The 72,089-nt window shown below is 37.4% G+C and overlaps 1 protein-coding gene, 2 long non-coding RNA genes and 2 pseudogenes across 3 annotated transcripts; 2 read left to right on the forward strand and 3 right to left on the reverse strand.

The window, feature by feature from the left end:
- The first annotated feature begins 7,360 nt into the window (after positions 1 to 7,360).
- LOC149188902 (phospho-2-dehydro-3-deoxyheptonate aldolase 1, chloroplastic pseudogene) lies at positions 7,361 to 8,044 on the forward strand (annotated as a pseudogene).
- Positions 8,045 to 15,631: 7,587 nt separating this feature from the next.
- LOC149188903 (uncharacterized) lies at positions 15,632 to 17,804 on the reverse strand. Its single transcript, XR_016255850.1, has 2 exons — positions 17,125 to 17,804; positions 15,632 to 16,767 (listed from the first exon to the last, which is right to left on the reverse strand). It is a non-coding gene; the product is annotated as an uncharacterized LOC149188903 (long non-coding RNA).
- Positions 17,805 to 23,414: 5,610 nt separating this feature from the next.
- On the reverse strand, positions 23,415 to 26,551 carry LOC149188904 (uncharacterized). The gene is made up of 2 exons (XR_016255851.1): positions 24,399 to 26,551; positions 23,415 to 24,048 (listed from the first exon to the last, which is right to left on the reverse strand). It is a non-coding gene; the product is annotated as an uncharacterized LOC149188904 (long non-coding RNA).
- Positions 26,552 to 33,005: 6,454 nt separating this feature from the next.
- LOC149188905 (mannan endo-1,4-beta-mannosidase 3-like) lies at positions 33,006 to 36,321 on the forward strand. The gene is made up of 4 exons (XM_089410078.1): positions 33,006 to 33,127; positions 35,553 to 35,788; positions 35,973 to 36,082; positions 36,199 to 36,321. Exons 1-4 carry the CDS (start codon positions 33,006 to 33,008, stop codon positions 36,319 to 36,321), a joined length of 591 nt encoding a protein of 196 aa, XP_089266204.1.
- A 13,330-nt stretch (positions 36,322 to 49,651) lies between these two features.
- Positions 49,652 to 50,487, reverse strand: LOC149188906 (uncharacterized; annotated as a pseudogene).
- Between the last annotated feature and the right edge of the window lie 21,602 nt (positions 50,488 to 72,089).

The following is a 72,089-nucleotide window of genomic DNA, read 5'->3' on the forward strand; positions in this document are numbered from 1 at the left end:
AAAAATAGTCTTAATCCGATGAGCAGAACTTATATTTTGAATTTATTATTCTTAATAAATTATATGTGCAAAGGTCAGCCAGTTTTGTAATGTAGGCTCACATGCCCAACAGATGTGTCACACACCCTCATTGATGGATATATATATACAGGAAAAGTTGTAGAGAATTTGATCATAACACAACTCACATCTTCCTCTCTCATCCTAAAAAGTACGAGCTACCTGGAGGACGAATTTCAGCCACACGTGGGAAGGACAAAGAGGATTTTTCTGCTACTAGGGTTTCTGCTGCTAGGGTTTCGCAGAAATTTGACCAGCGTTGACTTTGGTCAACGCTTGGTCCAAACAAGCTGAAAACTTGTGGGAGGTTCGATTTTTGAAGGCCATACTACCTGGCACAAAAATCGAGGTCAAAGGGTTGACCGTTTTGCTGTTGCGTTGACTTTTAGCTTGCTGCCCCTGCGCTGACTTTTCAGGACAGCGTTGACTTTTGTAGAACTGACTTGGGTTGACTCATCTACTGGTTGGAGGGTTGTTGTGACACATGCTGGGCTGGCTGACCAAAGGAGACTTTGCTGGTTGAAGCATCCTATTGACCGCCGAAACAAACACATACATTTTTCTTGTTTCTGATTTGTCTTCTGTAAGATCTGCTTATATGTTCTATCTGCATTTTGCTTATCTACTTGTATGATTGTTGTGAGAAAAGTGAAATTGCTCTTAGCATAGAACATCTACAAAACTTTACATGGTATCAGAGCTGAGGTGAAGACAAACTCTATCTATAGCAATCATCATCGAAGGAAATGGATTCCTCTAAGCTTGAATTCAGGGAGAATGACAAGCTGATTGGAAGTGATGACTTCCATGCCTGGAAGATGTTATTAGATCTCAAATTAGAAGATCATGATCTCCTAGATCATGTGACAGGGAAGATTCAAGAACCTCCATCAAATGCCTCTGCTGCTGTTAAACACAAGTATAAGAAGGGAGAAATCAGAGCAAAACTGCTGATCAGGGAATCCATAAATAAGAGTCTGGTTGCCTACATATCTGAACTAGGCACATCCAAGGAGATGTATGACAAACTGATACTTATGTTCCGAGTAAACAATGTGAACCAAGTGTTATTCCTCAAGAACAAGTTGAAGAATATGAAGAAGGGCCGAGACGAGTCTATTCAAACTTTCTTTATGAAGTTGACCGAAACCAGGAACAATCTGCTAGCTATTGGGGAGACAATAGCTGATCGTGAGATGGTTCTCACCGCACTTGGAGGACTTCCATATGAATGGCAAGTATTCACAACTACCATTCTCAACAATAATACCATCCCTAACTTTGATGAGCTTCTGTCTAGATGTATCCAAGAAGAAACAAGGATGAAGGAATTTGATAATGAAAGAAATGCTGCCTATGTTGCTCATTCCCAAAAGAAGAACTCTGGTGGTTCCAAGGACAAAGGAAGGACTAAGACTCAAAAGAAGAAGGGTAAATGTTTCACCTGCCATAGGACTGGACACTATGCTAGAGAATGCCCCTTCCAGAAGAATTCTCCCGATAGTGACGACAACAACAACAACCGAAGGAATGGGAATCAAAGAAATGAAAAATCCAAAGGAAAGAGGAAGGCTCACTTTGAAGGAAACCATCCACCTTCTAAAAGGACCAGAAATACCAGGTATGAGGAGTCTAATGTTGTTGATAAAAGAAATGAGTATATTCTAATATTTGCTCTCTCAGCTGCATCTCCGCCCGACACTATGGATGTCTGGCTAATCGATAGTGGTGCCTCAAGACACATCACCGGATTCAAGGAAGCACTTTCTGACATGGTTGAAAGGGATACTAATCTAGAAATTATCCTTGGGGATAATGCCACTTATCCTGTGAAAGGGACCGGGACTGTGACCCTCCACTTGTCTCAAGGACAAGTCCTCCATCTACAAGATGTACTCTATGTACCCAAATTGAAGAAGAACCTTGTGTCTGTATCTGCCATGGAAGACAAAGGATTCAATGTAACTTTCTCTGATGGAAAGGTACTCATGTGGAAGAAGAGCTTCAAGGAAGCTATCTCAATTGGTTTTAGAGTTGGTACACTCTACCAGGTTGGAGGGAGTCCGTTGGGAGCTATGACTTGTGATACTATCCGTCAAACCGAACTATGGCACCGAAGATTTGGACACCTTCATTACAAGGCTCTTCCCGAAGCAAGGAAGGTGGTGACAGGGATGCCTGATTTTGGAAATAATCATAAAGGTGTATGTAAGGGCTGTGCTGAAGGAAAACATACAAGGGGACCTTTCCCCTCAAGTGTCACAAGGACATCTGAGATATTGCAACTGGTCCATTCTGATCTTTCCGGTATGTTTCCTGTAACATCCCTGGGGGGATGTTCTTACTATATGACATTTACTGATGACTTCTCTCGCAAAACCTGGATATACTTCTTGAAGAAGAAGGATGAGGCTTTCATGTGGTTCCGTACCTTCAAAGCCTTGGTGGAAAATATGATCGGAAAGAAGATCAAGATTTTGAGGACTGACAATGGCACTGAATATGAGTCAAATGAGTTCAAAGACTTTTGCAGAGAAGCTGGCATTAAGAGGGAGACTACCACTGCATATACTCCTGAGCAGAATGGTGTTGCTAAACGCAAGAATAGGACTATTGTGGAAGCTGCCCGTGCCATGCTATGTGACCAGGGTCTTCCAAAGTTTCTGTGGGGAGAAGCTGCAAATACTGCTGTGTACATTCAAAACCGATGCCCTCATTCCGCTTTGGACTCCAAAACTCCCGAAGAGGTTTTCTCTGGTAAGAAACCTGATGTCTCACATTTTAGAATTTTTGGATGTCCTGTCTATTTTCATGTGCCGAAAGAAAAGAGAAGTAAGCTGGATGCTACTGGGAAGAAAGGAATGTTTGTGGGCTACAGTGAGACTTCTAAGGCATATAGAGTCTATGTACCTGGTCAAAGGGAAGTAGAGATAAGCCATGATGTCACTTTTGACGAAGATGCTTCCCTGAAGAAAGTAGTAGATCTTCCTAGATCTGAAGAAAACCATGAAGAAAGACCTGGAAATCTGGAAGAACCCTAGGATGAGACTATGCCTGATGTTGAAGGGCCAATGGACCCTATTGATCCTTCCCCTTCTCTAGGAAAGAGGCCATCATGGCTCAGGGACACCCTCGAAGATGCTGAGGGTCATGCTGCCCCAAGGGGAACATTCCGAGAAAGCAAGAAGCCGTGTAGATACCAAGGGTATCTCGCTGCCATGAGTACTATTATACAATCTGAACCTGGATCTTTTGAAGAAGCCATCAAGCATCAAGTCTGGAAGGATGCTATGCATGAAGAATATGAGGCTATTATGAAGCATGATGTCTGGGATGTGGTCCCGAGACCGAAGGACAAATCTGTTGTCACCGCTAAATGGCTCTACAAGATTAAACATGGATCTGATGGGAGTGCTGAAAAGTTTAAGGCAAGATTTGTTGCCCGTGGCTTCTCTCAAAAGGAAGGAATTGACTATGACGATATATTTGCACCTGTGGCTCGATATACCACCATCCGATCCATCATAGCCCTTGCTGCTACGCAAGGATGGAGTCTTCATCAGATGGATGTCAAGACCGCTTTTCTGCATGGTGCAATAAAGGAAGAGGTGTATGTAGAACAACCTCTGGGATTTGAAGTTCAAGATCAAGACACTTATGTCTGCAGGTTGAAGAAAGCCCTCTATGGGTTAAAGCAAGCACCCAGAGCTTGGTATGAGAGGATGGATAGTTACTTGATGAAGCTGGGCTTCACTCGAAGCAATGCTGATCCAAACCTTTACTTTAAGGTTGAGGAAGGAAAGCCTCTCATTCTAGTGCTGTATGTGGACGACCTCTTCCTGACAGGTGATGACCCTCTCATTCATCAATGTAAGAGGGAGCTTGCTGCTGAGTTCGAGATGAAAGACCTAGGACTGATGCACTATTTCCTAGGCCTGGAGGTCTGGCAGAGACCTGGAGAGATTTTCCTTTCTCAAGGAAAGTATATTGTGAAGCTTCTGGAAAGATTTGGGATGGTGGACTGTAAGTCCGTGTCGACACCAATGGAACTCAACTTTAAGAAGTTGAGTGGCAGCGCTGGAGGGCCTATCTTGGCCAATCCTACTGAGTATCGTCAACTCATAGGAGCTTTGATGTTCTTAGTGAACACCCGTCCGGACATATGTTTTGCAGTGAATACTTTGAGTCAACAGATGGTTGAGCCTCATCATTTTCACTGGGTTGGTGCCAATAATCTTTTGAGATATCTTCGGGGCACGATAAACCATGGGTTGAGATACACTGCCGGGAGTGTGATACTCCGGGGATATACTGATGCCGATTGGGCTGGCAGTGTGGTGGATCGTAAGAGCACATCTGGATGCTGTTTCAATCTTGGTTTTGCTTCGATCTCATGGATGAGCAGGAAGCAGAAGTCGGTGGCTTTGAGCACCGCGGAGGCCGAATACATTGCTGCTAGTATGGCCTGTTGTGAAGCAGTTTGGTTGAGGAAGCTCTTTAGTGAGCTGTTCCAACATGTGCTAGATACCACTGTAATACTCTGTGATAATCAGAGTGGGATTCGTATGACTGAGAATCCTGTGTTCCACGACCGATCCAAGCATATTGATATCAGGTACCACTTTATCCGGGATATGGTACAGCGAGGCGCCGTAAGGCTCGATCATATAGGAACTGATGAGCAGGTCGCGGATATTCTCACTAAGCCCCTGGGGAAGGTCAAGTTCCTAACCTTCCGTGAGAGTCTTGGTGTCGTGGAAAGACCCTATGATATGGGTCCTGTTGGACGATGAGCTCTGGGAGCTCTGGGGAGCTTTGGCGATAGCTTCTCGGAGCTATAAGCACTCATAATGCTTCTGCCCCACCCTTGTGATTATTGAGCTGGTTCGCCACTCATTTAATCTGTGCCCCGTATGCATCCTACCCATTGAGTTCAGGGCTCATGGGAAGTACCTCTCATTTGGCCAATGAGGTGTGGAAAAGCTAGAGACTATTAGCAAAGACTGATGGACGCATCCGAGATTGCCGTACTCTCTATCTAGGATGGCATGGTCCAACCACTTGATCTGGGATCAAGATTTGTGAGGTCTGGGACCTCTGGACTGATTATGTCAGTCGGGGAATGATGTCTTTGTGACTGACCCACTTCTGTTCTGAAATAAAGAAGCCAGCAAAGCAAGTTTCGGCGGGATGACTCGCGATGTTAATTGCACTAATAGATGGAGTTCTCCCTAGTTGAGAGGGAGTGTTAAATTTGGACAACTAGGTCCAAACTCCATGTTCTGATGCTCAGATTAAGAGGCTAATATTTTTGTTGGATTCCTCTTTCTGAGAGGTGTAAAATCCATATAAAAATAGTCTTAATCCGATGAGCAGAACTTATATTTTGAATTTATTATTCTTAATAAATTATATGTGCAAAGGTCAGCCAGTTTTGTAATGTAGGCTCACATGCCCAACAGATGTGTCACACACCCTCATTGATGGATATATATATACAGGAAAAGTTGTATAGAATTTGATCATAACACAACTCACATCTTCCTCTCTCATCCTAAAAAGTACGAGCTACCTGGAGGACGAATTTCAGCCACACGTGGGAAGGACGAAGAGGATTTTTCTGCTGCTAGGGTTTCGCAGAAATTTGACCAGCGTTGACTTTGGTCAACGCTTGGTCCAAACAAGCTGAAAACTTGTGGGAGGTTCGATTTTTGAAGGCCATACTACCTGGCACAAAAATCGAGGTCAAAGGGTTGACCGTTTTGCTGCTGCGTTGACTTTTAGCTTGCTGCCCCTGCGTTGACTTTTCAGGACAATGTTGACTTTTGTAGAACTGACTTGGGTTGACTCATCTACTGGTTGGAGGGTTGTTGTGACACATGCTGGGCTCGCTGACCAAAGGAGACTTTGCTGGTTGAAGCATCCTGTTGACCGCCGAAACAAACACATACATTTTTCTTGTTTCTGATTTGTCTTCTGTAAGATCTGCGTATATGTTCTATCTGCATTTTGCTTATCTACTTGTATGATTGCTGTGAGAAAAGTGAAATTGCTCTTAGCATAGAACATCTACAAAACTTTACAGTTCTTGAAAAGGGAGAATGTTGGGAAGTGCGAGAAGTGGGCCATGAGAATAGCCGATTGGGCATAACTGCACATCCACAAAGAGTCAGACTCGTCGAGGCAATGGTGAATACAGTGTGTGAAATTTGACCTGCCAAATCTTTTTAGATTCGTCGAATAGTGCATATGGTGGAGATACATTGTGAGGAAGGGTCACATGGAGCTGTGGAGACATGCCAAAATATTTATAAACGCTTTGTGTCTTAAGACAACACTAAATGCCTTCTGCATTGTGGACAAAATTTTGGCTTTGGCCTCAACCTTCCTAATGTGACTACCGACCATTCTACTATGCTCTCGACATCCAAGACAGAGATGGCTGGAAGAAAATTTGTGGATGCTTTTATGAAGATAAATCCTTTAAATTTAACCTAATCCCAACTTGCAAGGTATAAATGCACATGAGGTAAATCGGTTTAAGTGAGTTAAACTTCAGGCACGATCACCAACAACACAAAACAGAGTTACTTTTAACTTTGTCGGACGCTTGAGTTGGGCACCATCTCGAAAGAAAATCCCGAGAGAGCGAGATCACTTTATTTCACTGATTGAATGATGTGGATAAAGAAAAACAAGTCACTCACGATTAACCAACAACTATTTTGTGTGGGGAAATGTGAAGGAACAGTTGAATTCCCTTAACTCTCGTTTTGGAACAAAAGATTGTACTCTCTGGTAGATCGCTGCATTCCGCGTCGTCGCAGCTTCACTATCTATGCAATTGCACCACTTGTGGCTCCTATCAATAAATTTGGTCATGTTAATACAAAGCAACATTTACTTCCTCTCCAAAGAGACTCTAAACTTTTGACCACCGAACGACTTGAGCAAGTGGATTAAGTTTAGCATGATTTAGGGAAACTGTCGAAATCATCGAAGTTATATTGTTCGAGATTGAAACTGGAACTATATTTATTTGAGTCACAGAGGACCCACAATGTAGAAGCGGAAGTTGGCTCAGGATGGCTGGTTGCGCAGTCCACAGAAATAAGTTTATCAAGTGTGGAGCTTACCACAACTCATCCTCCTTCACAACCTACAAAACCATGGATGGAGGGAGTTGTACCCGGCACTGTCCTGGGAACCCTCTTGAAAAGCAAACTAATAGGGGACCCTTTCTTTAGAGGAGACTAATCACACCCAAGCGTCAGAAACATACCCTAAATTCTTCATCTACATGGAGATTATCAACTGGGAATCCCTCCTTACAACTAGGAATTATGTAAAACCACCGTCACCAGGAGTATTGACAGAATGGAATCCGGACAGTTGGAGATCGAAGAAAACTTTGCAGCTGCTTCGTTATTCAACCCTCAAGAGCTCGATTTTGTCATCAAGTTGTTAGATAGCTACCCTGCTCTAGTATTTGCAGGGGAGTCCAGAAGACTCGGAGAAGCCACTATGGGGAATGCCTTTCTCTTACAGGGAGGTGATTGCGCTGAAAGTTTTAAAGAATTCAATGCAAACAACATTTTGGATACCTTTAGAGTTCTCCTCCAAATGGCATTTGTGCTCATGTTTGGAGGTCAAGTGCCTGTTTTCAAGGTGGGACGTATGGCCAGGCAGTTTGCTAAGCCAAGATCCAGTGACTTTGAAGAAGTGGACGGAGTAAAACTCCCTAGCTACCGTGGAGGAGACAATATTAATGGAGATACCTTCAACGATAAGGATTGGCAGCCTGATCCCCAAAGAATAGTTCGTGCATATTACCAGGTTGCTACCACCCTCAATCTTCTCCGAGCATTTGCAACTGGAGGTTATGCAACGTGTGTCTAAGTGGAATCTAGATTTTACATCGCATAAGGAGCAAGGGGATATTTTCTTGTATTATTTTTATTATTTTTTAATGTATCACAGTTAACATGTATTATAGTGATAATGATGCCTATAAAACACAACTCTAACATGTCTTTACTCAAATTTTATGGCTTTCCAAGGCAATAAAGAGACGTATCATTTTCAATCTAAAAACAAATTGTTATATATATAGGGTCATATATATATATATATATATATATATATATATATATTAGGATTACAAGTAATTATGAGGGTTACAAGCTCTTTTAACGGAAATTTAGGTTTAGTGGGTTTTGAGTCCAAATTTTGAACTTGGCTCTGATACCATGTGTGAGAATCCAACTATAGGTCCTCTAACTACTACTACACTCATTCAAATAAATTTCACTAATTTTCATAACAAGGAAAATTTCAGTTTTATAAAACATCATAAGCATGAACATAAACTAATTTAATCTACAACATGTATAACTTGTAATAATTTACATAACTAAAATAAATGATTAATAATACATGTTCCAATAGCTTAGTTGAGATTCTCCCGAGCTCTTGACTCTGTTGGGATGCTCCTCTTGACTACCCGACTGGATTTGCCTCCCATCCAATTAAGAAGTAATTCATAGCCCAGGGAACCTCCACAGGTTCCCTAGCCCTCCGAGCCCAAGTCCAACCAAACGTAGTGTGTTCAAGTTTAACATACACTCTCTAAATCCAAGTTTGATCTCCCTTCTTTAGCTCTCCATTCTCTTCCTTCTCTTTCTCCACATTCCTCCTTCAAAACAAAATCCCCCAAAACAAAGCTAAGACCAAGGATCCCTCCCCCCCCTCTCCTCTCATAATCCTTCCCCTTTTATGTCTCTTCCTCCCATCCACCTCAACCACCTATCATTAATGTCATGACTACCCCATCATCCTTTCATTTAGTATCCTTAAATTTTCTTACCATATCTTGTTCAAGTAGATTTGAGAAGACATTTTGGGGATAAGATATGAATATTTAATTTGGAAATTAATTGAAGAAGACCATATCTTCTCCCAAATAGATTTTGAGAAAACACCTTGGGATATGGATATTTAATTTGGAATAAATGGAAGGAGACCATATCCTATCCAAAATTAAATTTGAGAAGACAAGTTGGGAATTGAATAATAACAATAATAAAACTTATATCAATAAATAAAATTACAGTTTCACAAATGTAGGTATATATCAATATTTCTTGATAATTATAAATCAATATTTTCAGGTAATTTAAACACTAATAAAATTTGCATGATAAGATTAAGTAGGGCATTACAGCAAGTCTTTTGCCTTGAACTTTTGAGCTACTCAAATTGTCTGCTGAAAACCTGCACTTTGATTTCAGTTTGTTGATCTTCTGATACTAGGTGTCCTCTGAACATTGATATCTCTACCTCTAAATCTGAATAAGAATGATTGTTGATCTTCCTCCTTTAAATGCTAAAATCATGTTTGTAATCTGGTTCGCTAATATTTTTGCTGGGCGTCCTTTGAATCTCCAAAGCTCGAATTGACCAATGATTTTATGTCACTTTTTAAAGTGTTTTACCATTGTCGTAAGATATTTAGAGGAAAATATTTTAATGGATGTTTTCAAAATATTTTTTTAACCTGTAAATGAAATATCAAAATATTTCCTCAAATAATTTCATCCCGTAAATCCATGTCTTGTTTTCCCTTCATTTATACATTTATGAATAAATAAAATTCATAAACATATTTCATAAAACCATTGATTGATTTCATTTACCCAAATATGTAAATCCATGTCTTGTTTTGAAATCCATGTCTTGTTTTCCCTTCATTTATACATTTATGAATAAATAAAATTCATAAACATATTTCATAAAACCGATTTCATTTACCCAAATATTATGTTCATGTTCATAATTTATTTTCCTCCTCATCTTTGTAAAATTGTTGTTGGTTTTTATGGATTGTTTTGATTTTAAAAATAATTGAAGTTACTTTCAATCTCATAGCTATGTGCACAATTTATATAAAACTTTTTTAAATATTCATTTGTTTTTACTCGGCCTGTTTTTACTTTCCTCTATAACCTCATTTCACACATGTAAGTCTCCTCTTTACTTAGCCTCTCATCCATAAAATCATTTCATAAATGTATTACATTTCCTTTATCTTTTTTCATATATATTTTAAAGTATATAAGCTCGCTTCATTTCATAAATGTATTACATTTCCTTTATCTCTTTTCATATATATTTTATAGTATATAAGCTCGCTTACATACTATTAATTCATAAAATTTGAATCAATACAATTAATGGTTTTCGGAAGGGGGAGGGAAGAAAATGATTTAGGAAGGGGGGGGCGAAATGAACAAGAAAATTGACAATTGTAAAATACTGCCTCCCCCACTCGCCCCCCACGATTAAATGTTAGATAGGTGGGGGGATCAAAAATATGTCAGTAACCATTGATTTATTTTTTCACATATCTTGTGGCATGAAGATTAGGTTGGTTTAATGATTAAGTGTTGGGTGGAGACACATTATTTAATTAGACATTTGATTTGTCTAACATATATAATATGATGAATAAATGAAGTTCCTATAGTTTAGAGATTGGGTTTGTTATTTTTAATCTAAGTTTTAATATTTTATATATATATATATATATATATATATATATATATATATATATAATTGAATTTTATTTAAAATAAAAACTATTAAAAATAACTTGAAGATATTTACAAAAACTTCATATATTTCATGGTTCAAAAATGGAAAGGGTTAGATGGAATGAGGTTTAGAGGAAAATAAGTAGCAAATAAATTTTTTAAAAATTTATAACTTTGAGGCTGTCAAAATAAGTTACAACTCATATGCCATTTAATTTCCTTCAACTCATGAAAACCTTTCAATAATATAATTATAGTATGTACATGGTCATACATCAGTGTAAACCCATATTAAATTTGGATATATCAAGTTTCAAGAGATGCCCAAATTTGCCAAGGTGTACACATTCTTTAAGCTTTTCCCTCTCAAGCCTCACTCTCTTCTCACATGAGACACTTCACTAATATGCTATTTAATTTCATACACCTAATGAAAATATTTAATCCTAAAAGTGAGCAATTTTGAATTTATTATATTTTCACATTCAAACAAATTATTTAAAATATACATTCATGCAATTATCATGAAATTATTCAAAGCATATATTAAAAATGGTTCGTAGAAGTACAAGTAGCCTTCAAGTTTTGCTCCCTTCACCCACTAATGATTCAAATATATGCTATTTAATTTCCTTCAAGTCATGAAAACCTTGGGTAATAGAGTTATAGTGTGCAAAACCATGCATTAGTGTAAATCCATCTTAAATTTGGAGTTATCAAGTGTCGAGAGGCCTAAATTTATTGAGGTACAAACATTTAAGTTTTTCCCCTCAAACTTCACTCTATTTTCATTTGAGACACTTCACAAATACATTATTTAATTTGCTTTGACCAGTGAAAATATTTGATAACAAAAGAGCTCTGGAATTTACTAAATTTTCACTTTCAAACAATTATTGTAAAACTAGTTTAAAAAATGCATTCAAACAATTATAACAAAATTATTCAAAACATATATTCAATTAGAGGTGTAAACATTCTTCAAACTTCTAATCCCTTCTCACTAGAGATGTTTCAACTCATGAAAATATTTGGTAATACAATTATAGAATGCACATAATCATACATTAGTGTAAATCTTTCTTAGATTTGGATTTATCCATTCTCAAAAGAGACCCAAACTTGTAAAGGCGTACACAATCTTTCACTGAACTTTTTCGCCCTCAAGCTGGTTGAAAATCATTGTTATTAATGTGGAAGTTTGTCCAAATTAAATAGGAATTTACATAATCAAATAATTTCAAGACCTTTCCAACAATATGTGGCACAGCTTCTAACTCCTCAGGGTTGCGGAGAAATAATATTTTGAATAGATTACTATATATACCCTACAAGAAGACAAGTCTGCCCTACCCCTTAACCCCCACTTGTTTAGTATAAAGAAGGCCATTTGCGTGACTCATTGTGACATCAACTCAATGGTGTGAGGAATAAGACAAACCGCAAAAGCTCCGAATCAAGGAAGGATTACAAAGAAGGCCAAGTTTAGGGAGCAGCAAGAAGACTAACCTAGAGGAAGGAAGTCGAGTTAGAGAGGGGTTTTGGCATAATTCTTGGGAAGGGTCTCTCTCTGTTTCAAAGCTAAGTTTTAGTTCAGGTTAGGTGGTCGAGTTTCAGTCCTATTTGAAGCCAAGTTCTCTTTAGGCCGAGTGTTGTTGAGGAAGCCACATGCTAATAGAGACTAAGTTCTATTTTGTTAGAGGTCAAATTCTGGTCTCGTTTTGGAGGTGGTCAAGGTATGTTGGAGGCTATTTTCAACTCTGATTTTTTTTTTTTAGGAAAAGCCCTAGGCCAAAGGCCAAATTTATGTTACTCTTGCTAGATTTGAAGGAGACTAAGCTAATGAACAGCAAGAAGACTATCAAGGTCATATCATAGGTGAATATCTTTGTTATGAACCAGCATCAGAAAGAGTGTGAAAGGGTAACCAAACCTAAGCTCTATCAAAGGACAAAGCATAGTAGGGAAGGAGTTGTATTGAAGGAATGATATACCCAAGAGTCATCATATACTCTTATCAAGTTGGTTTATAAGTTTTTAGAAGTGACGATTAGCGAAAACTAATCACAAATACCACAGGGTGAGCAGAACTCATTTCTATACATGAACAAAGGAGAAGTGGAATGTGACCTCACAACAGAGAAATTATGTAAATGTTGTTTGACCAATATGCAACTAAGTAGGTTAAGATTGTGGATATTGGAATGAGTAACCAGTTAAACAAAGATCAATGTTGCAATGCATCTTGATTGTGGCAAGCCATCAAAAGAACAAGTGGTTGTGATCAAGCTTAAAAGAGTGAATCTAAAAGTAGCGTGGTTGAGTGACAACCCCACTGAAGAAACGTTGTTTGTGTGAACCATGGGAAGTTGTGAAGTACCTTAAAAAAATAGCTTGCTACCTGCTGAAAGGATTAGAGTGAGCTAGGAGACTGAAATCTCCTATAAATTGGTGCTTACAAATGTGTTTACTTTTTGAAAAAAAATTACAAAAATAAATTGTACAAATTTTTTTCGTATATAAATTTGTAACCTAAAATTATTGATAGCAATGAAACACTAATTTACCTCACCCAGTGTTTCCAACAAAACTTTGCCCTCTTCTCACTTAAAACATTTCACTGAATTGTTATTTATTTTCCTCCCATTTTACTTTATAATAATTCAGAATTTATTAGTTTTCCATATTCAAACAATTATTAAGAAACTATTTAAATATAAAATTCAAACAAATCTCATGAAATTATTGGGAACATATATTCAAATTGGGCTGTAACAAGCCCTCGTCGTCCAAATGGATTTTCACATTCAAACAATTATTAAGAAACTATTTAAATATAAAATTCAAACAAATATCATGAAATTATTCAAACAAATATCATGAAATTGTTCAAACATACATTCAAATTAGTCTGTAACGAGCTCTTGTCGTCCAAATGAAAACTCCACTGCCAAATACATTATCTTATTTAGCGAGTACAGGGCTCCTTGTTTCAGATTGATAATGGGTACTCTCTCCCGAACAGGATTTAGAGAAAGCAGTGAAACTTCAATTATAAATGTAACAAATATATTTATGAAACATAGAATAAGCATTGAAAACTATTATATTAGAAATTTTTATAATCAGGCACTACGATTCCTTATATTGCAAATCCCAATGTATTTATCTCAATATACTTTAAATTCTATCGATGAGAGAACTATAGCCAGTTTATGATTTTTTATATATGAACAGGTTTTGCGCTTGTTTGTGCTTACTGCCAAAAGTAATAAGAGTTTGAAATCACATGACAAATAGTCGTACGTATATCAGCTGGATGTCTAAATCACATCTGGAAATTTTATTATTTCGCATTACTTCATCTGAACCAGAAATAAATTGAATGCATAAAATATAATAGCAATTTTTATGCAGTGTGGACAGAACACAAAATTGTATGGATATTCTCAGTTTAGGGTCACAGATGAGAACAGCGATAAATTTGTATGCACGGAACAACAATTTGTATGTAAATTCTCAGTTTTGGGTCACAATATGCGGTTAGCTGAGATTCAGAAACTCGTTGAGTAATAATGAGATTAATAACAGCAACAGCAACATATACACATAGAACAATTACCAAATTACTTAAATAGTTGAGGGGAGAATGAGATTTAGTCCATTTATGCACAGAACAACAGCATACCTACCCTCATTGTATATGGGTATTAACTTTTTTAGGGTTTCAACAAGCAAGCACAAGCGAGCATTGAACTGTTTATTACAAAAACCAAAAAAAATGGGATCTGCATGTGCAGGGCACTTAAGGCCGCAGGAACATTTCCCAGAGGGATCTTGGTTATATTTTCAAATTCTGGAGGCATTTCTGATCAAATTAGATCCAGGGGTCTGTGATTCTATCTTCTCTGCCAAAAGGCTTCGGTAATGCTCACAAATACACATATATATAATCGGATCATGTTAGGAACTGCCATTATCTGATGAATAATATGAATGACACAAAATAGAATCGCAAGACAAGCAGAATATTAGCTCCTCAAAACTTTACATGTCAGGATGGCAATGGAATGTGATTTGTTACAGAAACAACAAACTCGATATACACTTCTTCAGACAACAACTGGTATTTAGTTTCCAGCTGCACACAAATTTCCATCTCCAACACAAGTTCAAATTCTAAATTCAATTTCTCAACCACGCTCTCATGTTTATTGTGTTTTGCATATACAAGACCATTTTCACCTTATTTGTGTCTTCTAGTTTTTCACAAAATGTGGTGTGGCTTGCTTCCCAAATACTGCAAAGGCAGGCTCGCTCAAAACGATTTTATATAAAAATGCCAAGCGCCATTTAGGAGGGTAAAATAGTAGTGAATCCTAAAAAATGAACTGCATCTATTTATAGGAGGGTAAAATAGTAGTGAATCCTAAAAAATGAACTGCATCTATTTATCCCGAAACAATAGGGCGTGTGGAACTAAAATAACAATAATTCACATGCCAAAACAAATAAATTAATAAATTAGTCAATTTGATATCCTCTCCTCAGTGCAATAATATTTCGAATATGGGTGAAAACATTCACTATCAACTCCATCATTCATATTTGGACTGCAATATAAAATGCTAACGGGGTTTGTGGCTAATTGTGGGTTTGGATAGTAGATTTCCTCATTGTCATACAACAGGAAAACCAGTGTCAGAGTAGTCATTTTTTCAACAATCATCTCTAACAAAATATGAAGTAACAGCAATACGCGGCAAGATGAGCTTTCATATAATTGTAATGCGCTGGCATTGGTACATGAATATTCTGCGGCATGCTCAACGAAAAGAAATGATTGTGGCAAATAAGATCGCTACAGTGCCTCGAGCAACAAACAAAATAAAAAATATCACTTTGCAATTTTTGCAATTTTTCCTTCACTGAAAATTGAAACACAGTGATCATCAACATGAAAGAAAAGAAATGCTCAATGAACAAAAATGAAATTGCTTCAAAAAAAATGTTTCCTAAGTATTCTTGAACATGAATCCTGCTAATAGCAGCCAAGAAATCCCCAAAAGAAGAAGAATGAGCATTATGAAAATCTAAGACCATTTATGATTATAAGGCCAATACATCAAAAATTTGGGGCAGCTGACCAGCCGAAATGGGGCCAATGACTATCTTTCTAGATAAACATTCACCTGAGTCATCTTCATATGGGTACATCATTGTCTTCAAGTAACTAATCTTAAATCTATTACATATCTTGGTGAAAACTGTTATTTGCAGAAATCTATCCAACTAAACTCCAAAACAATAAAATTTTGTCATTTCCTCCTCAAAGGAGTGCCCAATCACTTTCAAAGATAAGGGCAACCCTTTACACTCCATTAAAACCTCATTTCCCAGATATTGAAAACTTTGCGATGTATGAAGCTGATAGAATGCATGATTTTAATGGCCCTATCCCTGTCTTTTCACTGTAATTTTTCAATATCTTGTATACCTTAATGGGAACTTTGACTTGCTAAAGTCTATCCAACTGGTCTTCCCAATAAGATTTGTCATTTTCTCCACAAAGAAGTGCCCCAACCACTTTCAGAGATAGAGGCAATCCCACACAAACCAGTGAGAAAGCATCCACCCGATATTCAAACATTGCCGCTGTAAACCTGCTTGTCCTGAGATGTAACTAAAATTAAGCTACTTGGGAGAATGACATCCTTGATCGACAAAAATGCATTCAACTTATCAGCGTGAGCTACATCGTCTATAACTATTAGAGCGGGGAAAGCTATGAAATGCATTGAAGCATCTCTATGCCTTCATCCGCACGATTTATTTCTCGTTCCAACTAAATCAAGCCTTTATGAAGCAATGAAAAAGCAGGATCCATAGTAATTTGAAAATCTCCAGTTAAAAGGTTTTTTTACGAGGGTTGTCTTTCCTACTCCGCCCAAGGCCATGATCTAGAGACACTGAGCTTTGCTGCCGCAATAACAGAGCTGAAAAGTTCATTTGACTTTCCATCCAAACCAGTTCAATATTTGACCATATTGAAAGGTCTTCTTCCACCACTTCACTTTTCAGAAGGTACGGAACAATCCCATCCATAAGCCTTACCCTGTTAAGTGGTTGCAGTGAACCAAAGAAACATTATATAGAGTTGTTATGCCTAGAAAAGCAAGGCTTTCCCCAGAAAACATAACCTATAGAAATTCAAAAAATAAAAAGAACTAACCTACATCCATTTTAACACCCAAAAGATTATTTTATCTTTTTATGCCGATTTATTTCGAGTGTTAAACAGGTTTAAGAAGTACCTATAGGATTGCGTATCAATACAATTAACACATATCCGTCTTAATCATTAAACCTTTAGACATCCAGAAGTTTAAAGAGCACAATAAATCGGGATTTCAAAGCTCAATACATCAGGGTTCGAGAGGGATTTATACTAATACGTGTAAATAGAACTTACAAGTAATTCATGAAGAAGTACAGGTTTACCCTATTGCACTCCTTGAGATCGAAGACCGAGATGAAGGTAGCCCACTGATTCCTCTTATCATGAAGCCAAAATGGCGATATTAACGGAGGAAGTGGTAATACACATTTTGCAGAGAAGTTATGTTCTTTCCCTCCCGCTATATTCCTGATAGTCCATAAAGATTCGCACTCCAGGAGGAATAAGACGGCCGTGTCCTTCTTGCTGCTGCGGGAATATGCAGTGATGGAGGTGGAGGGGGGTTTTTCCTTCTTGCTGCTGTGGGGATACGCAGTGGAGGTGGAGGCGGGGGTTTTCCCTTTTCCTGCTGTGGGAATATGCAGTTATGGAGTTGGAAGCGGAGGAAACCCCAATCGCAAATTCACGATGCTGTGGGAATATGCAATGGTGGAGACGGAGGCAGAAGCGGAGGGAGAGAAAACCCTATTCGCAAATTAACGATGGATTGAATGCAAATGGCAAAGGGGGTGAGGAATGGAAAGCTTTCGAGATAAGGAGATCGTTGATGGGTTACCTTTAGGTTAAAATTAAAGACAGTGGAATAATTACGTGGTGACCAGTGAGTTGAATGGCGGTTCAGGCAGATAACCCTAGCGGATTTGAATGGTTGTTCAGATAGCTCGCGACTCTTTGGAAGTTAAAAGGGTCGTTGACCCAGGCGTGTTGAAGGATCATTTAAATATGTACATTGTCAGATTGAGGTGTAAATGTTTAATTTCTATCAATTCATGAAAAAAATTTGGTAATATAATTATAGTATATACATAATCATATATCAGTGTAAACTCATTTTGGTAATATAATTATAGTCTATACATAATCATATATCAGTGTAAACTTATATTATATTTGGATATACCAAGTGTGAAGAGATGCCCAAATTTACCAATGTGAAAATATTCTTTATCTTTTTCACTCTCAAGGTGCTCTTTTTTTTCACTTCACTAATATGTTATTTAATTCCTTACATTTAATGAAAATATTTAATCTTAAATGTGAGAGATTTTGAATTTAACATATTTTTACATTCAAACAAATTATTATGAAAATTTTTAAAACATGCATTCAAACAATTACTGTGAAAATAATCAAAACATATATATTAAAAATGCCATGTAGAAGTGCAAGTAGTCTTCAAGTTTTGCTCCCTTCACACTCACATGTTTCATATATATGCTATTTGATTTCCTTTAAGTCATGAAAACCTTAGGTCATAGAGTTATAGTGTGCAAAGCCATACATCACTGTAAATCCATCTTAAATTTGGAGTTGTAAGTGTCGAGAGGCCTAAATTTATTTGAGTTGCAAACATTTAATTTTTTCCCCTCAAACTTCACTCTCTTGAGATTTGAGACACTTTATAGATACATTATTTAATTTGCTTTGACTAATGAGAATATTTGATAATTAAATAGATTTGGAATTTACTAAATTTTCACTTTCGAACAAATATTGTGAAATTATTAAAAACATACATTCAATTAGAAGTATAAAAATTATTCAAAACATACATTCAATTAGAGGTATAAAAATTCTTCAACTTTTGATCCCTTCTCACTGGAAATGTTTCAACTCATGAAAATATTTGGTAATACAATTGTAGTATGCACATAAACATACATTAGTGTAACTCTATCTTAAATTTGGATTTATAGATTGTCAAAAGAGACCCAAACTTGTCGAGGTGCACAATCTTTAACTACACTCTTTTTCCCTCAAGTTGGTTGAAAATGATTGTTATTGATGTGGAAGGTTGTCCAAATGAAATAGAAATTTACATAATCAAATAGCGTATTTCAAGACCTTTCTGACGATATGTGGCACAAATTCTAACTCCTCAAGGTTGAGGAGAGATAATTTTTTTAATAGATTACTATATATACCTACTAGAAGACAAGTTTGCCCTGCCCCTTGAGCCCCACTTGTTTAGTATAAATAAGGCCATTCGTGTGACTCATTGTGACATGGTGGTGTGAGGAATAAGACATACCACAAAAGATCGAGTCAAGGAAGGATTACAAAGAAGGCCAAGTTTAGAGAGCAGCAAGAAGACGAACATAGAGAAAGATAGTCAACTTGGAGAAGGATTTTTGGCATAATTCTTGGGAAGGGTCTCACTTTGTTTTGACGCTGAGTTCTAGTTATGGTTTAGGAGACCGAGTTTCAGTCCTATTTGAGGCCTAGTTCTGTTCAGGCAGAGTGTTGTTCAAGATGCCACATGCTAATAGAGAATGAGTTTTATTTTGTTAGAGGTTGATTTTTGGTCTAATTTTAGAGTTGGTCAAGGTCTATTAGAGGCTATTATCAACTCTATTATTTTTAGGCCAAAGGCCAAATTTGTGTTACTCTTGTTAGATTTGACGGAGACTAAGCTAGTGAACAACAAGAAGCCTATCAAGGTCATATCTTTGTTATGGACAAACATTAGAAATAGGGACAAAGGGTGAACAATGAGCTCTATCACAAAGTAGAATAGTAAAGAAGGGGTGAATGTAAGCTCTATCAAAGGACAAAGCATAATAGTAGGGAAGTTGTTGTATTGAAGGAATGATATACCCAAGACTAATCATCCACTCTAATCAAATTAAGTAGAGTTTTTAGCAGTCAAGATTAGCAAAAACTATTCACAAATACCACAAGGTGAGCAAAACTCATCTCTATACATAAACAAAGGAGAAGTGGAATGTGACCTCACAACGTAGAAATTATGCAAATGTTGTTTGACCAATATGCATCTAAGTAGGGTAAGATTGTGGATAATTGGAATGAGTAACCAGTTAAGCAAGGATCAGTGTTGCAATGCATCTTGATTGTGGCAAGTCAACAAAAGAACAAGTGGTTGTGATCAAGCTTAAAGGAGTGAATCTAAAAAGAGCATGGTTGGGGGGCAACATCACTGAAAAAGATTTGTGTGAACCAGGTGAAGTTGTAAAGTACCTTGAAGAAGTAGCTTGATGCCTACAAATTACAAAGTAGGTGCACCACTGAGAGGATTAGAGTCACATATAAGTGAGTGCCTACGAATTTGCAGCGCTGGCACTTAGCTAGGGGACTGAAATCTTCTACAGGTTGGTGCTTACAAATGTTGCAATGCATCTTGATTGTGGCAAGTCAACAAAAGAACAAGTGGTTGTGATCAAGCTTAAAGGAGTGAATCTAAAAATAGCATGGTTGGGGGCAACATCACTGAAAAAAGGCAATTTGTGCGAACCAGGAGAAGTTGTAAAGTACCTTGAAGAAGTAGCTTGATGACTACAAATTACAAAGTAGGTGTTCCACTAAGAGGATTAGAGTCACATATAAGGCAACTGAAATCTTCTACAGGTTGGTCCTTACAAATGTTGTAAGTTAGTACTTTGTACAAAGAAATTTACAACAGATTTGCAAAGATAAATTGTACAAATTTTTCTTATATATAAATTTGTTTTTAGTGATTTATATGCATTAAATGTTTTATAAACTAAAATTGTTAATAGCAATGAAATACTAATTCACCCTACCTAGTGTTTCCAACAAAACTTTGCTTTTTTCTCACTTAAAACATTTCACAAATTATTGTTTATTTTCCTTACCCTTTATTTAATAAAGTAAGAGATTTAGAATTTACTAAATTCTCAAAAAAAAAATAGAATTTATTAGATTTTCATCTCCAAATAAAGTAAGAGATTTAGAATTTATTAGATTTTCACATTAGAACAATTATGCAGAAACTATTTAAATATAAAATTCAACCAAATATCATGAAATTATTGAGAACATACATTCAAATTGGTCTGTAGCGAGCACTTGTCGTGCAGATGAAAACTCCACTGCCAAATACATTATCTTATTTAGCGATTACAAAGCTCCCTGTTTCAGATTGATAATGGGTACTCTCTGCCGAACAGGGTTTAGAGAAAGCAGCGAAACTTCAATTATAAATATAACAAATATATTTTTGATACATAAAATAAGCATTGAAAACAATTAAATTAGAATTTTTTATAACCAGGCACTACGATTCCTTATATTACAAATCCCAATGTATTTATCTCAATATACTCGAAATTTTATCGATGAGAGAACTATAGCCAATTATGGTTTTTTATATATCAGCAGGTTTGGGCTTGTTTGTGCTTACTGCCAAAAGTAATAAGAGTTTGAAATCACATGACAAATAGTCATACGTATATCAGCTGGATGTCTAAATCACATCTGTAAATTTTATTATTTCGCGTTACTTCATCTGAATCAGAAATAAATTGAATGCATAAAATAGAATAGCAACTTGTATGCAGTGTGCACAGAACAACACAAAATTGTATTGATATTCTCAGTTTATGGTCACAGAACAACAATTTGTATGTATATTCTCAGTGTTGGGTCAGAATATGCTGATAGCTGATATTCAGCCCAGACACTCGTTGAGTGATAATGAGATTAATAACAGCAACAGCAACATTTACGCACAGAACAATTACCAGATTACTTAAATAGTTGAGGGGAGAATGAGATTTAGTTCATTTGTGCACAGAACAACATTCCATTTAGGCACAGAACAACAACATACCTAGCCTCTTTGGACAGAGGTATTAACTTTTTTAGGGTTTCAACAAGCAACCACAAGCGAGCATTGAACTGTTTATTACAAAAACCAAAAATAATGGGATCTGCATGTTTTGGGCACTGCAAGGCCGCAGGAACATTTCCCAGAGGGATCTGGGTTATATTTTCTAATTCTGGAGGCATTTCCAATCAGGTCCGATCCAGGGGGGTCTGCGATTCCATCTTCTCTGCCAAAAGGCTTCGGTAATGCTTACATATATTCACATATATATTATCGGATCATGTTAAGAACTGCCATTATCTGATGGTTAATATGAATGACACAGAACAGAATAATTAGCTCCTCAAAACTTTACATGTCAAGATGGCAATGGAATGTAATTTATTACAGAAACAACAAACTTGATATACACTTCTTCAGGCAACAACTGGTATTTAGTTTCCAGCTCCTCACAAATTTTCATCTTCATTTCCAACATAAGTTCAAATTCTCAATTCAATTTCTCAACCATGCTCTGATGTTTATTGTGTGTTGCATATACAAGACCATTTTCACCTTATTTGTGTCTTGCTTCCCAAATACTGCAAAGATAGACTCGCTTAAACCTATTTTATATAAAAATGTCATGCGCCTTTGAGGGTAAAATAGTTGTGAATCCTAAATCAATAGGGTGTGGAACTAAAATACCAAGAATTCACATGCCAAACAAATGAATGATTAAATTAGTCACTTTGATATCCTCTCCTCAGTGCACTAATATTTCCAATTTGGGTGGAAACCTCCACTATCAACTCCAAAGCATCATTCATATTTGGACTGCAATACAAAATTGCTAATGGGATTTGTGGCTAATTGTTGTTTTGAATAGCAGACTTCCTCATTGTCATACAACAGGAAAACCAGTGTCGAGTACTAGTTTTTTCAACAATCATCTCTAACAAAATGCGAAGTAACAACCATACTAGACACGATGAGCTTTCAAATAATTGTAATGTGCTGGCATTGATCCATGAATATTCTGCGGCATGCTCAACGAAAAGAAATGATTGTGGCAAATAAAATCGTTACATTGCCTCAAGCAACAAACAAAATAAAAAATATCACTATGCAATTTTTCCTTCACTGAACATTGAAACACAGTGATCATCAACGTGAAACAAAAGGGATGCGCAATGAACACAAATGAAATTGCTTGAAAAAACTGTTTGTTAGGTATTCTTGAACATGAAGCCTGCTAATACCAGCTGAGATGACACTGGTACAATAAAGTGAACAGTGGAAATCCCCAAATCAAGAAGAATAACCATTATGAAAATCTAAGACCATTTATGCTTATAAGGCCAATACATCTTCAATTTGGAGCAGCTGACAAGCCGCGATGGAGCCAATGACTACCTTTCTAGATAAACATTCACATGAGTCATCTTCTTAGGGGCATGTCATTGTCTTCCAGTAACTAATCTTAAATCTCTTACATATCTGGGTGAAAACTCCTATTTACAATCTATCCAACTAAACTCCAAAACAATAAGATTTGTCATTTCCTCCTCAACGGAGTGCCCAATCAGTGCCCAATCACTTTCAAAGATAAGGGCAACCCTTTACACTCCATTAAAAACTCATTTACCGGATATTCAAAACTTTGCAATGTATGAAACTGATAGAAGGCATGATTTTTATGGCCATATCCCTGTCTTTTCACTATCATTTTTCAATATCTTGTATATCTTAATGGAAACTTTGACTTGCTCAAGTCTATCCAACTGGTATTCCCAATAAGATTTGTCATTTTCTTCACAAAGATGTGCCCTAACCACTTTCAATGATAAAGGCAATCCCAGCTAACCCAGTAAGAACGCATCCACCATATATTCAAACATTGCGAGTGTGAACATGCTTGTCATGGGATGTAACTAAAATTAAGCCACTTGGCAGAATGACATCCTTGATCGACAAAAATGCATTCAGCTGATTAGCATGACCTACATCATCTAAGATTATAAGAGCAGGGACAGCTATAAAATTCTTTTAAACATCTCTATACCTTCATCAGCGCTATTTATTTCTGGATCCAACTAAATCAATTCTTTAAAAAACAAAGAAAAGACAAGATCCACAATAATTTGAAAATCTCCGGTTAAAGAATTGTTTTACAAACGTTGTCTTTCCTATTCCACCCAAGCCCATGATCAAGAAACACTGAGCTTTGTCGCCGCAATAACAGAGCTGTAAAGATCAATTGACTTTCCATCCAAACCAGTTCAATATTTGACCATATTGAAAGGTCTTCTTCCACCACTTCACTTTTCAGGAGGTACGGAACAATCCCATCGATAAGCCTTACCCTGTAACTGTTGCAGTGAACCAAAGAAGCATTATATAGAGTTGTTATGCCTAGAAAAGCAAGGCTTTCCCCAGAAAACACAGCCTAAATGAATTTAAAGTAATAAAAGGAACCAACCTATATCTATTTTAACCCCCAAAACATTATTTTATCTTTTTATGTTGATTTATTTTGAGTGCTAAACAAGTTTAAGAGGTACCTATGCGATTGCATATCAATACAATTAGCATATATCCATCTTAATCATTAAACCTTTAGACATCCAGAAGTTTACAGAACACAATAAATCGGGATTTGAAAGCTCAATACATCAGGGTTTGAAAGAGACCTATAGTAATAAGTGTAAATAGAACTTACAAGTAATTCATGAAGAAGTACAGGTTTACCCTATTGCAAGCCTTGAGCTCGAAGACCGAGATGACGGTAGCCCATTGATTCCTCTTATCATGATGACGGTAGCCCATTGATTCCTCTTATCATGAAGCGAAAGGGATATTAACGGAGAAAGTGGTAATACACATTTTGCAGAGAAGTTATGTTAATTCCCTCCCGCTATATTCCTGGTAGTCCATAAAGATTCGCAATCCAGGAGAAATAAGACGGCCGTGTCCTGCTTCCTGCTGTGGGAATATGCAGTGATGGAGGTGGAGGGGGTCTTTTCCTTGTTCCTGCTGTGAGGATACGCAGTGATGGAGGTGGAAGGGGGGCTTTTCCCTCTTCCTGCTGTGGGAATATAAAGTGATGGAGTTGGAGGCCGGGGAACCCCAATCGCAAATTCACGATGCTGTGGGAATATGCAGTAGAAGCAGAGGGAGGGAAACCCTAATCGCAAATTCATGATGGATTGAATGCAAATGGGAAATGGAAAGCTTTCGAGATAAGGAGATCGTTGATGGGTTAGTTTTAGGTTACAATTAAAGTCAGTGGAATAATTCTTACGTGGTGACGCGTGATTGAATGGTTCAGTTAGATAATTTTAGCAGATTTGAATGGTTGTTTAAATAAGATAAGATAATTATATTTAGGTCGAATTAATGACCACAAAGTGTCAAAGGCATGTTGAACCCATTGATGTTTATAAGTGGGTAAGAATCAAATGGTCTTTTATAAAAAAAATACAATGCAGGAATATAAAAGGTACAATACATGAACATAAAAGGGACAATGTATGGAATGTCGTGACGGAAAAGATCTAGGGGCTAATGGGTTTGATGATCATACCCATTTCTCGTAATCTCTGAGGTTGGATGAAGAACATTGAAAAAAATTCCACAAAGTTTGTTGGCCTGATGAAGGGGCAGTGGGAGGTACGCATTGTCCACTAACTCGTTGTCTAGGAGAGTTTGCGCACTGCTAAGCTCTGGAGGACCTAGTGTGTCTCCCAGGGACGGATCTGAGACGGTTTCGCTGCTGAGGTCTCGTGTGGTGGGGTGAGGTCCCACGGATCCCCACTGGTCTAGAATCTGGATATGAAACAACATCAATCATTCTCTTTGTGCACCTCTCTGAAGGTAGTACCCTGAAAAATGTTGTGATCCTCTGTGTGGGGTCGGGTTTGATGGGAGGCTGAAGAATATGCACTCGAAACCTGAGAGCCTTCTGCATATATAGGTCCAGACATCTGAAAAAGTCTGCAAGGGTCTGAGAGTCTCTAAACAAGCAATGGAACCTTCCTCTGATCTCGTAGTAGGTAGGGAATCCAAAAAAAGTGTACCTCGATCTCTACTTCTTGTAAATGACATATATGGCAGATTCTTTCTGGTCTATCAATCTGGTGATCCATCTCTACCTGAAGTCCATGAGAACCTACTCTGAACTGGCCTAGAGGAATGCAAAGAGCATGCATGCATCCAGTGGTGAAACTATAGCTCGTGACCCTTCCGACGTTAAAGGATCGTTGACCCAGGCGTGTTGAAGGATCATTTAAACATGTATATTGTCATACACCACTATAGATTCATCTTAAATCATGATTTATCAAATATCTGGAGGGATCAGATAACCTTAGTGGATTTGAATGGTTGTTCAGATATCTCGTGACCCTTCGGAAGTTGAAGGGTCGTTGACCCAGGGAAATATGTATATTGTCATACACCATTATAGATTTATCTTAAATCATGGATCATTTAAATATGTATATTGTCATATAACATTATAGATTTATCTTATCTCTGGAGGGATCCACTCTCTAGAGGTGCAGAAATTCTTCAAGTTTTGCTCCCTTCTTAGTTAGGATGCTTCACTCATATGCTATTTAATTCCCTTCAACTCATGAAAACCTTTTGGTAATATAATTATAGTATGCACATAATCATACATCAATGTAAACCCATATTAAATTTGGATATATGGAGTGTCAAGAGATGCCCAAATTTGCCAAGGTGCAAACATTCTTTAAGCTATTCTCTCTCAAGCTTAGCTCTCTTCTCACTTGAAACACTTCACTAATATGCTATTTAATTTCCTACCCCTAATGAGAATATTTTATGCTAAAGGTGAGAGATTTTGAATTTATCATATTTTTACATTCAAACAAATTATTATGAAATTATTTAAAATATGCATTCAAACAATTATCATGAAATTATTCAAAAACATATATATTAAAAATGCTCTGCATAAGTGCAAATAGTCTTCAAGTTTTGCTCCCTTCACACTCTAATGTTTCATATATATGCTATTTAATTTCCTTTAAGTCATGAACCTTCGGTAATAGAATTATAGTGTGCAAAGCCATACATGTGTATAAATCCATCTTAAATTTGGAGTTATCAAGTGTCAAGAGGACTAAATTTATTGAGGTACAAACATTTAAGTTTTTCTCCTCAAACTTCACTCTCTTGCCATTTGAGACACTTCACAAGTACACTATTTAATTTGCTTTGACCAATGAGAATATTTGATAATAAAATAAATTTGGAATTTACTAAATTTTCACTTTCGAACAAATATTGTGAATCATTCAAACAATTATCATAAAATTATTCAAAACATACATTCAATTAGAGGTATAAACATTCTTCAACTCTTGATCCCTTCTCATTAGAGATGTTTCAACTCGTGAAAATATTTGGTAATAGAATTATGGTATGCACATAAACATACATTAGTGTAAATCTTAGATTTGGATTTATAGATTGTCAAAAGAGACCCTAACTTGTCGAGGTGCACACAATTTTTAAATACACTTTTTTGCCCTCACGTTGGTTGAAAATGATTGTTATTGATGTGGAAGGTTGTCCAAATGAAATAGAAATTTACATAATCAAATAGCGTATTTCAAGACCTTTCTGATGATATGTGGCAGGACTTCTAACTCCTCGGGGTGGAGGAGAAATAATTTTTTTAATAGATTACTATATATACCCTACTAGAAGACAAGTTTTCCCTGCGCCTTGAGCTCCACTTGTTTAGTATAAATAAGGCCATTCATGTGACTCATTGTAACACGCTGGTGTGAGGAATAAGACAAACCACGAAAGATCTGAGTCAAGGAAGGACTACAAAGAAGACAAACCAAGAGGAAGGAAGTCGAGTTGGAGAAGGGTTTTTAGCATAACTCTTGTGAAGGGTCTCACTCTATTTTGACGCTGAGTTTTAGTTATGGATAGGAGATCGAGTTTCAGTCCTATATGAGGGCTAGTTCTTTTCAGGCCGAGGGTTGTTGAGGATGCCACACGCTAATAGACACTGAGTTCTATTTTGTTAGAGGTCTAGTTTTGGTCTAATTTTAGAGGTGGTCAAGGTATGTTAGAGGCTATTATCAACTCTGTTTTTTTGGAGGCAAACCCAAAGGCCAAAGGCCAAATTTGTGTTACACTTGTTAGACTTGAAGGAGACTAAGATAGTGAACAACAAGAAGCCTATCAAGGTCATATCATAGGTGAATATCTTTGTTATGGACCAACATTAGAAAGAGTGCCAAAGGGTGAATAGTAAGATTTATGAAAGGACAAAGCACAGTAGTAAGGAAGGAGTGAATGTAAGCTCTATCTAAGGACAAAGCATAATAGTAGGGAAGTTGTTGTATTGAAAGAATGATATACCCAAGAGTAATCATATACTTTAATCAAGTTAGGTTAGAGTTTTTAGCAGTGAAGATTAGCGAAAACTATTCACAAATACCACAAGGTGAGCAAAACTCATCTCTATATATGAACAAAGGAGAAGTGGAATGTGACCTCACAACGTAGAAGTTATGCAAATGTTGTTTGACCAACATGCAATTGAGTAGGGTAAGATTGTGGATAATTGGAATGAGTAACCAATTAAGCAAAGATCAGCGTTGCAATGCATCTTGATTGTGGTAAGTCAACAAAAGAACAAGTGGTTGTGATCAAGCTTAAAGGAGTGAATCTAAAAATAACATGGTTGGGGTACAACATCACTAAAAAAAAGGCAATTTGTGTGAACGAGGAGAAGTTGAAAAGTACCTTGAATAAGTAGCTTGATGCCTACAAATTACTAAGTGCGTGCTCCACTGAGAGGATTAGAGTCACATATAAGTGAGTGCCTACGAATTTGCCGAGTTAGCACTCAGTTAGGCGACTCAAATCTCCTACAGGTTGGTGCTTACAAATGTTATAAGTTAGTATGTTGTACGAAGAAATTTACAAAAGATTTACAAAGATAAATTGTACATATTTTTCTTGTATATAAATTTGATTTTAGTGTTTCCAATAAAACTTTGCTTTCTTCTGACTAAAACATTTCACTGAAATGTTATTTATTTTCCTTTCTCATTATTTAAAAAAATAAATAAATAAATAAATATTATTAACACTAATATTCCAACTAAAACCCAAAAAAATTATTAAATTTTCACATTCCGAATAAAGTGAGAGATTTAGAATTTATTAAATTTTCACATTCCAAATGAACTAAGAGATTTAGAATTTATTAGATTCTCACATTCCAACAGTTATGAAGAAACTATTTAAATATAAAATTCAAACAAATATCATGAAATTGTTAGGAACATACATTCAAATTGGCCTGTAACGAGCACTTCTTGTCCAAATGAAAACTCCACTGCCCAATACATTCACTTATTTAGCGATTACAGAGCTCCCCTGTTTCCGATTGATAATGAGTATTCTCTCCCGAGCAGGATTTAGAGAAAGCAGTGAAACTTCAATTATAAATATAAAAAATATATTTATGATGCATAAAATTAAACATTGAAAACTCTTATATTAGATTTTTTTATAATCAGGGTATATGATTCCTTATATTACAAATCCCAATGTATTTATCTCAATATACTCGAAATTTTGTTGATGAGAGAACTCTGGGCAATTATGGTTTTTTATATATGAACAGGTTTGCGCTTGTTTGTGCTTACTGCAAAAAATAATAAGAGTTTGAAATCACATGACAAATACTCGTAGGCATATCAACTGGATGTCTAAATCACATCTGGAAATTTTATTATTTCGCGTTACTTCATCTGAATCAGAAATAAGTTGAATGCATAAAACAGAATAGCAACTTGTATGCAGTGTGCACAGAACAACACAAAATTGTATTGATATTCTCAGTTTAGGGTCACAGATGAGAACAGCGATAAATTTGTATGCACAGAACAACAATTTGTATGTAAATTCTCAGTTTTGGGTCACAATATGCTGATAGCTGATATTCAGCCCAGACATTCGTTGAGTGATAATGAGATTAATAACAGCGACATCAACATTTACGCACAGAACAATTACCAGATTACTTGAATAGTTGACGGGAGAATGAGATTTAGTTCATTTATGCACAGAACAACATTCCATTTATGGACAGAACAACAACATACCTACCCTCATTGGACAGGTGTATTAACTTTTTTAGGGTTTCAACAAGCAAGCACAAGCGAGCATTGAACTGTTTATTACAAAAACCAAAAATAATGGGATCTGCATGTGTCGGGCACTTCAAAGCCGTAGGAACATTTCCCAGAGGGATCTGGGTTATATTTTCAAATTCTGGAGGCATTTCCAATCAGATCCGATACAGGGGGGGGGGTCTGCGATTCCATCTTCTCTGCCAAAAGGCTTCGGTAATGCTTACATATATTCGTATATATATAATCGGAACATGTTAGGAACTGTCAATATCTGATGGATAATATGAATGGCACAGAATAGAATATATTAGCTCCTCAAAACTTTACATGTCAGGATGGCAATGGAATGTGATTTGTTACAGAAACAACACACTTGATATACACTCTCCATTGTGATTTGTTAAAAAACAACAAACTTGATATAGACTTCTTCAGGCAACAACTGGTATTTAGTTTCCAGCTCCTCACAAATTTTCATCTCCAACATAAGTTCAAATTCTCAATTCAATTTCTCAACCATGCTCTGATGTTTATTGTGTGTTGAATATACAAGACCACTTCCACCTTATTTGTGTCTTGCTTCCCAAATACTGCAAAGATAGACTCGCTTAAAACTATTTTATATAAAAATGTCATGCGCATTTTAGGAGGGTAAAATAGTAGTGAATCCTAAAAAAATGAACTGCATCTATTTACTCTAAATCAATAGGGAGTGCGGAACTAAAATACCAAGAATTCACATGCCAAACAAATGAATGATTAAATTAGTCACTTTCATATCCTTTCCTCAGTGCACTAACATTTCCAATTTGGGTAGAAACATCCACTATCAACTCCAAAGCAATATTCATATTTGGACTGCAATAGAAAATGCTAATGGGATTTGTGGCTAATTGTTGGTTTGAATAGCAGATTTCCTTCTTGTATGGAAAACCAGTGTCAGAGTGCTCATTTTTTCAACAATCATCTCTAACAAAATGTTATGCTCATTAGTAATAGCCATACTGGGCAAGATGATCTTTCATATAATTATAATGTGCTGGCATTGGTCCATGAATATTCTACGGCATGCTCAACGAAAAGAAATGATTGTGGCAAATAAAATCATTACATTGCTTCGAGAAACAAACAAAATAAAAATATTACTTTGCAATTTTTTCTTCGCTGAACATTGAAACATAGTGATCATCAACATGAAAGAAAAGGGATGCGCAATGAACACAAACGAAATTGCTTAAAAAAATGTTTGTTAGGTATTTTTGAGAAGCCTGCTAATACCAGCTGAGATGACACTGTATAATAAAGCGGGCAGTGGAAATCCCCAAAATAACACTGTATAATAAAGCGGGCAGTGGAAATCCCCAAAATAAGAAGAATGACCATTATGAAATTCTAAGACCATTTATGATTACAAGGCCAATACATCTGCAATTTAGAGCCACTGACCAGCCGCAAGGGAGCAATGACTATCTTTCTAGATAAACATTCACCTGAGTCATCTTCTTGGGGGGTGTACATCATTGTCTTCCCGTAACTAATCTTAAATCTCTTACATATCTGGGTGAAAACTCCTATTTGCTGAAATCTATCCATCTAAACTCTAAAACAATAAGATTCGTCATTTCCTCCTCAAAAGAGTGCCCAATCACTTTCAAAGATAAGAGCAACCCTTTACACTCCATTAAAAACTCATTTATCAGATATTCAAATCTTTGCGAAGTATGAAGTTGAAAGAAGGCATGATTTTTATGGCAATATCCCTGTCTTTTCCCAACCATTTTTCAATATCTTATATATCTTAATGGGCATTTTTCAATATCTTATATATCTTAATGGGCATTTTGACTTGATAAAGTCTATTCAATTGCTCTTCCCAATAAGATTTGCCATTTTCTCTACAAAAAAGTATCCCAACCACTTTCAAAGATAAGGGCAATCCCACACAAACCAGTAAGAAAGCATCCACCAGATATTCAAATCTTTGCGGTGTGAACATATTTGCTGTGAGATGTAACCAAAATTAAGCTATTTGGGAGAATGGCATCATTTATCGACAAAAATGCATTCAGCTGATCAGCATGAGCTACATCATCTAAAACTATAACTATAAGAGCAGGGACAGCTATGAAATGCTTTTAAACATCTCTTTACCTTCATCCGCATTAATTTGAAAATCTTAGGTTAAAGAATTGTTTTGCAAACTTTGTTTTTCCTACCCTACCCAAGCCCATGATCAAGAGACACTGCTCTTTGCTGCCGCAATAACAGAGTTGTAAAGATCATTTGACTTTCCATCCAAACCAGTTCAATATTTGACCATATTGAAAGGTCTTCAACCACTTCACTTTTCAGGAGGTACTGAACAATCCCATCCATAAGCCTTACCCTGTAACTGGTTGCAGTGAACCAACAAAACATTATATAGAGTTGTTATGCCTAGAAAAGCAAGGCTTGCCCCCAAAAAAACACAAACTAAATGAATTTAAAGAAATAAAAACACTAACATAGATATATTTTAACCCCAAAAATTATTTTATCTTTTAACCCCCAAAAATTATTTTATATTTTTATGCTATTTATTTTGAGTGCTGAACAAGTTTAAGTAGATGTACCTATGCGATCGTATACCAATACGATTAACACATATCCATGTATATTATTAAACCTTTAGCCATCCAAAAGTTTACAGAGCACAATAAATCAGGATTTCAAAGCTCAATACGTCAAGATTTGAGAAGGATCTTACTAATAAGTGTAAATAGAACTTACAAGTAATTCATAAAGAAGTACAGGTTTACCCCATTGTACGCCTTGAGCTTAAAGACCGAGATGATGGTAGCCCACTGATTCCCCTTATCATGAAGCGAAAATGGCGATATCAACGGAGGAAGTGGTAATAAAACATTTTCAGAGAAAATAAGTTCTTTCCTCGTAGTCCATAGGAAAAATAAGACGGCCGTTTCCTTCTTCCAGCTGCGGGGATATGCGGTGATGGAGGTGGAGGTGGAGGTGGAGGCGGAGGCGGAGGCGGAGGCGGAGCTTTTCCTTCTTGCTGCTGCGGGGATACGCAGTGATCGAGGTGGAGGCGGAGGCGGGCGTTTTTCCTCTTCCTGCTGTGTGAATATGCAGTGATGGAGTTGGGAGGCGGAGGAAACCACAATCGCAAATTCACGATGCTGTGGGAATATGCAGTGATGGAGTTGGAGGCGGAGGAAACCACAATCGCAAATTCACGATGCTGTGGGAATATGCAGTGATGGAGGTGAAGGCAGAGGAAACCCTAATCGCAAATTCACGATGGATTGAATGCAAATGGGGAAGGGGAATGGAAAGCTTTCGAGATAAGCCGATCGTTGAAAGACGAGAGTGAAATAATTGCGTGGTCACCCCTGAGTTGAATGGTGGTTCTGGTTTCACCCTAGGGGATTTGAATGGTTGTTGAGAAAGCTCGTGACCCTTAGGAAGCTGAAGGGTCGTTGACCCAGGCAAGTTGAAGGATCATCTAAATAGTTCAGCGTTCTAGAAGTGGTGGAACGTTACTTCAAAAAGTTTTACCTAATTGATTTAGAGATTTGAACTTTACCTTTCCTTAGATTAAGAATTTATGTGCTCTAGAATGTTATTTTTGGTTTGAATTTGGTGAGTTTTTTCTTAAAAAAAATCGATCATTGTTTGAATAGTTTTTTAGATTGTCTAAATGGGTTCAACATCATCAAAATTAAAAAAATTATATCCACCTAAAAGTTTGACATCTAGAATTAGATTTTCCAAATTTTCTGCTAGATTTTGACAAAAATCATATTGAAATTTCCACTATTTTCAGAGTGAATTTTTAGCTTCATTAAACTACTCTATTGTTTTCTACTCCCTGTATTTATTATAATTTTTTTATGTTTTAGTGGTTGGATCACTAAAGTGTCATTATTATGGAAGTGTGAGTTAGTGTTATCATTACAAAGTTGACATTGTTATCATTGTTGTATTTTAACCTTTCTATATATTTTATATTTTTGTTTTTATTAAATATGTTTTTGATTAAATTTTGCTTAATATTTAACAAAAATTTATTGGAATTCACCTTGTGAAATCTGTATAATGCAAGTGCTTTAACAGTTTTTTCTAAATATTAAATATATTTAGCACCCAAAAACAACATATTTTAAATAACAAAAAGCCACACCAAAAATTATATCACCAAATTTTGATAAAAAGAAACCAAAACCTAGAATAGTTATAGGGTACCATTATCATTGAATGTTAAATATATTTAGCATCCAAAAACAACATATTTTAAATAACAAAAACCACACCAAAAATTATATCACCAAATTTTGATAAAAGAAACCAAAACCTAGAATAGACCACTATAATTAAATATGAATTGCCAAGTTTATATTTGAATAAATATTTATTGACTTGCTATGTGACTCAATGAAGTGTGTGTTTCAAAGTGTTATTACTAGCAATTGCACCAAGAGGTATAAAAGAACGCTGAAAGGAGTAAGGGAATGTGGAAGGAAATGATCAAGCGAAATATATAGGCAATGAAATGCAATTGAAATTTGTGTTCCTATATATCTTATAAACAATGCAACAAAAAGTAAAATGTAAGAAGAAAGTTACAATAAAATAAATGTCCCAAAACAATGGAAATCCTTAAATTTTGAACATGGGAATTATGAAGAATCTAACTCCTAGAGATATGTTATAATTGTTCTTTACTTTCAAGTATAAGTATTTGGATTAATTTGATAGTAACTTTTTCTATTTTTTATTTTTAATATGAATTAATTATTTGTGATTTTTTTAATGTGTATTAATTATATGTGATCATTAATTATTTATTTATGTAAATCTATTTTTAAATAATATTTAATTTCATACATTAATATTTTTATTGTTTTATCTACTTTTAAATTATATAAATTTATTTCTTTTTACGCCGTAAGGCATTTCCTCTGAAATCAACTTTCCTCTTAAGTTACATGTACATTTCTGAGCCTTTGATTTAAATGTTAGACAATTAAAATAATTTTAGCCATCTGATGATTGATTCGACAGGTACAGTTAGTTAGAAATTTAATTACACATTTTAAAAATGCTAGCATCTCACCCTTGCCCTGGCTGGGCTTTACTTCCAGGTGTTTCTCAGACTGGAGAACTCGCCCTTGCCCTCACTCGATGCTACTTCTAGGGATCATCTAGACCATAAAACCAAAGGGAAAAAGCTTTGTTCCTGTTTTATTTCAGGGATAGGAATCCGAAATCCATGGGATTCATTTGATATCTTAATCTCTACTACAATTCTTTTGATATCAGAATCTCTGCTATAACAAGGCAGCAAAGGATCTACACACTTGTTCCCTTTATTTCCCAGGTCATGGCTATTGAGTTCTAAGTCAGTCCCCTTTCATTCTTTTGCTCAGTTAATATTTTATGAGTAATCTTTTAACTTTTCCAAATCTCTGTTACTTTCGACGCACTCAGTTTCTCCTGAAACATTGGCATCTACCACTGACCAGGGTTTAGATGGGTCTGCTTTCCAGGGTAATCTCCTCTGTTTCAATAGGGTCTTTCCAAATTTCTGCAAGCAAACTGGTAACACATCTCTTTTATTTATTTTATTTTTTATCATTTTTTATGCAGAGTAATAATTTATCTCCTTTTTTGTTATTCAGGTTAGAGGGACCAATTTTGCACTTGGCCTTTTCCAAGGCAGCGAAGGATCTACACACTTGTTCCCTTGGAACAACTACACATAAGGTTATCTCTGCTTTTGAACAACCTGCAACTCATGGGCTTAATGTTCCGAGAAGTTGGGCCTTCAACGATGGCCAGTACAAGGCACTGCAAACTTCTCTGAGTGTATATGATGAAAAAGTCTTTCAAGTCTGTGCATGGGCCCTTGCAATAAGTCAATCGTTGAATCCCTCCACCAATTTTTTGTTTTTTTGGGTGTCTGAATGTGTTGGCATTGCTTGTCTTTCTAAATCTTGTTCATGTTTTGGTTTCTTTGTTTTGTGATGAAGGCCTTGGACTCTGAAGCCAAGAAGTATTGTCTCATACTAATACTAGGCCTTGCGAACAATTATGTGAAGGAAAGGACCAATATGTACAATGGGCTCGCAATGCTGGACAGAATCTCAACTCTGAGTATGATTTCTTCACCAATCCCACTGTTAAAGGCTACTATGAGAACCGTGTTAAGGTAACAAAGCATATAAATGTCTTTCTCTGTTCATTATATGTAAAGAGACTAATTTGTATATAATAGATACACAAAAAACTAATCAAATATGTGTTCATCAATGTGTTTTCCTACAGACTGTATTGACTAGAGTGAACAACATTACTGGAGTGGCATACAAGGATGACCCTACAATCTTTTCCTGGGAACTCATGAACGAACGTCATTGTCAAAGTGATCCCTCGGGGAGGACCATTTAGGTCAGATAACAACTTTTGTCTTTGAATAGAAACTGGAAAGTGGAAAACAATTGTAATCCGAGATTCAACCCAGATTGATGTCTTTTAAGATCTCATTTATATGGTTGAACATCACTGTTACTGTTAGTAGCTCTTTTAGATTCATAGTTTGGTGGGTTCTGTAAAAACAAAACTGAATGAATTGTACGTTTTGGGCGACGATATTGTAAGCATGTTCTGTGGGATGGAAAGAATCCCAAAATACGTATTTTGATGCATCGGGGAAGACGATCGTAATGAGATTGCACCCAATAGATGCCTCCAGCAAACCCGTTCCACAACAACCTCTTCTCACTTCTTCAAACCCTTCAATGCATTAATTTATAAACAGTTGGTAAGTTATGCACATACATGGCTTCAAACTTATTAGATGAACATTATTTAATTTCAAATTTAAGAATATTTTTGAAAGTTTCACAACTATTTGACTTCATTTATGTGCTATTAGATTTTTTAAATATTTCAAAATATGCAGTTCAATTAAAAATACCCAAACTTTTTTTTTGGAAAAATGGGTTTCTGCGGGCCGACTATGAACCCTAGCCAAGTCGTGGCCGCCTCCCCTGTTCCGGACGCCGCCTGGCCCATGCTCCGCCCTGCAGCAAACGATAATGCGAGATCAATACAGAGAACGCTGCTCTTGAAGTTGCATTCTTCAGCCGCCGCCGTCTCAGCGCCCTCGGCCTCCGTTTTGCTTCGGTCCTCTGCCGTGGACGAGGAAGATCCTGCTCAGCCTAAACTCAAACGGGGGCTTCGATCTCCACCTACGGCAGCGCGGGCTACTACAGCCATCCTTCACGCTAAGCTGCCCAGACCTCAGGACGGCTGCAGCAAGCACAGCCCGAGTTGCCCACGCCTTCACGGAAGATTTGCTCCTGCCGTCAGGGTCTCGGTCTGTCAAATAACTAAGGGCTTTTGCCATGAACCAAAGCAGTGGACCTCATCACTCGCATGGTCTCCACTTGGTTCTGGGGCGAACAACCACTCTCAGAAAGGCATTCGCAGCCTCAGATCTGACAGCGATGGGCCAGATCTGATCACCCAGCAGGCAGAGCAAGCCATGCTCTGGCCAGATCCAGAGATCTGTAATCATTTTGACATGGGATCCAGGCCTATATCTGACCCCTTTTAGATTCTTATTTCTCAGCCTTCAGGCAGAACCAACATGCAATGGGTGAGCCCTTCAGATCTGGTGCAGGAACTCAAACTGCAGCTTGAATGCAGATTGGGGATTCCATCTAGCCTTCTGCGACTTCTCTCTCAATGTAAACAACTTGAAGACCATCTTCCTCTCTTTGCTTACAGCATTTCCAGGAACAGCGTGGTGGTGGCGAACCTTCGTTTAAGAGGAGGTGCAGGGGGGCAATCTTCCTCTACCCGGCCTTTCTCCTACAAGGATGCAGTCCACTCTGAGAACCCCAAACCACCGGAAGCCCCTAAATCTAAGGTCTTCCTGGTTGACAAGATCGAAGAGGTTCCCTTTGTTGAATTCATCCATGAAGAACTGGCTTCCCAGCAACAAGAGTTTGTTGAAAAAGCCATCATCTGCAGATTCAACGGTTTGTGGCCGCGTTCTCAGGATCTCTATGCATGGATACATGCAAACTGGACACATCACTGTAAGATCTTTTTCTGTTCGAAAGGCTATTTCATTGTTTTATTCAAAGACAGTAAGCACTATGAAAAGGCCTTAGAAGAGGGCCCGTGGTTCATGGGAAATGCAGGGTTATTCTTGACTCCTTGGTTTCCAGACTTCGATCCAGCTACTGCAACCATTACCAAGACTCCGGTATGGATTCGGCTTCCAAATTTTCCTGCCCACCTATGGAATACTCGTGTCTTCAGAGTTATAGGAGACACCTTGGGCAGCTTCCTCTGTGGAGACTTATGGCGAGAATCTAAAGGTCTCTACTCATATGCAAGAATATGTGCGGAGTTAGACCTGAGCAAAGGTCTTCCAGAACAAATCAACCTTAAGATAAACGACCTTGTCTGGACCCAGACTCTGGACTACGAGAATACAGCTTTTCGGTGCCGCCATTGCCATCAATCTGGGCATTTGCAGAATACATGTCCATCTCGACCGGCAAAAAAGAGCAAAGCCAATGCCTCCAAGCCCAAGCCCAAACGCTGGACTCCCTGCTCTCCTCCTCCAGTGGTGGATCTTGGTTCCTCCAGCTCTGAAGATGAAGACAGCGATGAAGAATTGGAACAGGTCCCATCGCCCGTGGCCCCCGCCACCGATGGTTTGGCGCCTTCCTCTGACTCAGCCATTGCTCAGAAACGTGTCCATTTGTCCTCCTCCTCAGATTCAGAAAAGGAGAGCTTCCCCAAGGAGGGAACCCCGGCGGGGGATCCCAATCTTCAAGTTGTAATCGCTCATCCACCTCAAAATGGTTGGGTTGCAGTCAAAAATCGAAAAGGGAAAAAACCTCGTGTTGGAACCTCTACCCTCGCAGGGTAGTTCACTTTGTTTCTCTCAGCTTCTAGTGTCTTGTTGTACCTCCTTGTTTGCATAGCTCCTTCTCCGGAACTGAGGTTGATAGGTCTGTCATTTCCGGTTGCCGGTTCTTGCTTCTTTGAGATGTACCCTCTTGTACAATATTTTCACTTAATAGATTTAGTCTTAATTTAGAAAAAAAAAAAAATACCCAAACTTATTAAATGTAAAGAATCAAACAGAACAAAAATATTACCATAGTTCTCGGGATTCTTTATGATGTCAAACAGTGTATTATATCTCAGACTAATAATAGGCCTTCAAAATATGTAATTCAATTAAAAATACCCAAACTTATTAAATGTAAAGAATCAAACAGAACATAAAATATTACCATAGTTCCGGAGATTCTTTATGATGTCAAACAATGTATTATATCTCAAACTAATATTAGGCCTTGCGAACAATTATGTGAAGGAAAGGCCCAATATGTACAATGGGCTCGCAATGTTGGACAAAATCTCAACTCTGAGGATGATTTCTTCACCAATCCCACCGTTAAAGCCTACTATAAGAACCATGTTAAGGTAACAAAGCATATAAATGTCTTCATCTGTATCATTATGTGTAAAGAGACTAATTTGTATACAATAGATACACAAAAAACTAATCAAATATGTGTTCATCAATGTGTTTTCCTGCAAACTTTATTGACTAGAGTGAACACCATTACTGGAATGGCCTACAAGGATGACCCTACAATCTTTGCCTGGGTGCTCATGAACGAACTTTGTTGTCAAAGTAATCCTTCGAGGAGGACCATCCACGTCAAATAACGTCTTTTGTCTTTGAATAGAAACTAGAAAGTGGAAAACAATTGTAATCAGAGATTCAATCCAGATTGGTGTCTTTTAAGATCTCATTTCTATGGTTGAACATCATTGTTACTTTTAGTAGCTCTTCTAGATTCATAGTTTGGTGGGTTCTATAAAAACACAATTGAATGAATTGTACGTTTTGGGCGATAATATTGTAAGCAAGTTCTGTGGGATGGAAAGAATCCCAAGATATGTATTTTGATGCATCAAGGCAGACAATCGTAATGGGATTGCACCTAATAGATGCCTCCAGCAAACCCGTTCCACAACAACCTCTCCTCACTTCTTCAAACCCTTCAACACATTAATTTATAAACAGTTGGTAAGTTTTGCACATACATGGCTTCAAACTTATTAGATGAACATTATTTAATTTTAGATTTAAGAATATTTTTGAAAATTTCACAACTATTTGACTTCATTTATATGCTATTAGATTTTTAAAATATTTCAAAATATGTAGTTCAATTAAAAATACCCAAACTTATTAAATGTAAAGAATCAAACAGAACATAAATATTAGCATAGTTTCGGGCATTCTTTATGATGTCAAACAGCATATTATATACATTAACATAGCCCATTTTAAAACCAAGAAGTGTGGGCTTCAAGGTTTCTAATAAAGATGCACATTTTTTATCAAATGAAACGGCAACATCATTAAACTCATCAACGCATGCGCCACAGGTCAAGTTATGCAGAGTAATTTGTGAAGGCAAACATCTGAAAGCAGGAAGACCGATAATGGAAAATAGGGTGGTACCTTTCTTGTAAATATTCTGTCACAAGAGCCATGGTATCATCATAAATTTGGTATCAGAACCGTATTTGCATGTAAATTTTGTTAAAATTTCTCGATTATTTTATCATCGATTTTACTAACAGCTGATCAATTCATTTGTTATCAATGTTCTTATTATAAAAACTCAGAAATATATGTAAGTGATTGAACGGGGACTTACACCTGCTAACTACAGTGAAAACTTGTGTAGAATCCAGTGTTTTGGATGGGAAACTAACAAACCTTCTCATGGGCCCTCACTAACTGATTGTTCCTCTTTGTTGAAAACATTTTGGCGCACACAAACAGATAATACTCATTGGATTAGTAGTTGAATGATACAAATTTTGCTCTATTGTCTTCTCTGTCTTTAAACAACAATAATATATAGTTTATATCACTGACTTTCAGATGGCATTTTGGCAATACAATCGTAAATGGAAGATTCAAGTCCTTTGATTTCATGGATATTTATCATTGCATAACTGAGTATATGTTCGACACCTTCATGGTGTTTTACATTTCTATTGTCCATTCAAGTGAGATCACCTATTATAGCTTCACATTGTTATGCATGTCTAATCTTGAAATAACAAGCACTTAACTTGTCAAAATGAGTTCGAAATTTTTCATCTCTACTTATCAGTCCTAGCTAAATTCAACCTTAGGAAATCTCCCCTTAGGTAAGGAAGTCCCTTCTTAGCCTTAAAGCAAGAGGCAAGGCCTTGGCTCTCCCATTGGCTTGGGACTTTTTCCTTAGGAGAGGGTTCAAGAAGTAACAGAAACCAAAGGTAAGTCACCTTAAAATCTTTAGATATGTTGCTTATAAGGCTGTTATGGGGGAAGTAAGAGTGAATCTGATGCCATCGTAACAAACTATTGTGTGTTTTTATGCTTTGAACAAACAATGGAATATAGGCTCTTCAATCATTATAGAAATTAGGTTGTCGTGAGCATGGATGTGAGAATAGATGAAAAATATGATCAAAATCAAGTTATTTCAACCTCAAAAATGGATGATGACCACCAGTTTGAAGTTAAAAATCGGCTGGTCTACAAAGAGAACAGGTCAAGTTATGCAGAGTAATTTGTGACGGCAAACATCTTAAAGCAGGAAGACTGATAAGCGCAAATAGGGTGGCACCTTCTTTGTAAATATTATGTCATAAGAGCCATGGTATCATCATAAATTTGGTATTAGAACTTTGTTTGCATGTAAGTTTTGTTAAAATTGCTTAATTATTTTATCATCGATTTTACTAACAACAGATCAATTCATTCCTTATCAATGTTTTATTACAGAAATATATCGAAGTGATTGAACAGGGACTTACGCCTGCTAACTGCAGTGAAAACTTGTGTAAATCCAGTGTTTTGGATGGGAAACTAGCAGGCCTTCTCATGGGCCCTCATTGGCTGATTGTTCCTCTTTGTTGACAACATTTTGGCACACACACGGATAATACTCATTGGATTGGTAGTTGAATGATACAAATTCTGCCCTACTGTCTTCTCTGCCTTTAAACAACGGCAATAGAAAATTTATATCACTTACTTTCAGATGGCATTTTGGCAATACAATGGTAAATGGAATATTCAAATCATTTGATTTCATGGAAATTTATTATTGGGAGTGTGAGTTTCATGCTTGTGCCGAGAAACAGAATGTGAACTATCCTTGTCAGAGCTTGTTGCTATATGGGTAGCACTAGCAAATTTACTTAGTTCTTCAAGCAGGTCATTAGGAAGTTTCAACAGTTCTGGTTCTGATTGTGTTGGAGTCCATTCAATGTTCATATTCTTTTGTTATTTCTTTCATAGGCTTCATCTTCACTTCCTCACTAGGTTTTCTTAGAGATAAATTGTCAATACTCGTCGTATTAACACAACAGTTGGGGTGTAGTTTTGCTGCTACAGTTGCAAATCCTTTACCATACTTTGCTACAAATAGCTTGTCAATAGCTAGAAGTTCTGGAATGTCAACACATCTTGAAGTTGTGAATATTAAACTTGAAAGAGCTTCCTGCAAATCAACAGGACATTTCCCCTGGGATTCAATGATTTGCAGTCATGCCATAATAGATTCACAAAATAGTTCAATGATATCATATGTCACTATGATATTTTACTCTCTTAATATATGTTCAACTTGGATCCTCGCACTTGGTTCCTCACCAGATTGGAGAAGAAGAGGCAACTCCCTCTTCATAATCTGCAGCTACATATCTCTCTTGTTCCTGTGTAGCGTTATGTGTGACATTGTGAGCCTCAACAAGGTATTGCATTTTGAAGATTTGGAACTTTTCCCAAACAGGATGCCTTTATTGCAAGTGAACATGGAGGGTCGATTGCATAAGGAGCATTCCATGTACGTCCATTCACATGTTGATGTTGTCATTCTTCCACACTTTATGTCTTACGACGTTTCCTTTGCAACATTTGGTGCAAATGCTAGTATATATTTATAAAAATTAAATAGATATTGAATTAGAAATGATTAGATTTCTAAATATCAATTTCTTATATATATATATATATATATATATGTATACGTATACTTTAATTAATGTTTGTATTTTTTTATTTCTTTTTTTTTCTATTAAGGAATTTATTTATTTTTTTCGTTGCAAGATAAAGAGGGTATGTAATATATCTTATATTTCTTTAAATGAAATTAGAAATAATGAATGATGACAACAATTAACAACTTTAAAGTTTTAAATCCCCGTGGACATGATGCAAACTAGAGAAGGAAATATGTTCTTCCTTTTCTAAAAGGATTATGATGCTAGATTATGTGAATTCAAAATTACATCTTTATGGCAAGTTAATAATGAAGGTCAATATTGGAAACGTTCATTTATTAGTTCTTTTTTTTAGTAGACATATTCCAAAAAACAATTGTTGCAAATATCAATCCCTTTATCTTTTTTATTCAGAATCAAATCCAATTGGAAAAGATCTTTCATAAACATGTGTAGGGTGTTCATAAGTTTTTCTTCGAAGAGGAATTGACGAAAACATCTCCATGGACATTGTTTATTCTATTAATGATAATATTAAGAATGCATGATTACGTGTATGTAAGAGTCAAAGATTTCAATAAGATGTGTATTTAAATGGTTTATACAAAGATCATGAAAAGGTAAGAAGTTGCAAATTTGTTACTTGAAAAGGTTATTTCTAATACAAATATCAAAGTATTTATGATCCAAATTTAGTATATATTATAAGCGATTTCGATACTAAATTAAAGAGACCTAATGCCTTTCATGTGCATATTCTTAGTGGATAGAGTTGGTGAATATGGCTTTCTTTTATTTTTTGGAAATCTACTATTAAAAACATCCAAAAGCCTAAGATAAAAATTTGATTCATATGAAACACCATTAAAATAGAATTATCATGCATATGCTAAGAGATCCCCTTTTAAACTTTGTTTTAGATATTTAACACTAGCGTCATTTAATATTGTATATAAACATTATAAATAAAAGTAAGAATCTTATTTGATGAAGAGGGTTCCCTAGACATGTTAGGAACTGTATTTGTATCTAGTTAAAAGATAAAATGCCTCATAGTTCAATGGTTCTTATTGTTATCTATATTGATTAAAATTTCAAGTGAATGATAGAAGATGCTTCATTACGACTGTCATTAAATGACATTTATTGAGATTTAAAAATTGCTAATCATGTGAATGGTGTTATTTATAAAATCTGATGATATTATTAATATTTAAAAATTGTTTGCTCATCTGAAAGTGAATGTGAATGGAGTTATTTATGAAAATATTAAATATTTATGAAAATATGAAATTCCGGGTACATGTGAACAGTCACCTAAGAAATGGAGTACAATATGTTCTAAATTATGAAATATCTAGTATATGTGAACATTCGTCGAAGAAATGGCATACAATACAATGGCTTACAATACAGTGATGTACAACATAGAGATCTATGATGTTGCGTGCATGGTACAAATAAATGAATGAATGGACATCCTTGAACATCGGTGATTTGACGGGCTACGTGTCCATTTTTTATTTGAAGGAAGAGGATGAAATTGAAGGTCTGTGATTGACTGGGTTGAACAATGTTTTCTCACCCAAGCTCACAGAGAAAACGCCTTTCAACATAATTACAAAGTAAGATGTAAGTGTTATCATTACAAAGAAAGTGTGAAAGTGTGTGCCCCAAGGGTTATCATTAGAAAGTGTGAGTTGTAAGTCCTATCATAACAAAAAATGTTTGAGTCGTGAGTCTTACAAGTGAATATTAAGTGCATTTTTATGTGATTAATGTGATTTTATGATAGTGAAATGTTTTGAAATAAAAAAATTAAATGGTTAAATTAGGTAGGTTAATAAGTCAATTACAAAGATATTAGGGTACGATTATGAGATCATTTATAAGAAGGGAAAAAAAATGCAACCATAAATGCATTTTTAGGAGACGTTAACAAGGTTCTTCTTTATGCACTCTCTATGTTACAATTCAATTGGGTGGAAGAAACAAGTCTAAAAATGCAACAAAACCCTCATATCGAACCACTAATTCCACAACTACAATAGGTTCCAAAGAACACAATGAAAACACAAGTGATCAGGTGCTCAGTATTTAGCTCAAAAATCAAAGTTATTAGATTGGCTCGAAAATTATACAACTACGTATGTCTCGTCAAGACGGTCGCAACGCAATTCGTTTCATTGAAAATGGAGTCTGGAGGAAGGAGAAAATGCATGCTATTTGTTTTCCTAAACAGCTAAAAAAATTGCATAATAGGACAAAATGATGACATGGTAGTCCAGTCAGCAGTCCAGTCAGCAAGGGGAATCTTCTTTAGTTTTCGCTCAATGGGGTTATGACAAGTGTCACTTCCGGATTCGCCAATTTGGTTGTGTGAAGGTGAAATTGCCTAATTATACTAAATTGGAATTTGAATTTGTTTTTATTTAAATATTATTATATATTATATATAATTATTATTTATATTATATAGTTTTTTTAGCTATATATTATATTTAATATTATATTATATATATGAACTATTAAATTACAAATCCAAACTATAACCAAAGTCTGATGGCACAATTTAAATGGAATATAATATAGTTTCAAACTATGTCAAAGGGCAACAAAATATGTGAAATGTGCATATATATTTGGAGGCAAAACCTTTGTATGGGATTGGCGGAGGCGGGTTTGAACCCGTGACCTCCCCCTCCCAAAATCCATGCAACATCATTGGACCACAACGGATATGTTTAATGTGACTACAGTTTTGCCAATGGCGGGGAAGGAGGGAGCCAGCCCTGTGGGCCAACTCCCACCCCATGCGACCACGTGCCAGAACTGAGGGCTGCGGCCAACACTATGTGTGCCCCTAATCTTGCTTAACGGTTAATTAATACCAGTTAACATTAATTAATCTGAAGATTAAGTTGGCGGAGATATTGGAGGGAGCGCCAAATTCAGCGGGACTGTCAGTTTTGGCGGTGTTAACTGGAGTCTCCTCCAGATTTAGCGGGGTTTCCTAAGGAAACATTGAATGCAACATATTTGGAGCAATTTGCGACCAAATTGAGCTTAGAAAGAGGTTTTCTTGGCTAATTTGGACATTCTGAACACATTGGTGTAGGTATTAGGAGCCATAGAGCTTTCTAAACATCATTTTTTCCACATTGAGCTAATATAGAGGCCCAAGCCATGGAAGCTGGACCAAGGGGATGTAACCCAGGAGGGGTGAACTCCTTCACCAAAACATTATGTTAATGTGTCTCTTTGATGGTTTGCTGCATTGTACATGTTTGTTGTTCATTATTAGTTTTTGAAACTATTTTTCTCATGAATGTCTTGTTTAACTTAAGGAAATTTACATGTTTGTAAGCACCAAAAACTAAGGAAACTTTAGCACAAAAAAAGCAAGAAGCAAGCACATGTTTATAAATCTGTAATTGTTATTAGCATAGTAAAACTAATCATACAAAATCATATCAAGTTAGTATCAGAGAAAAGGTTGAATTGCTTGATTGCTTGAGTTTGTGCAATTAGGGTTTTAATGGTTGCAAAATTGTGACACTTACAAGGTTAAAGTTGCAGAGAGGAGAAGGTAAGCTATTGGTTGCAAATCCTGAGGTAATGCCTAGAAGAAGAAGAAGAGCCACAAGGCCACAATCTCCACCACCCAAAGTTCCAATTCCAGCTGCACTTCAAATTCCTCAAGTTTTGCCTTCAATTGAGATTGAAGAGGTACAATCAATACAAATCTCTGAGCCTAAATGCATAGCCATTATCTCTGGAGAAAGAAAGCCTAAAGGTCCCTCTTCAGAAGAGGAAGAATTCAAGAAATATTTCTATACTTTGACTGATATGGTTAAAGTCCTCTATGAAGAGAAGAACACTAGAATGGTTGCAGAGAGTTCTAAACCTCCACATGGAGAAGGAAGCTTAGAGGACAAAAAAGATGAGAAGAAGGATTCCAAAGGGAATGGTGGAAAGCCACCTCCATCTCCACCATCCTCATCATCTTCCTCATCATCTCCATCATCTCACACAACATCATCTTCCACTACCACCACTGAAACTGCCCATACTCATTCCAAAACCCCAAAAGGAAAAACTCCATTACTGAAATTGGACATAAAATTTGAACTTCCCATGTACAATGGAGAGGTGAATGCAGAAAGGTTGGACAATTGGATTCGACAGTTGGAGGTATACTACAGAATTAAAAACCTTCAAGAAGACGACATAAAGATCCAGTTGGCTTCATTAAGGCTAGAAGGAGCTGCATTAGTTTGGTGGGAAGCAAAGTCTCAAGAGGAAATGAGAATCCACGGTAATATATCCATAACTTGGGTTGAATTTCTTTCTACAATTAAAAGACAGTTTTATCCTTTATCCTATATGCAAAAATCCATTATGAGTTGGCAGAATTTTAGGCAGCTTAAAGGCCAAACAGTCCAAGGTTATACAGAGGAATTTAGAAAAAGGGATTTGTTGTTAGGAGTGAATTTGAATTCCCAAGATACACTGCTGAAATATATTGGGGGTTTACATTCCTATCTTAAACACATTATTCTTATGTTCAATCCAACTAATTTTGATGAAGTATGTGCGCAAGCCACACATCTTGAATATAGAGAAAAGAACACTTATGAAGAGAGTAGTAATAAAAAACCACCCAAGGGTAAGGAGAAAGAGAAAAGAGGAAAATGAAAGTGAAAGAAGAATGCAAGTGTGAAGAAATAAGGGGAGAAAATCACATGCAAACATTGTTCCAAAGAGGGGCATGATGAAGCCCACAGTTGGAAATTGCATCCAGAAATGAGACCAAATAAGTTCAACAATAAAGGAAAACATAAAACCACTGCTATCACTCAAGAAGATTTAGGCTTTGAATCAGGTGATGAAAACAAAATCACTATCATGGGAATCAAAGGAAAACAAGATATTGCAAGCACTAGTTCACAAAACTGTAATACTACTACTACTCTAGATGAAAAGAGACAAATTGAGTTATTTCATGTTAGGGAAATATCTAAACACACCAAGATTGACACACTCTTCAATAGTGTGTCACAAGCGAATCTAATCTCTGAAGACTTAGTCAACAGATTGAATCTTGAAACTGTACCCTACCATAAACCATACCCTTTGGGATGGATAACAAGAGACACGAGTTTACAAGTTACAAGAAAATGTTTTTTTTAAGTTTGCAATCACTGCAAATTTTGTTGATGAAGTAGAGTTAGTTGTGGTACCGCTTGATATTTCAGGTGTGGTGTTAGGTAGTTCATATTTGTATGGCTGGAAAGCAGTTTTTCACTGCCATGAAAACAAGTATCACTTGTTCAAGGATGGTGTGGAGTATATAGTGAGAGTCCATCACAAAAAAGTTGAACATTTCTTTGGCTAATGCAGTGCAGATGAAGAGACTAGTGAATTCAAGTAAAAGTTTAGTACTTCTCATGTTCAAGCCAAATGATGATATTGTTTATGAAAATGTTGTTGCTTGTAATGTAAGTTTCAATTCTTATTTGGTTGGTTCAGTTCATCAGATTGATGAAGTATTTCAGGTTGTGAAAGAATCGTCATTCAAGGAGAAAGAAACTTCACATGAAATATCTTTGCAGCAAGAGGTTTCTCTTTGTGATGTTAGCATGCAAGGGTTGACAAAATTGCAAATTGTAGAGACACCAAGGCAATGCAAAAAATTGTTGAACAATGGGCTCATTCAATCATCCCTTATGCCATGTTGTGCACTGATGGCTATGGTGCCAAAGAGGAATGGTAAGTATTTCAAGAAAGAGGACAAAAGGAGTAATTTTCACCAAAGAAAAGTTGTAAAAAGAGGTTAGTGCAAGAATATACATAACACCAAACAAGAATGGTTTGTATGGCGTTTAATGTTGTATGTTCTTTATATCACTTCAATTACATACATGTATTTGAATCTGTTGGACACCTAATCCTTAATGGGTTAGTGTGGAAGCCGAATAGACAAAAGGAGTCCAAGAGACCTTGGGATGTGCAACCCAACGGTCAAACCATGTACTATAAATGTATACCACTTGTTAATAAAAATGTATTCTCATGTTTTATCTTTCAGATTATGTTGCTGCCATGTGTGTCTAACATGGTATCAGAGCAGGCGTATTCCTGCCCTGCATAATTACTTTGAGTCATTTGTTCTATGGCCTTTATGTGCAGGTCATTTCTGCCATCACTTATGCATTTCATGAATATTTACTCAACTAAATTCTAGCTGCAACCTCTGTGATTTCTCCAGCCCTATTTTTAGCATTCCTAAAATTAGTTGTAACTCCTTGTATCAGTTTTTCTACCATATTTTCTCTCCGGGCTCTGTGCGCTCTCTGGGCTCTCTGCCATATGGTATTTTAATCATTGTCTGCGCCCTCTGCGCTTTTTGGGCTGTACATAATTGTCCGACTGCATTTTCTCTTCGCTCCTAACAGTTGGCACGCCCGTTAGTGGTTTGGAATCTCTGACTAAATATGGGTATCGAAGTATAGAAGTTTAAAATGCAGCGAACATATGATCTGTAGCGCAAACATTTGGAATATGGCTTAATCAGCTCATGCAAGCATTTCATCCAAAGTGGAATTAGGTTTTCAATTACCCTGGGAACTATGCTTACCTTATTTCGTATATCATGAGATACTTTTCAATATGAAGAAGCACTGTGCTGCGTAACATTACCTAAGCGTGCTTTCTCAACAGTTCCCTTCCTATGTGAACAGGAAAATATCTCTCATTCTTGATTGCCATTGTTAGCCAATGAACTGAAAATTTCATTCTAGTTTTGTATCGTCTCTTCCCCATTAACCACCTCAAATATAAGTCCCTTTTTTCCCAGGGGAATCGAGTGACTCAACACAAATTGCTGTGGCATCTTCTCTGCTAAGAGTTCCATTCCCAGCACAACCCTCTTTGAAGTTGAAGCCACGCTGATTGCCAGGCTTATCTTGCAATGAACCTGCTCTCACTATTGTGTATGGAACTCATGAGTTTATAACAGCTATCTCACTTGCCTCAGCTAACCTTTTAGCTTTTTCATTCATAAAACCTTGAATGCCACCACCACTTCTAAGCACAGCCAACTGAGATAAGAGAATGATATGTTCTATTCCTTTCAGATTTTCATCTTCTGCTAACATGCCCATCTGGCAAGTTTTGCTATCACCATCCGTAACCAGCACCGCATCTCGAACTTCAAAGACAGTTTCCTCGATATCTATCCTCCTTGTTGCCGACAAGTCCATCTCTTGGAAGCTGATCTAGTGCCCCATACCATTTTCTTAGATTTGGTCCTCCTTCAATGTAATCCAGCAAACGTTCTCCAAAGGAAAGAGGTCCAGGCTGCTTCTTCTTATTGTTGGATGAGCTGCTTGCCACCCATAATGTTTTGACACGGTTAATTCTGCTTTGTGCAATTGTAAACCCAGATTCTTTGCATTTGTGTGGAGGCAATGAATGCATGCGATACAGAAACAAAGCCATGTTTTGAAATGGGATTGAACGATTATGTTCAGGCACATTGATTGAATTTGGGATGGAATTGTTGGCATTATGACATAGGTTTGGCACTATGGCACAGGTGTTGTCCTTGATGGCACCTCGCTCAGATGGCAGATCATTGTTCAGGCTCTCAGTATGAAAGAAAAAGAGGTACACACAGGTTTCCTTTGACTAAGTCGCGTATACACGCGGGATTGCTGATCAAAAGTCGCGTATGTGTATGCACGCACTTTCATGCACGAAAAAGCGCGTACATGTGGGAAAGCTTATTTTTAGGACCATGGTATTTGGACCTATGGTTTTGGACCTTGGTATTGCGTTCGAAGTATTGAACCCAGGTTTTGGGTCCCCAGTATTGGTTCTCTATGGTTTTGGACCATGGTTTGGGTAAGGCCTAAGACTATAAAAAGGAGAAGATCATTTGGCAAAGGTATTGACGAAAGTATTGAATATCTTATGAAGAGCAAGATCTGGAATACTGGTGATTGGTTTATGGTGTATAGCTGAATCTGAATCAAGAAGGAACCTGAGCGCAAGAATATGGATAAGTTCTATTGATGGGTCAAAACTCAAGACTTGAATAGTAGTATCTTTGTGTGTTTTTGATCTGTTATATTTGGCGCATGACTTGATCTATAAATTTGATAATGTGGGTATAAATGTTGTCTGAATATTTGAAAGAGTGAACTATCTTTTATAGATCTGTACGCAGGTTCGACACATCAGAGGCGCGTATACACGCTGATTCAGTAAGTAAAAACAACGTATACACTGGTTGGCCTTAATTCAGAAGCATATGCACACAGGTTGTACACATTGAAGTAGCGTACGTCTCTTGAAATATGTTTTAGCTACTTCTGTTTATTGCTGCAGGGTTCTGGGTTCAGAATTGGTGTTTGGTTACTTTTACTGCTTTCTGGGTACAACATTCAGAGAAGTGATTATTTGATTCAGTTTTTTTGGTGCAAAAGAGATTGGTTGATGCAGATATACTTGATGTGTGATTGATGGATCCAGTCTGAAAATTTATGAAACGTGGTCCCTGGAAGAAAAGAGAACGTTGTAGCCTTCTATAGGTCAGCACCTACGTACTAGTACCTCAGCTAGTACAAGAGATAAGGGGGTTGTGGCTCCCTTCCAGGAGTAGCTGGAGAACAAGAGAAGGTTGTAGCCTTTTGCAGGTAGCAGCCTGCATATTGGTATAAGACTACACCAGTACAGAATCATTGTAAAAAGAAGTTTCTAATTAAAAGAAGATAGAGACGAATTGCAGCAGGTGGTTTTCACCCACATTGGGTTTCCACCTTACATCCTAGTGTTCATGTGTGTTGTGATTTGTTCTGCTTTACTGCTCATGTTTACTGTTCATATGGTTAATAATATTCTGATGCACTCATTAAGAAGCAACTAACTAAATTATAATTTTACTAGATATATGCCTGTTGCATTTCACACAGTTGCGTATACACACGGTTTTCCTTAACTGAAGTAGCATATATGAAACTGAATTTGGAAATGAAAAAGTTATATTGATTAGATAATATTGATTCACCCCCCCCCCCTCAGTATTATTTCCTACAATTGGAATCAGAGCATGTCCTTCAGAAGAAGCTTGATCACTTGAAGGAAGATCTATCATCATGAGCAATTACGAGAAAGAAGCATCGATCAGGCCACCAATTTTTGATGGGAGCAACTTCGTCTATTGGAAGGTAAGAATCACAACATATCTTTAATCTCTTGGTACAGAAGTCTGGGATATCGTTGAAACAGGATACACATTTCCATTAGCAACTCCTACAGATACGGCTGTTAAGAAGCAGTATGAAACAAATGCAAAGGCTATCAATACTCTATTAGGGAGTCTATCTCAATCAGAATTCGTCAAGGTTATGCAGCTCAAAACCACAAAAGAAATATGGGACAAGATTGTTCTGAGCTATGAAGGAGATGATCAGGTAAAATGAGCAAAACTACAAACTCTCAGAATTCAATATGAAAATCTCAGAATGTACAATGATGAAAGTGTGGCTAACTATTTCCTACGTATAGATGAGATTGTTAATTGTATGAAAAAATTGGGTGAAGAAATAAAAGAAGTTGTTTTGGTTGAAAAGGTTCTAAGATATTTGTCTTCTAAGTTTGAATCAAAAGTTTTTGCCATAGAAGAAAAACAGAATCTACAGAGCCTTACCATGTCACAGCTACACGGAATCCTAACCGCTTACAAAATGAGAAAAGGGGGACCATCAGACAAGAGAGAAGCCACATTCAAAGCCTCAGGAAAAGGAGATTACAATGACTCAGGACATATGTCAGAAGAAGAGGAAGAATCAAATTTTGTCAAGAACCTTCAACGGGGTTCTGGAAGATTCAGAGGTAAGCTACCTTTCAAATGTTTTGCTTGTGGAAGAGTCGGTCACTATGCTGCCAAGTGTCCTCATAAAGATAAGCTTGACAAAGGTAAGGAATCAGTTAGATGGAACATAAAATAGAATGTAAGTAAGAAGAGCTATTACACACATGAAGACAATGATGGATTTTCAAATAGTGATGAAGATGAACAAGGTAATGATTATAGACTTTTGATGGCTTTTGAAGATGATGATTTCTTGGATGCTATAGATGAAGAAGGTCTTTATGAAGAAATTTCTAAACTCAAAATTTGCTTAGAAGAAAAGAATATGATTATAGATACTCTGACATTCCAACTTGCTGAAATGGAGAAACACAATGAAAAGTTAGAATGTGAAATTGTGGGACTTAGAAAGGACATTGAGAAAACAAAAGCTCTTAATCTTAGATTTTCTAAAGGATCTGAAACTTTAGATGAGATTATCAAAGTGCAGCATTCTCCTCTAATCAAGATAGGTTGTGGGTATACTAAAGAAACATCTCAAGCACAGAAGCCATCTACCTCCAAAAGTTATCTTGAAGCTACAAGGAGAAGTGAATAGGTTGACAATCGATAGCAAAGGCACAATGAAGATCACCAGGTAAATCAGGGACAATTTACTTCAAGAATGAACAGAAATCACCAAGTAAATCAAGGGCAATCTACTTCAAGGATGAACAGAAGCTTCAACCAACCATAGGTAAATCGTTCTCAATTTACCTCAAGAATGAATGGCTATTACAATGGAAGGTTTGATGATCGCAGGAATTTCTTCAATGGCCAATGTTTCTCTTTTCATAACTTTGGACATAAAGCAGCTCAATGTGTTGCCTACAAGACCATCATGACCAGAGAAGCAAGAAATCAAAGGAGTGTGATTGGAATCATGAAAAGAACCTACAATAACTGTTAGAAAATTATATATTACGGAGCAATGGAACACATAAAATATTGCAGAAATATAAACAGAGAAAACGCACAAAACATGAGAGACACAGATATACATGGTTCACCCAGTTTGGGCTACGTCCACCCCGAACAGCCAGTCCTTCCTTTCTATTATCCAGCAAAATTAAGAGACACAACCTACAACAAATCCACTGTAATATCCTCTGTTTTCTCTCACAGTCTCACCTCTCTGTTTCTCGCTCACAGAATACACATCTATCACACATCCTCAAATACAATACCCTCATACAAAGAGAGGGGTTGCCTTCTAGGGCAAAAAACACTAAATTAAACATAAGTTCTACCGTTAGATCATCCACCTAATGAACGGCCCAGATTGACTAGAAATTACTATACTTTTACAAGGCAATTTTACAGTTGTTTTTAGCTTCGGGGGCACTGCCCCCGAAACCCCCCCGCCAGGGGGGGGCTCCCAAAGGTCGCAGCCGCCCCCCCTGGACCCCCCCTGCAGCGAATATTTTACGGGTGGCGTTGCCGCCCCCATTTCGAACTGGGGTCCTATGTGGCGATAACTTTGAATATAGAAGATAATCAGGCTCCACACCCAACAATCTCCCACTTGGAGACTGATTGTAGCAACTCCACCGCTGCTGCATTTGCTGGACAATGACTCCTCTTTGGACCTGGCTATTTCTCATCTTCATCGTCATTCTTGAAGACCAACTGAAACTGAGCATATTCTCAGTTTCTCCCTGGTTACAACTTTTGTTAGCATATCTGCAGGATTCTGGCTAGTGTGTATCTTTTCCAGCTTCAACTCTCCATCTTCCAACACTGATCGTATGAAATGGTACTTGAGCTGTATGTGTTTAGTCCTGGAATGAAATGTTGAGTTCTTTGCAAGATGAATGGCACTTTGACTATCACTGTATAACGTGCCCATATCATGCTCCTTACCCAATTCACCTATAAACCTTTGTAACCAAATCATTTCTTTACTAGCCTCTGTAGCAGCAATATACTCTGCTTCTGTTGTTGAAAGTGCAACAACACTTTGGATTTTTGAAACCCAACTGACAGTTGTTCCTCCAACAGTAAATACATATCCTGTAGTGCTCCTCCTGTTATCTCTGTCACCTGCCATATCTGCATCAACATATCCTTGTAGGGAGATGTTTGAACCACCAAAGCATAATGCTTGATATGTGGTACCTTTCAAATATCTGAGAATCCATTTCACTGCCATCCAATGTTCCTTTCCTGGATTGTTCATCTACCTGCTTACAACTCCCACTGCATGTGCAATATCAGGCCTTGTGCAGACCATTGCATACATTAAGCTTCCAACTGCTGATGCATATGGAACTTTAGACATATAATCCATGTCTTCTTGGGTCTTTGGGCACATTTCCTTGCTAAGTTTGAAATGGCTAGCAAAAGGTGTACTAACTGGTTTTGCATTGTGCATGTTAAATCTTTTCAACACCTTTTGTATGTACTCATTCTGAGACAATGTTAATTTACGATTTTTCCTGTCTCTAGTTATTCTCATACCAAGGATTTGTTTTGCAGCTCCCAAATCCTTCATTGCAAATGAATTTGCCAATTTTCTTTTGAGCACATTTATTTCCTGCATGTTAGATCCTGCAACAAGCATGTCATCTACATATAATAACAATATAATATAGCTGCCATCATTTTTCTTTTTCAAATAAACACAATGATCAGAGTGACATCTAGTATAACCTTGTTTAGACATAAACTTGTCAAATTTTAGATACCACTGCCTTGGAGCCTGTTTTAAGCCATACAAGCTCTTCTTCAACCTGCACACTAGTTTCTCCTTCCCTTTCACCTCATATCCTTGTGGTTGTTGCATATATATATCTTCCTCCAAATCCCCATGGAAAAAGGCTGTCTTTACATCTAACTGCTCAAGATGCAAATCTTCAGCTGCTACAAGACTTAAAATAGTTTTGATTGAAGTCATTTTAACAACAGGAGAAAATATTTCATCAAAATCAATACCTTTCTTCTGTGTAAACCCCTTCACCACAAGTCTAGCTTTATACCTCTGTTTTCCTCCATCTTCTTCCTTCAGCTTGTAAACCCATTTATTCTTCAATGTAGTTTTTCCTACAGGCAACCTGACTAAATCCCAATTCTGGTTATGCATTAAGGAGTCCATCTCTTCTTCCATGGCTACCTCCCACTTCTTCCTACTTTCAACCTGCATTGCTTCTTCATAACATTCGGGTTCACCGAATTAGTCAACAATAAATAATATAATGAAGGAGAGTATCGTTCAAGGGGTCTACTTATCCTCGTAGATCTTCTAACACCACTTTCAGGTGTTTCGGGTGCCTGTTGTTGTTGTGGTGGTTGTTGTTGTTGTGGTTGTTGATTATTATTATTTCCAGGCACCTTTACTTTTTCAGTGATTTCATCAAGAACTGCGTATTCCTTGTTTTCCTTTTCCTGTTTCTTTTCCTGCAACTGATTCTTATACAAGACCTTTTCAATGAATATTACATCTCTGCTCCTAATGATTTTGTGATTTTCGTAATCATATAAGCGATAACCAAAATCATTAACACCATATCCAATAAAGGTACATTTCTTTGACTTTGCCTCAAGCTTTGTTCTATTTTCTTTATCAATATGGACAAAGGCCTCACAACCAAAAGGCTTTAAAATAGAGTAGTTTACCTTTTTACCTGTCCATGCTTCCTCTGGAACACCACCATCCAAGGAACTTGAAGGCCCTCTGTTTATTAGATAAACAGCAGTATCTACAGCATCTGCCCAAAACTGTAAAGGCAATCCTGCATGCAATCTCACGCACCTTGCACGCTCCATGATTGTTCTGTTCATCCTTTCTGACACACCATTTTCTTGTGGTGTTCTTGGAACTGTCTTCTCTCTGCGAATTCCATGCTCTGAACAGTACCTATCAAACTCTTTGCTGCAATATTCACCTCCATTGTCTGATCTAAGACACTTCAATTTCTTTCCTGTCTCAATCTCAACCAAAGCTTTCCATTTCTTGAAAGTATCAAATACATCAGATTTATTCTTAATACAATAAATCCAAGTTTTTCTAGTTGCATCATCAATAAAAGTAACATAATAACGAGAGCCACCGAGAGATGATACCTGAGCAGGTCCCCATACATCTGTATGCACAAGCTCTAATTTTTCATTCTTCTTTTCTTTCCCAACTCTGAGAAATCTGACTCTCTTCTGTTTTCCATAAATGCAATTTTCACAGAAGTCCAAATCAACATTCTTCAAACTCGGCAACAAATTCCTTGAGTGAAGAATCTTCATCCCCTTTTCACTCATGTGTCCGAGCCTATGATGCCATAATGTTGCATCTGCTCCTTTGGAAGTTAAAGCATTAACAGAGTTAGAAATACCATTGCATAAATACAATGTATCAACCTTTTCGCCTTTTGCTATTACTAGGGCTCCTTTGGTGACCTTCCAAGCTTTATCTGTGAAAGTTGTCACACAACCTTCACCACCTAACTGCCCTGTTGAAATCAGATTTTTCTTTAGATGTGGAACATGCCTTACCTCCTTTAATAGCCATTGGTTTCCATTCTGTTGTTTTACAAGAACCTTACCCATTCCAACGATTTTACAGGGTTTATCATCACCCAGATGAACTTGTCCAAAATCTCCTTGAACATAGTCATGAAAGTATTTCTTATCAGGTGTGGCATGGAATGAAGCCCCTGAATCTACCACCCAGGAATCAGTAATATTTTCGAAAGAAAGAATCAAAGCATCTTGTAACACCTCACCTGTCACATTTGCTTCATGATTTTTTTCTTGTTGTGCATCTCCTTTTTCCTTTCGAGATCTACAGTCTTTCTTTAGGTGTCCTTTCTTTCCACATTTCTAGCACACTATCCCCGATCTGGACTTGGATCTGCCTTTCCTTGATTTATTGCGATATCCTGAGCTCTTTCCTCTTTCCATTTTTCTTCCTCTAGACTCTGCACTCAAAGCATTTCCCAATGTCTCACCGGAGCTTTTCCGTCGCATTTCCTCGCTAAGGATAGCACCGACAACATCATCAAACTTTAAAGTACTAGATCCAGAAATGGAGTTACTAATGGCCATTACCAAACCATTCCAACTTTCTGGTAATGAGCACAAGAATAACAGAGCTCTAACTTCATCATCAAAATTTACCCCTACAGAACTTAACTAACTTGTAACTGTATTAAAATCATTTAAATGGTTTGCAATAGATCCACCTTCTGACATATTCATATTAAATAACCGTTTCATAAGAAATACCTTGTTTGAGGCCGAGGGTTTTTCATATAGTTTCGACAACGTCTGCATCAAACCCTCTGTCGTGGTTTCCTTCGAAATGTTGAAGGCGACTGACGCAGCAAGGCACAACCATATTGTTCCGAGTGCCTTTCTATCGAGAAGGTTCCATTCTTCGTCTTTCATACCCGTCGGCATCTTTGTTTTTCCGCCCAATGGTAGGTATAGATCTTTCTGATACAGATAATCTTCCATCTGCATCTTCCACAACGAGAAGTTTTGGCTATTAAATTTCTCGACCCTAAACTTACCATCTTCTGCCATTGCTCCCACTCGAACCAGGAACCCTTCTTTCCTGCGAGTTTATCAGCCAAATAGACCTTCGGCTCTGATACCAGTTGTTAGAAAATTATATATTACGGAGCAATGGAACACATAAAATATTGCAGAAATATAAACACAAAAAACGCACAAAACAAGAGAGACACAGATATACGTGGTTCACCCAGTTTGGGCTACGTCCACCCCGAACAGCCAGTCCTTCCTTTCTATTATCCAGCAAAATGAAGAGACACAACCTACAGCAAATCCGCTGTAATATCCTCTGTTTTCTCTCACAGTCTCACCTCTCTGTTTCTCGCTCACAGAATACACATCTATCACACAACCTCAAATACAATACCCTCATACAAAGCGAGGGGTTTCCTTCTATCTGTAACAACTTTGGTCATGAAGATTCTGAATGCAGGAGTAGGTTTCGAAAAACAACTCAGAAGGAGCAAGCTTCATTGAGCCCCAAAACATGGAGGAAGAAAGAACCACAACCAGAAAGATGTGGCATAGCCTTATATGTGGAAGGGCAGGAAAATCAGTGGTACATCGACAGTGGATGCTCGAAACATATGACAGGTGATAAAGAAAAACTTCAATCATATAGTGCCTTTGAAAAAGAAAAGAAGGTCTCATTTGGAAATGACACCCCTGCATTCATAAAAGGTAAAGGTTCTGTTCTTTTGAAAGAAAAGGTCAAAGATGGGAATGTTATGTATGTTGATGGCTTAAAGCATAATCTATTAAGTGTCAGTCAGATGTGTGATCAAGGAAATGAGGTAATATTTCGATCAAATGGATGTATTGTTCGTGAGCTTGATACAGGAGAAACCGTGATTAAAGGCATAAGAACTCCAAATAATTTATACATACTCAAGGGAGGACAACAACAATGCTATCTTATCAAGAATGATGAACATTGGCTATGGCACAAAAGATTGGGGCATCTAAGCTTCTCTCAGATAAGGAAAGCATGTAAATATCAGGCGGTTCATGATCTCCCTGACATCAGAATTCCAAACAACACAATATGCAAATCATGTCAGTTTGGGAAGAAAACTAGAACTAATTTCCCTGAGAAGGAAGGATCAGCTAGTAGGCCACTTGAACTTGTCCATACTGATGTATGTGGTCCATCTAGGAAAAGGTCACCTCGAGGAGAAGAATACTTTATACTGTTCATTGACGAGTTTTCCAGGATGTGTTGGATAGGACTTATGAAGCATAAAGACAAACTTTTGAAATGTTCAAAGCATTCAAAGCCTTGGTTGAAACGAATCAGATCACAGAATCAAATGCCTCAGGTCTGATAGAGGTGGGGAATTTACCTCAAATGAATTTTTCGACTTTTGTGAAGAACATGGAATAAGAAGGGAATTGATGCAGGAGCATCGGGACAGGCCAGCAATGTGGGAAATTGCCCACATGTTGTGGCTTGAAAACAAAATCGTATTTTATTTGCTGTTGATGGTAGAGTCGAGTTCAGTTAGTTTGTTGTGGTAATAAATTAATCTCTGTATTTAGTATTGATTTGTTAGGCGTATCTTGATATCTCTTGTTAGAGTAATTATTGTTATAACAACAGCTAAAGAAGGGCGATTCTGGTGGAGATAAATGTTAAACTAAAGATCGCTTGGAGCGGATCAACGCCGATTTCTCAAGAGCGCCTGAAATCTGGCAAATTGTTACAAACATATGATATACCTGTTCTGACCACCGATTGTGGCTCATTCAGCTGCGTTGGAACGGAATATGGTCAATCACCGAACTTGCATTAAAAAAAATCTAACTTCAAATGTGGCGGAGCGCTGATTCAGGAAAAGAAATTGGCGGTTAAAGAGAAACGAAAAAGAGGGACCAGTAATCCATAATCGGGTTCGTTGAGGAAAACAGGGATTCGATAGATTGAGAGAGGAACGTAGCTGTGTGTGAAGGTGGAATTGGCTCCGAATCCAGATCGATAGCGTGACATTTTGTTATGATCACAGATCCAAGTCTGGGGGATGCCGGAGGCGGGGTTGGGACCAGCGTCTTTCTGTGTTTTGTTTTACTGTTGCTTATTTCAGATAGCATGTAATTTTATTTGAAATACCTGCGTGGTCACATTATATACAACCAGATGTATTGTGATTGTTTTCGTTTGTTTTTTTTGGTAACTTGGATGCGTGGGTTAACGCTGTGGTGTATTGTGTAATGTAACGCATTGTATCAGTGGATACAATGGAGACAGGCGCTGTATTTATTTGGTAATGATAATACCATTCACACAGTGGGAACCACAAAGCTTTCTGTTCTTCTGTTCGAATGCATGGGTATTCCTTTGCTGGTTTATGCGTTGAGGAAGATTATAATGACTGCGCCCCCATGGTATCTATAAAAAAAATACAGTTTGATGTGAAAATGAAACAGAGTTCCTATGTTGATAGATCGACCTTTTAACTTGAAGAAGATAGATGTGTATGTTGCTGAGTCCTGTATTGCTTGTAGAACAAAAGTTTGTTGAGGTACATCATTTTTTGGTATCAGAGCCATACTAACGGGTGTTTGCAGCAAAAGATGCCGCCAAGAAGAGGAATTGGTCGAGGAAGACCAGAACCTAATGCAGTCCTGATAGACGAAGTGCGAAGACTGCGTGAACGAATGGAGACAATGGAAACAGCCCAGAGAAGAGCACCAGATGTGAAAACTGAGAGTTCTTCAGAAGAGTCTGATGAAGAGGACGAAGCAGGAGAAGAAAATGAAACTGCCAAAGTCCTCAAGATGCTGGCAAAAGTTGGCAGCAAGCCCAAGATAGAAATTCCTATGTATGATGGGAGTTTAAATGCCGAGGAGCTCATGGATTGGATCAGATCCATAGATCAGTATTTCGATTATGAAGAGGTTGAGGAGAATAAGAGGGTGAAGTTTGCAGTCACTAGACTGAAGGGCCATGCAGCCATCTGGTGGGACGAGTTACAGACATCAAGAACGTGAAAGGGGAAATCTAAGATCAAGCAGTGGGATAAAATGGTAAGCAAACTGAAAGCCAAGTTTTTGCCTAAAGACTATCATTTGAATCTTTTTAAGCAGATGCAAAATTTGAAGCAGAAAGGAATGTCTGTTAAAGAATATACTGAAGAATTTTACAGGTTAAACATCAGAACAGGGCATGTAGAAGATGATCTGGAGAAAGTAGCCAGATATGTTGGGCTAAGGTATGAGATCCAAGACGAGATTAGCCTGTTAAGTTTGAAAACTGTTGAAGATGCCTATCAAGCAAGTTTGAAAGCAGAGGAGAAAATATTGCGGAAACAGAGTCAAAGAAACAGAGGAAAGAGCTCAGCAAGAGGTAGAGGATCAGTCAGATCCAGAGGAACACAGCAACAATTTGAAGCAGGAAGTTCCAGTGGCAGATCACCACAGATGGGTGATTCTAGTAGAGGAAGATTCGCGCCCAGAGGGAGAGGGCGAGGAAGAGATGTCAGGTGTTATACCTGTGGAGAATGGGGACATACGTCGTGGAATTGTCCTCAGAACAAATCAGCAAGCCAGAGAGGTGCAAATGTGGCTGAGGCAAAGCCGGAACCACCTCGACTTGTAGAAAAGGAAGAACCACCGGAGGAAGGTGAATCATTGCTGCTTAGAAGAACTTTGCTGAGATCAGAAAAAGAGATTGGAGAACCTGCGCAAAGAAAGAACTTGTTCAGGACTACATGCAAATCAAAGGGTAAGTGTTGTAAGGTTATAATTGATAGTGGGAGTACTGACAATCTTGTGTCTACAGAGATGGTGGAAAAGCTTGGGTTAACAAAGAAAGCGCATCCTGCACCGTACAAAGTATCTTGGCTTCAGAAGGGTCATCAAGTCACCGTGGCAGAGCAATGTAATGTGGGAATGCAGATTGGCACATACAGAGATGTGATTTTATGTGACATAATGCCCATGGACGTATGTCACCTGTTATTGGGGAGACCATGGCAATTTGATCGAAAGGCGATTCATGGTGGAAGAAGAAACACATACACCATAGAAAAGGATGGAGTTAAGCATACGTTGCTGCCCGTGAAGAATGATGCTAATAAAGAGCTGCCTGAAAATAGTATCATGTTGGTAAGTGGTAAGGAACTGCTACAGGAGGTTGATAAAAGCGAAGAGGTGCATTTCGCTATCGTGGGAAGGCCAAAGGTAATTTTAACCTCCACAAATTTAAATGATTTGCCTGAAGAAATTCAATCTGTGTTAAATAGTTACATGGATATCATTGTGGATGAATTACCAAATGAATTACCACCAGTTAGAAGTATAAGTCACCATATTGACTTAATACCAGGCGCAAGTCTACCTAATAAAGCTGCATATAGATTAACTCCTCAGGAAAATACAGAAGTTGCAAGGCAGGTTCAGGAGCTGATGGACAAGGGGCTGATTCGAGAAAGTCTGAGTCCGTGTGCTGTGCCAACGGTGCTTAGTCCGAAAAAGGGAGGAGAATGGCGCATGTGCACCGATTCCAGAGCTATCAACAAGATAACAGTCAGGTATAGATTTCCTTTGCCCAGGATGGATGATTTAATGGATTGTTTAAGTGGATCCAGGTACTTCACTAAGATAGATCTGAAAAGCGGGTATCATCAGATCAGAATTCGGGAAGGCGATGAGTGGAAAACCGCTTTCAAAACCAACAGTGGATTGTATGAGTGGTTAGTGATGCCTTTTGGGCTCACTAATGCGCCCAGCACATTCATGAGGCTAATGAATGAGGTTCTAAAAGAATACATAGGTAAATTTGTTGTTGTTTACCTTGATGATATCCTAGTTTTCAGCAAAAGTAAAGAGGAGCATTTAGAACACTTGAAGTTAGTTTTGAAAACTCTGCAGAAAGAGAAACTACTAATCAATCTCAAGAAATGTAGTTTTATGAAAGAGGAGTTGGTATACTTGGGGTTTGTGATTTCCAGAGACAGTTTGAAAATGGATCCGGAAAAGGTACAAGCAATCAAAGACTGGCCTACTCCCAGGAGTGTCTTTGAGGTAAGAAGTTTCCATGGACTTGCTAGTTTCTACCGAAAATTCATAAAGGGATTTAGTCAAGTTTGTGCACCAATCCTTGAGACAATCAAGGAGGTCAATCAGCCATTTCGATGGACAGAAGCAGCTGATAGGAGTTTCAATCTATTGAAAGGAAAGATAACAGAAAAGCCTATTCTAGCATTGCCAAATTTTGATAAAGTCTTTCAAGTGGAAACTGATGCAAGTGGAGAAGCAGTTGGTGCAGTGCTAAGCCAAGATCAAAGGCCAATAGCATATTTCAGCGAGAAGTTAAATGATGCAAAGAAAAAATATTCCTCTTATGATAAAGAATTTTACGCTATTGTGCAGGCATTAAAAAAGTGGAGACATTACTTGTTACCAAAGGAGTTCATCTTATATTCAGACAACCACGCTTTGCAGTTTATTAATAATCAGCCAAAGTTAAATCAGAAGCATGCCAAGTGGGTGGAATTTCTGCAAAGTTTCACTTTTGTAATAAAGCATAAAAGTGGTAAGTCTAACAAAGTAGCGGATGCATTGAGCAGAGTAAGTTTTCTTTTGCAAGAATTTAAAGTGGGTGTTGTAGGTTTTGACGAAATGATAGAAATGTACAAGGATGATGAGGATTTTAAAGACATCTACACAGTAGTGCAGAATCCAGTGAGCCATAACAGAAGTCAATGGATGGATTACCTTGTTCAAGGAGGGCTGTTATTTAAAAGCAACAAATTGTGCATCCCAAAATGTTCCATGAGAGAGAACATCATTAAAGAAAAGCACAGTGGAGGATTGTCTGGTCATTTTGGACAAGACAAAACGTTCGCCCAGGTGAATGCTTTTTATTATTGGCCTAAAATGCAAACTAATGTCAAAAAGTTTGTTGAGAAATGCAGGGTATGCCAGTATGCCAAAGGAAGGAGTCAACATACCGGACTATATCAGCCATTGCCCATACCAGATCGACCATGGGATGCAGTGAGTATGGACTTCGTTTTGGGTTTACCAAAAACTCAAAGAGGAAATGATTCTATTTATGTTGTTGTAGACAGATTTTCTAAAATGGCTCATTTTATTGCTTGTAAGAAGACTAATGATGCCACACACATAGCAAATTTGTTCTTTTCAGAGATTGTAAGATTGCATGGTTTGCCTGTAAGTATTGTATCAGATCGAGACACTAAATTTGTAGGGCATTTCTGGAGGACACTTTGGAAGAAACTGGGAACTAAACTCAGTTTTAGTTCAGCTTACCATCCTCAGACGGATGGGCAAACTGAAGTTGTAAACAGAAGCTTGGGGAATATATTAAGGAGTTTGGTACATCAAAATCCCAAACAGTGGGATTTGGCATTAGCTCAAGCTGAATTTGCTTACAATGACACACCAAACCGAAGCACTGGAATGAGTCCATTTCAGATTGTGTTTGGAATGCATCCGAGAGGAGTATATGAGCTAAGAGACTTGGGGAAACAAGAAACCAGAAGTGCAAGTGCTGAAGATTTTGTTGAACAAATGCAAAAGCTACAGGAAGAAGTTAAAGGTAAACTACAGGAAAGCAGCAAGAAATACAAGCAAAAGGCAGATCTGAAAAGAAGAGAAAAAGAATTTCAAGTGGGAGATTTAGTCATGGCATATTTGAGAAAAGAAAGATTTCCTACCAAAACTTACAACAAGCTGAAAATGAAGAAGATAGGGCCATGTAAAATCAAAAGGAAATTTTCAGCCAATGCATATGAGATTGAGTTACCAGAAGGGATCGGAATATCTCCCATTTTTAATATTGCAGATTTGTATCCATTCAGAGAGATAGAAACAGAATTGCAGATTGAAGCTACAGGTGATGAAGTTCAAACTGTGGATTGGACAGAACAAGTACCAAAAACCTTCCAGAAGGAAGTTGAAGCTATTTTAGATCAGCGGATATTCAAGAAAACTCGAGGCCAGACATATTTTCAGTATCTTGTCAAGTGGAAGGAGCAGCCGGTGGAAGATTCCAGTTGGTTAACAGCAACTGAATTGCAAAAATATGGCATGACTCTTGAAAGTTTAAAGAACCAATCTTTTCTTCTTCGGGAGTCTGATGCAGGAGCATCGGGACAGGCCAGCAATGTGGGAAATTGCCCACATGTTGTGGCTTGAAAACAAAATCGTATTTTATTTGCTGTTGATGGTAGAGTCGAGTTCAGTTAGTTTGTTGTGGTAATAAATTAATCTCTGTATTTAGTATTGATTTGTTAGGTGTATCTTGATATCTCTTGTTAGAGTAATTATTGTTATAACAGCAGCTAAAGAAGGGCGATTCTGGTGGAGATAAATGTCAAACTGAAGATCGCTTGGAGCGGATCAACGCCGATTTCTCAAGAGCGCCTGAAATCTGGCAAATTGTTACAAACATATGATATACCTGTTCTGACCGCCGATTGTGGCTCATTCAGCTGCGTTGGAACAGAATATGGTCAATCACTGAACTTGCATTAAAAAAAATCTAACTTCAAATGTGGCGGAGCGCTGATTCAGGAAAAGAAATTGGCGGTTAAAGAGAAACGAAAAAGAGGGACCAGTAATCCATAATCGGGTTCGTTGAGGAAAACAGGGGATTCGATAGATTGAGAGAGGAACGTAGCTGTGTGTGAAGGTGGAATTGGCTCCGAATCCAGATCGATAGCGTGACATTTTGTTATGATCACAGATCCAAGTCTGGGGGATGCCGGAGGCGGGGTTGGGACCAGCGTCTTTCTGTGTTTTGTTTTACTGTTGTTTATTTCAGATAGCATGTAATTTTATTTGAAATACCTGCGTGGTCACATAATATACAACCAGATGTATTGTGATTGTTTTCGTTTGTTTTTTTTGGTAACTTGGATGCGTGGGTTAACGCTGTGGTGTATTGTGTAATGTAACGCATTGTATCAGTGGATACAATGGAGACAGGCGCTGTATTTATTTGGTAATGATAATACCATTCACACAGTGGGAACCACAAAGATTTCTGTTCTTCTGTTCGAATGCATGGGTATTCCTTTGCTGGTTTATGCGTTGAGGAAGATTGTAATGACTGCGCCCACATGGTATCTATAAAAAAAAATACAGTTTGATGTGAAAATGAAACAGAGTTCCTATGTTGATAGATCGGCCTTTTAACTTGAAGAAGATAGATGTGTATGTTGCTGAGTCCTGTATTGCTTGTAGAACAAAAGTTTGTTGAGGTACATCAGGAATTCTCTACTACCAGGACTCCTCAGCAAAATGGAGTAGTAGAAAGGATGAACAGAACAGTTCAACAAATGGCTCGAGCAATGCTTGATGAGTCTGGGACTCCTGCAACCTTCTGGGGTGAAGCTGCATTTGCTGCCGTCACTATTCTCAACAAGACAAACGTCCGGGTGAACAACACTCAAACTCCTCATGAACTTTGGTATGGTAAGACTCCCACAGTAAAATACTTCAAAATTTTTGGAAGCAAATGTTACATCAAAAACACTGATGAAAACCTTGGTAAGTTTGAACCTAGAGCAGATGAAGGCATTCTTCTTGGTTACTCTCCCCACAACAAAGCATATAAGTGTTACAATAAAAGACTTGGAAAAATTGTTGAAAGTATTGATGTAGTGGTTGATGAAGAAGGAAACATTCCAAGGCAAGTAAAATCTGAAGATTTCGAAGATGATGAGGACTATCCTTCAACAACAAATCAGACTCATGATGAAGAAGAAACCCATGAGGCACCAGAAGAACAGATAAGGATAGAAGAAAAGACTCCATCCAAGTACGTTCAGAAGAATCATCCAGAAACTCAAATTTTGGGGTAGAAAGAGGCAGGTGTACAAACAAGAAGAACTATTTAAGAAGCTTGAAGCTACCTAGCATTGCTCTCCTCCACTGAACCATAAAATGTAAATGAAGCATGCAAAGATGAATGCTGGGTCAAGGCCATGAATGAAGAACTGGAGCAGATTGAAAAGAATAACACTTGGGAGTTGGTTCCTAGACCAAACGATAAAAATGTAATAGGCACAAAATGGATATTCAAAAACAAACTGAATGAAAATGGAGATGTTATTAGAAACAAGGCAAGACTTGTTTGTAAAGGGTATGCTCAACAAGAAGGCATAGACTTTGAAGAAACTTTTGCACCGGTTGCTAGACTTGAGGCCATAAGAATGTTCCTTGCTCTTTCTAGCTTTCAGAAGTCCAAAGTATTTCAAATGGACATGAAGTCTGCTTTTCTAAATGGAGACTTGGATGAAGAAGTGTATATTGAGCAACCAGATGGGTTTATCCTTGGAAATGATCCAAAACTTGTATGTAGACTCAAAAAGGCTCTCTATGGCCTTAAACAGGCTCCAAGGGCTTGGTATTATCGTTTAGATAAGTATCTTCATCAACAAGGTTTTACAAAGGATCAACAAACAACAATCTATACATAAAAATTGACAATGCTAAGTTGCTAATACTTGTTGTATATGTTGATGATATCATATTTGGTAGCAATGAAGAAGACATGAGTCAAAACTTTGCCTTGGTGATGCAAAAAGAATTTGAAATGTCCCTGTTTGGTGAGCTCACATATTTTCTTGGTTTACAAGTCCAACAAAACAAAGACGGTATTTTTCTATCACAAACCAAGTATCTCAAGCAGATCTTGAAGAAATATGGGATGGAGGATTTGAAACCAGTATGTACCCCTATGGTAACAGGATGCAGCCTCAGCGCAAATGATGAATTAGCAGCAGTACATCAACCAACCTATAGATCCATGATTGGTAGTCTGCTCTATCTAATAGGTACCCAACTAGACATTATGCATGTAGTGGGAATAGTTGGAAGGTTTCAGGCAAATCCAAAGGAAACTCATATTCAAGCAGTTAAGAGAATTTTCAAGTATCTTCAAGGAACTCAAAATTATGGCTTATGGTATCCTAGAAGTACAGATCTCACACTTCATGCATATACAGATGCAGATTGGGCAGGAAGCGTGGATGAGAGAAAAAAGCACTAGTGGTGGTGCGTTCTTCATGGGTCCTAGATTAGTATCTTGGTTCAGCAAGAAACAGAGTTCAATTGCATTATCTACAGCCGAAGCAGAATATGTAGCTGCTGCATCTTGCTGCACACAACTCCTTTGGATGATGCAAACATTGCAAGTCATGAAAATCACTTGTACTCCACCTATCTCCATTTTTTGTGATAATACAAGTGCAATCAGTATTTCAAAGAATCTCGTCATGCATTCAAAGACCAAGCACATACCTATCAAATATCATTTTCTCCGGGAACAAGTGCTTGAACAAAAGGTCAAATTAGAGTATGTCCCCTCCAACGAACAAGTTGCTGATATACTCGCCAAACCCCGCCCAGGGAAACATTTGAATACCTCAGACAGAAGCTGGGAGTAGTCGATGCATCATCTTGCTGTTGAAACTTGTCTGTTTCAGAGAAAAGTGGGTGTACGCGAGTTTCATGAGGAGGATCCGCGTACATACGCCAGTTTATGTGGGTATAGTCGCGTATATGTTGGTTTGAAGAAAAACAGTGGGCCAGGTTCAGGATGAAATGAGTCTGATATGGGTCTGAAAAAGACCATCTGGCACAGGTTCAGGGGGAGCATATATATTCTTCTAATAATTCATTGTTGGCATTATCCAAGAAGATCTTGGTTCAAGATCACAGTGTTTTGGTACAGAAGGAGAATATGGTTGTTGGTCTGAATGATGATTGACAGATGTTGCTGATGATAGTTGTTGATAACTATCATAGTTTGGTTATAGATATTTCGTCTCTATGTCATGTATTTATTTTCTTATCAAGGTCATGTAATGGCCTTCTTTGATTTCCCCACTATGCTTGGGATGGTTGATGTAATGATCTTGTTTTATCTTGTGTAAACTTTTGGTGTATCCCCACTTGGTTGGGTGGATGAGTCAATATTGTTATATCCCCACTTGGTTGGGAGATGTATGTATGTATGAGTCTTTGGTGATAGGAAGGTCGCTTATGATGTATAGAGTCACGGTATTTCTTATAGATGATTTTTCTGCAGACCTTGCCTACAGTCAGGGGGGGCATGGACAACACAACAGAGCAGATATTTCAGCATGACCTCAGGGGGAGCATAACCCTTTTCCCTTGATGTCAAAGGGGGAGAATGACTTTTAATGATTTGGGGTTGCTATCATGTCCAGAGGGGGAGATTTTTGGCATTATGACACAGGTTTGGAACTATGGCACAGGTGTTGTCCTTGATGGCAATTCACTCAGATGACAGATCACTGTTCAGGCTCTCAGTATGAAAGAAAAAGAGGTATACACAGGTTTCCTTTGACTAAGTTGCGTATACACGCGGGATTGCCGATCAAAAGTCGCGTATGCGTATGCACGCACTTTCATGCACGGAAAAGCACGTACATGTGGGAAATCTTATTTTTAGGACCATGGTATTTGGACCTATGGTTTTGGACCTTGGTATTGCGGCTGAAGTATTGAACCCAGGTTTTGGACCATGGTTTGGGTAAGGCCTAAGACTATAAAAAGGAGGAGATCATTTGACAAAGGTATTGATGGAAGTATTGAATATCTTATGAAGAGCAAGATCTGGAATACTGGTGATTGGTTTATGGTGTATAGCTGAATCTGAATCAAGGAGGAACCTGAGCGCAAGAAGATAGATAAGTTCTATTGATGGGTCAAAACTCAAGACTTGAATAGTAGTATCTTTGTGTGTTTTCGATATGTTATATTTGGCGCATGACTTGATCTATAAATTTGATAATGTGGGTATAACTGATGTCTAAATATTTGAAAGAGTGAACTATCTTTTATAGATCTGTACGTAGGTTCGGCACATCAGAGGCGCGTATACACGCTGATTCGGTAAGTAAAAATAGCGTACACGCCGGTTGGCCTTCATTCAGAAGCGTATGCATGCAGGTTGTACACATTGAAGTAGCGTACGTCTCTTGAAATATGTTTTAGCTACTTCTGTTTATTGCTGCAAGGTTCTGGGTTCAGAATTGGTGTTTGGTTACTATTACTGCTTTCTGGGTACAGTATTCAGAGAAGTGATTATTTGATTCAGTTTGTTTGGTGCAAAAGAGATTAGTTGATGCAGATGTACTTGATGTGTGATTGATGGATCCAGTTTGAAAATTTATGGAACGTGGTCCCTGGAAGAAAAGAGAAGGTTGTAGCCTTCTGTAGGTCAACACCTACGTACTAGTACCTCAGCTAGTACAAGAGATAAGGGGGTTGTAGCTCCCTTCCAGGAGTAGCTAGAGAATGAGAGAAGGTTGTAGCCTTCTTCAGGTAGCAGCATGCTTACTGGTATAAGATGCACCAATACATAATCATTGTAAAAAGAAGATTATAATTAAAAGAAGATAGAGACGAATTGCAGCAGGTGGTTTTCACCCACATTGGGTTTCCACCTTAGATCCTAGTGTTCATGTGTGGTGATTTTTTCTGCTTTACTGCTCCTGTTTACTGTTCATATGGTTAATAATATTCTGATGCACTCATTAAGAATCAACTAATTGAATTATATGTTTACTATATATACACCTGTTGCATTTCACACAGTTGCGTATACACGCGGTTTTCCTTAATTGAAGTAGCGTATATGAAACTGAATTTGGAAATGAAAAAGTTATATTGATTAAATAATACTGATTCACCCCCCCCAGTATTATTTCCTACAGGAATGGGGTACATATTTAATTGTAGAGTGTGATTTGTGTTTCTGCGTTGAAGAATCTCCAACATCATTGTGCAAGTCGAGCACTTCTGTACGTTGAGATTTTGAAGGCAGTGTGGCAATATTATTTCAATTCAAATCCCTAGAAGGTGTTTGTGAGCATTGTATTTGGTTCTGTGGTGAGTTGGATGTTGTTCTAGAAGAAAGAAGGAACAAGTTTACTGCTTGCTGGTTGCTTTACCCCTTGTGAGTTGAGTTTAGCAGAGTCAAGGCATGCGTTTATTGACTTGTTGTAGCTTACACTAAGGTGTGGATATATGTTGAAGAGGTAGCCAAAAATCCGCCAGTAACTTACTCAAATCTGGTATCTCCAATGATGAAGCGAGCCGTGAGTTAATGCCATCATAGACAATGCATATATATATATATATATATATATATCAGATTTTGTTTGTGTACTAGCTCTCCCCTTTTTATATTAAAATATTTAAATGGCTGCTAGCATCTACAACATCATTGTGTAAATTCTGAACATGTATTTCAGTGAAGAGTGAAGAATTTTGTGGTTGCTACACTTGTTATTAGTAATATTTATGCTTGTTGGGTCTAAAGTTGATATTAAATTAATATTTTGAATTTCTTCCACAAGTATTTGTCCCATCATATTATGTATTTACATGAGCCAACAACAAGGAATGCACCTACAGCATTTGATACACAAACTGTTTGTTAAAATACTACAGTGGACCAAACCATACAAACTCAGGACTCTTTGTGGTTTTCTCTTAGTTATTCCAGTTGGGTTTCTTACAGTGGACTATTGTTTTCTTTGAAGAAAGTGGCAAGATCAGAGAATATTGATTTGTACCCTAGTCAAAGTATTTATATATGAGCATTCAAGTCCTGTCCATGACATGGTGCTATAGTTGTTGAAGTTTTGATAGCCATCATTTCTGCTTTGAAAGT

This window comes from Pinus tabuliformis, chromosome 3_1, assembly GCF_031772625.1.
Source record: "Pinus tabuliformis cultivar Carrire ecotype Pingquan chromosome 3_1, CPIR1, whole genome shotgun sequence".
NCBI classification, from domain to species: Eukaryota; Viridiplantae; Streptophyta; class Pinopsida; order Pinales; family Pinaceae; genus Pinus; species Pinus tabuliformis.

Coding starts and splice junctions, on each gene's coding strand:
- LOC149188905 (XM_089410078.1), top strand. CDS start 33,006: ATGGAGTTGGGAGGCGGAGGAAACCACAATCGCAAATTCACGATGCTG. Junction 35,789..35,972: donor TGCATGGGCCCTTGCAATAA/GTCAATCGTTGA, acceptor AATTATGTGAAG/GAAAGGACCAATATGTACAA. Junction 36,083..36,198: donor ACTATGAGAACCGTGTTAAG/GTAACAAAGCAT, acceptor GTTTTCCTACAG/ACTGTATTGACTAGAGTGAA.